Raw genomic sequence first — 72,089 nt, forward strand, 5'->3', positions numbered from 1 at the left:
ACTTTACCAATACTGGAAATTCAAAGTTTGTCCTTTATTAAATTTGAAGTTTTATATATAAAATGAAGAAAAAAAGTACATAGTGGCCAAAAATAAATAACAGACATGATTCAAATATATATACATGAGTTACTTATCTAATCCACTCAAAGATGTTCAGACAAACAAATGAAAAAAAAACAACCTTTTTGACATACTTCCAAAATTGTATGCTTATCGCCAAATTAGTTTAAAACCTATTCAGTTACCCACATTTGATTCCTAGTATGGTTAGCAAACAGAAACCACAATAGCAACATACTTTCACTTTTTGTTTATTATAGCATCCTATGATCATTTCTTTCCACTATACATATACGATTATACTTCCAAAATTTCCTTTTATGTATACTATTTTAAAAAGAAATCTACTAAATACAACTTTCTAAAGCTTAACAATTGAAAGTACAATGCTATCACCGCTACATTTAAAATGAAGAAAGTTGAAAACTTGGAAAAAATGTTCAAAACTTAAAAATATTTACCTGTTCAGCAGTCCGGCCACCAAGTGTCATACATTTGAGATCCTACGTGGAGGTAAAAAGGCACCTGACACGTGTGTTGTTTTGTAACAGAGTGTGGCAGGCCTTGTTGTGTGCTTGTGATACTCACGTACCTTCCAAAAATAAGAAGCAAACAACTCAACCTCCACCCATTTAATAAAATAATATAAATATAATAAATGCATTAATCATTTTCAACGGCCACAATTAATTAATTAATGTCTTTGGGTATATATATATATATATATATATATATATATATATATATATATATATATATATATATATATATATATATATATATATATTGGGGTTTTACCAACTTACAAACTCACCTTACAACAAAAAGTTTATATATTTCTTTCTCTTAAAGGCTTTCATTCTAATGAAATGATTTCTTGACAAATGAAACATATTTTTTAAATTCTAATGGAGTGAACCATCTGGTTATTTCCTATATTGCACAATATCAAACATTGCCTACTTCTAGCAAGTTACTATCATAGAGTGATATGGATCAATAAGTTGTTCAGGTGGTAAGTCAGCCGTAGTGGACCCAAAAGCTTGGTTTACTTGAATTTTGCCACATCCCTTTCCCCTCTTCTCCAAATCTGTTACTACACTGTAGGTAGCCTCTGGTAGTTGGTAATTGTCATATTCTCTGTAACATCAGTTATTCGCAACAGTAATTCATGAAAAAAAGATATAAAAAATTAAACATGTTGCAGAGAACCCCAAAACTTTGGGTAAAGAATAGATGAAGGATGTGACTTTAATCAAAAAATCAGAAAAATGAGTTTAAATTTAAAATTTGGGGAAATTAGGGTCAAAATAAAGTAATTTAAAGATCCAGGGTGGCTTTTAAGCTGGTCTGTGCACAAGTCCGCAGGTGTCCTTGCAACTGTCATCAAGACAAATAAAACCAATACATACATGGTTCCATCCATGAATAACAACCCGTTCAAAGGAGTGGAGATGGATTTGAGAAACTTACTCAGAGATGTCGAACATATGATGGCTGAAGGTCGTCGTGTAACACCCCGATCCTCAGGTATTGATAATGACATTTCAGTTTGGATTCTTGGAGGACCTACTCGGCGAGTTGGCTTCCCTACTCGTCGAGTAGTAGCGGGTTTGGACGTGGGGGTTTAATGATCTACTCGCCGAGTCCATTATGGTACTCGACGAGTAGATGCTGGCAGATGAAACCCTAGATTCCAGGGCCTTGCACCTTATTTAAAGGGTCATTAGCCTCCCTTGGCCTCCCCTTTACAGCTCTATACCTCCTTAAAACCTTTATTCGAGTGTGAGTGTGTTCTTGGTGATTTGAAGTTTGAAGGAGGGATTTGGTGAAGGGATCTCTTGGGGAATCAAGCTAGAAGAAGCAAGGGCTTGTGGGGATTCTAGATCTACTCCTGTGGAGCACCTTCTGAAGGTATTAAGCTGTCTCTTGGCTCATTTCCACCCAAAACCCTCTTGTGCTTGGATTCTAAGAAAGGGCTTTCGTGTTTAAGCCAAGATCTGAAGTTGTAACTTCAGATCTGAACTCCTTTAGGCCTTAAGATGCATAAAGTTAACAGTTGAGCTTAGCATGTACCTTCCCTCAAGTGTATGACCCCATTCCAAGCTTAGATTTGCTAGTTTAGGGCCTTAAAGCCTTGCATGCATGTAAAGTTTGCAACTTTACGTGGAAAGCATGCCTCAGGAGCCTAGATCTGTATTTTGGAAGCTTTGCATGGCTCAAAAAGGGTCTGTCTGACTTGGGATCTGAAAGGACTTGGCGAGTCACAGGGGGTGACTCGGCGAGTCATTTGAAGGCAGACATGGACTCGGCGAGTTGGATGAACAACTCGTCGAGCCCGATGAATTTTGCCTAGAACTCGGCGAGTTGGACGAGCAACTCGGCAAGTCGGATGAAGGTTACCTAGAACTTGGCAAGTTGAAGGAACAACTCGGCGAGTCAAGTAAGATTTCCCCAATGGTTGGATGTTCGTAGACGTGTCGAGTGTCAAGCAAGGGAACTCGACGAACGACCTTAGATTATCATTCAAAACTATATGAACTCGACGAGTCGCCTCGGTGACTCGGCGAGTAGATGTTATTCTGGGGAAACTCGGCGAGTTACTAGTCGTACTCGGCGAGTTAGGGTCAACATGGACCGTTGACTTGACCTTAACTGAAGTTGACCAGGATGGACTTTGGAAATGACTGGAAACTGTATGACACTTTGTAGGCAGTTGCGTGGAGCAGCCTGTGGGGTACATTTGGTCGCAAAGTGTCAGTTCAGCATTCGTGACAGGTGAGTCTTCTCACCATACCTATGGGTATAAGGCACCAAGGCCGGCCCATTATGTGATTATGACATGTGTGTTAGATATTCTGTGTTTTGTTATGCGATTGCATGTTTTGTATGAAGACCCTGGGGGAAGCTCGTGGCATTGGATGTAAGACCATGAGGGGTAGCCCATGGCAGTCCTAGGTGAAGACCATGTAGGGTAGCCCATGGCATTAGATGTAAGGCCATGTGGGGGAACCCATGGCAGTCCTAGGTAAAGACCATGTGGTGTAGCCCATGGCATTCTCTCAGGTTTCGTGTATGCATGGCTTACGTGATATGTGTGTGGCTTTTATAGCTAACAAGATATATGATATGTGGTTTGTGTGTGTGTGGTATGCTCTGGGAAACTCACTAAGCATTTCGCTTACAGGTTGTTGATTGTTTCAGATACTTCAGAGCCGAAGGGCAAAGGCAAGGCGTGATGACGTGGCGTGCACTCTACCTCTCTTTTTGTGTGATGGGACTATCTGATGTTTTCAAAGTACATTGAAATTGTAATAATTGTGATTTGGGAAAAGCAAATGGTTTGGAAAATTATGAATTATGGGAATTGTTTGAGTAATTAAAAATGAAAAAAATTTCTTGATAAAAAATAGGTCGTTACACGTCGAGTAGGGCGCTTTCACCAGAACCTTAACTCCCCGACGACAGTATCCGGGTGCACTTTGCGTTTGTTTGTGGTATAGCCAAAAAGAGGAAGCAACAGTTGGTGGCGGCTGGTTGTTTGTTGTCGGTGTCGGAGTTTGCTGATGGCAGTGGTGGACAGTCAAATCAAGCCAAACTTGAATATTAGGAAAGATAAAACTTACCGAGACATAAACACAAACACCTAACGTGCATAACTGTAACGACCCAAAAATTTCAACCAATTTAAAATATTTTATTTCATTCAAAACCATTACGTTCATACATATTGTTTTCAAAATAGTTTAAACATCAGAGTATCCCCCAAAACCATATCACATAAATCATAAAACATGAAGAGTGGTACGATCACGCCTTCGCCTTGTCACGATCTCCTGAAGCACCTGAAACAATAAACCACAACTGTAAGCCCGAAAGCTTAGTGAGTTCCCCCAAAGTACCCATACACACATAAACATACGCATACATCAATGAACAACATACTACGGGTCCAATCAACCTTCCGGTTGGAATACCCCCAACCCTCAACCATCGGGTTGGAATGCCTACATATCACGGGCCCAATCATCCTACCGGGATGGAATACTCTCGGCCTGCAACCATCGGGTTGGAATGCCCAAACACCTATACGTACAACAATAGCTACTATGGGTCCAATCATCCCTTAGGATGGAATACCCCAAACCCCTCAACCATCGGGTTGGAATGCCAACATACTATGAGTCCAATCATCCTACCGGGATGGAATACTCCTGGCCCACAACCATCGGGTTGGAATGCCCCACTTCCTATACATACAGTAACTACTACTACTATGGGTCCAATCATCCTACATGGATGGAATACCCCAGGCCCCTCAACCATCGGGTTGGAATGCCAAACTACTATGAGTCCAATCATCCTACCTGGATGGAATACCCCTGACCCACAACCATCGGTTTGGAATGCCAATCTACACTAGCCAACATGTACACATAACAGGCAACCACATAACACTCTACAGAACCTACATACTAGGGCCCTATCATCCTATCGGGATGGAATACCCTCTGCTACTGCTCAACATACATAACCCGCAGGTAACCTCCAACCAGCATACATAAAGCAAGACCAACTACAGGTCCATAAATAACCACCACCCAACTACCAGGGCGTTGATCCAACAGAACTAGCCATCACACAACTATCCATCTCTCTAGGATACTACGCTAACAAGGCATATCCTCATATCACTATCCTATCTACCAGGATACTAGAAAGCATATCATCACATAACGTAACAAGCTCTAAACAACAATTCAAAGGGCCGGCCTTGGTGCCTTAGACCCTTGAGTACAGTGAGGAAATTCACCTTGCAACTACCGAAATCCTGCAAATCTCTGACTACTGGCTCACTAGAAATCCCAACTATCACATGCAAAATCATCACATTAGAATCCATCATGACTTTCTAGGCCAAGGGCCCACAACACTCATTAAGTCTATCATCCTCTTATTGGGCCAAGACCCAAAACCAATTCCTCATGCAAAGCCCAATATTGGCCCAATTTACTAAATTGGGCCTACCTTTCCAACGGCCTAGATCCAAGGTCCATAATAATTATTGGGTCCAATTTACTCCATCCATAATGTTCAGTCACAGCCCAAGCCCCACTAGCCCATAAACAGCCTAATCACTTAAGGCACACAGTTGAAAACCCAACAGAGGGAGTACGCTGGGCGTACTTCGATTCTCGCGGACTGGAAATGGGACATTGACCCACTACGTTGGGCGTACATCAATTTACGCGGGGCGTAATCTCGCTGAACTAAAATTCCTCATAAGTTCTTAATGGCTTAAGCACTTAAGCCCAAACTTTAGATCCATCGACCAAACATGCCTAAGATTCATAAAGTGTCAAAATTTATTACTTGGGACGTCCATAAATCTCTTAACTCAAGGTCTTAATCCATTAAGACCTACCTACATCATACATGAGACAACCAAAGCCATTGGGACCTCATTTTTCTCACTCAAGACCTTTCCTAAGGTCTGAAAGGACAACTAATCTTGCATCACTTTGGGGTTTTGGGACAAGAAATGGTGTCAAAACTTCATAACACTTAGATCTACACAAAATAATTGCCAAGCAGGTGTAACGCCTGTGTTTCCGGGCTTGCCATTTTTAGCAATGTAATAGTCTAGGTTAACCTTTGTGACCCGTTTTGAAATAATAAGAATGTATTATTTGAGTATTATGTGTTTTGTGATTAATTGCTTAATTATGTGGTCTGATTAGTTAAGAATAAAATAAGCGTCAAAATTTAAGTGTAAAATAAACTTAATATCTTTGGATAATGTTGTAGTAGTTGAAACGAGGTTTCCGATTATATATAGAACGCCCAAATCTGACTTCGTATGAGGAAGTTATGATTTATCGAAGTTTCGACTTAGCGGTATGCAGCCTGAAATACTCGATTTGAGATCGAGCGGTTTTTAGCCAAAACATTCTAAACGAGGATCGAAGGTCTCGTTGTTGGTATCGAAGCGGTAAAAAGTTAGGCGAGAACGGACGTCAAACGAAGAAGTTATGAATTTATAACGAAAGTTTCTGTCGCGGCCTATTAAAAATAAATAATAAAAAATAAAGTCGAAATTAGCCGACGGAGTCTAAACAAAAGTTGTAGAGCGTAGTCTCACCTTTCCGTGGATATAAAGAACGTCGAAAACGGAGTTCGTATGAAGAAGATATGAATTTCCGAAGTTTGATAAATAAATTGTATTTTTATTTTTAATTGAAAAATCTGGCATTATCCGAAGGGAGAGTCACAAGTCCGATCCGACGTACGCCCCGCGTACTCCGAAGAGTGTCGACACTTCGGATGACGCATGCAGTGACGATTTCGGAGGCCAGTACGCCCCGCGTACTCCGAGGCTCCAGCCTCCTATAAATAGGATGCGAAGGCAGCCGAGTCTTTTGCCAATTTCTTCTCTTCTCTCTCCCGTTTTGCATCGTTTTGCGTGCCAAAAATACCCCGAAACCCCGGTATTATTCTCGAGCCCCGAGGCAAGTCCCGAGATCTTGAGAAGTGCGGTTCCCGAGCCGAAGCTCTGCCCGCGAGAAGTTCGATTTTTGTGGAGATCTTCCAGATCTGCTGTGGATTACTACTTCTGCAAGTCGTAGTGCTGTCCGATCGTCTTCTGATCAAGTGAGTGTATACTACCTTTCATAAACACGATAATAATACAAGTATGGTTTGAGTGTATTAAGTATATTGTTGTTTATGTGTATAATTTTGTTGTTATAAGTATGAATGTATATTCATTCTCTTCTATCTCATAGATCTGAATTGCTTTCTATGAAATACGTGTTACGTGGGTATGCCTCATCTGTTATGTAGAATATATATTGAATGAAAATGATATACAGGTTTCAAACTATGTATGAAAGTATATATTTTATCTACTAATATGTTGGGTAGAACATGGGTAGATAGTTGGTGTGTAATAAACATATGAGAGGCCTCGATGTTGTTGTTGTTGTTGTTGATCTAGTTATTCAGCGGAGTATAGATAACGACCACGGACTCTTTCTAGACAGTCCAGTGGAACGCTAGCAGGTTCATAACCTGTAGGTGTTGTGAACGATGTGTTCACCGGTGTACTCTATCCCCCTCATGGTTGCCTTTAGGATATCTATTGTTGAGGAAACCCCTTAACAGTGATGTCCGTCCCGATGAAAATCCTAGATTAGGTCCCTTGAGATAGATGTTATTTTAGGGACGTAAATTGAGGATAACGGGAATGGGTAATCGGGATAGTGATTGGTTGGTGAAATTAAATATAACTTATTTATTGTGGGTTGAAAACCCTATATGCTCACCAGGCTCCCAAGCCTGACCCACTCAGTTTTATTTGTATTACAGGTAGTGGCGCGAGGGCATAAGATGGTTGAATCATCAAGTTGTTTTGTTTACAAGTCTGTATATGTATATATTTGTTGAATGACTTGTAATGTTATCGTTTATGCTTTATGGTCTGTATCGGAACATGACATCCCGAGTTTTGATTATATAATGAAAATGCATCTCTTGATGAAATGCTTTGATAAATATTATTTTATCATGTTTTGTTTTGGGAACAAATTCCGCAACAATTTTAAATCAAAAGGATTTACTCTGAAATTATTTTAAAAAGCATAAATGAAATCGGTCTTTTCTGGCCGTGATTTTGGGGATGTCACAGCAGGAGACTTTTATACCTCAAAAGGGCTCCAGAAGATGATGCCTTCCCAGATCTACGAGCTCCAGCCACCCAACTCCTTCTTTGACAACTTCTTCTTTCTTCTTCTAGGCTCTCCTTTGCCAAACCGAGCTCCCCAAGGTCAAATATCCACAACAATGGAAGAAGAACGACCACTTAGGATTTCTGAGGGTGGGAGGGCAGATATGGAGGCTGGGGTTGGAACTATAATGTTCCTTATAGTGGTTGACCCTAAAATTAGAGTTTCTAGACACTGGACATACGTTGGGCGTAAACCCCCAACACCCGCGTTCATTTAACCTAGCTTACGCTGGGCATATCCAGTCAATCACACGCATGCACTCCATGCATGCCCAGGACCCCTTTGCCAAATATTTCCTTTAGGGACCATTATTGACACTATCTTCAAAGTGTCATAAATCCTTTATTCTAAGTTTGTTTCCGACGGACTTTATATCCACGAAAAGGTGGCGAGAAGCCCTACGCTTCTAGCAACACACCCCGACCCGAAACCTTATCGAATGAACCCAATGCCCATAAAGACCGAAACGCCCTTATCCTTGACCTCGGTAATCCATAAATAATTACTTTTAGAACGGGGCGTTACAATAACAAACCTGAGGAGCTTAACATAAGTCCAAGCATGAGACAGAAGACCCGATCGATTAAGGTTGATTGAGTGAAGCAAGTCGGTCGACCAGGAACCCAGAAAAAATTGTATCACTGGGAAGCTGGAGGTCGAAATGGAGAAAACAAAGACGAAGAAATAAAATCTCGGGATGTCATGTTCCGATACAGAACAAAAGCATAAACAATATAAAATAGACCTTACAACAGTTATGTATAACTACTGATCTATAATCCAAAATCTCTCGTCAAGTCCACCAACTTATACTCTTGTGCCATTACCTGTAATGCAAAGAAAACTGAGTGGGCCAGGCTTGGGAGCCTGGTGAGCATATAGGGTTTTCAACCCACAATAATATAATTATTATATTCAACCATCAAACAATCAACCCAATTACCTATCCCCATTATCTTCTTTATTTCTTAGGATTTTACCATAAGAATTCAACTACCCGTCATTCATTCATTCCTAAGGATTGACCTAAGGAATTGGCATGAAATCTATTGCTACATAAGGCGCATCTACCAACATCATCCTTTAAGCGCCTCTGCCAGGATTACATCATACACTATGAGGCGCGACTGCCAGGTTTATGACATTCTCTTTTAGGCGTATCTGTCGACATTATCCTATAAGCGCATCTGCCAGGATTATCCTATAAGCGCATCTGCCATGATTACGACATTCACTACTTGATGCATCTACCGATATTATTCTTAAGTGCATCTGCTAGTTTTATGACATTCTCTAATTGGTGCACCTAACAATATCATTCTTAATCATCTTTCATACCTCCTCATTTTATCACATACCAACTATCTCATTTACCCATGTTCTACCTAACATATTTGTAGATATAAAATACATATACAGTTTAACTCATTAAAACCTATATAGTTCATCCATTCCACCAACATTTCAAATAAACAACAATATATAAACACATAACACGTATTTCTTAGCAAATATTTCATATTTATGTGTTAGAAGAAAATAACTATACACTCACACATATAAACAACAATATACTTAATACATTCAAACAATACTTGTATTATTATCGTGTTTATGAAAGGGACTATACACTCACACATATAAACAATTTTATATTATACACATAGCAAATACTTAATATTTATGTGTTAGAAGAAAGTGACCACACACTCACTTGATCAGAAGATGATCGGACAGCACTACGGCTCATAAAATTAGTATTCTTCGGTAGATCTGGAAGATCTTCACAAAAACCGGCTTCTCGCAGGCAGAGCTTCGGCTCGGGAATTTCACTTCTCGGGATCTTCGGGCTTCGGGACTTGCTTCGGGGCTCGGGAATGATACCGGGGCTTTGGGGGGTTAAAATAGGGCTTAGAGAGAGTATTGGGAGTGGGAGAGTAAGAGATGAGCAACCAAACTCGGCTGCCCCTTGAATTCTATTTATAGGGTGAATTTTCTTGGTTCAACTCGTGAATTTCTAATATTCACCTCGTGAGTTTCTAGTATTCACCTCGTGAGCTCGATACGTCATTGTGTTCGTCATGACCACTTGCCCTGGAAGACGTCCATCATTTGTTCACCTCGTGAATTTCTAATATTCACCTCGTGAGTTCTGACAGTTTTGGGGTTTCACGCCCCAAACTTCATAAATTCATAACTTTCGCATACGAACTCCGTTTTCGACGTTTTTTTATATCCACTCGTAGGTAAAAACAAAGATCTACAACTTTCATTTAGACTTCGTCGGCTAATTTTGACTTTAATTTTAATATATTATTAATATAATATTTTTAGTAGGTCGGGACATGAAAACTCTGTTCGAAATTTATAACTCCTTCATCTGAACTCCGTTTTAGCATGTCTTTTTATCATTGGACTACTATTGATGAGATCTTCAATTCTCATTTAGAAAGTTTTGGCTAAATATCACTCGACCTCAATCTCGAGTTTCAGGCTGCATGCTGCTAATGCTGAAACTTCAAAAAATCATAACTTCCTCATACGAAGTCGGATTTAGACGTTTTTTTATGCACGCTCTCGGTTTAACGTATTTTACGACTTTCATTTAGATCGCTAAGGCCAAATATCGCTCTAACGTAAATTCACTATTTACGTTGCGCTGTGTCGTGCCGGTTTTGTCGCGAAACTTCGACAAGTCATAACTTCTTCGTTATAACTTGGATTTCGGCGTTCTTTATATGTACGAAATCCTTGTAACATATACTATAACTTAGTTAATATTAATCCTTCTAAATAATCTTCCATCAAAAAGTCATTTTTGATGCTTATCGTCTCTAAATTGACTAGCTCGGATCTACGGGCGTTACAATTTCTTATAATTAACACTTCAATTAATGTTTTTTTTTTAAATTTGTTTTTAGGACATATATTAAAAAATCTTTTTTTAGTTTATTATCGTCAATTAATTATAATTTAAATGTAATATTTAATATTTATAATATTATGTTATATATTAATTTACATTAATTAATCATAAATATAGACTTTAATATTTATTTATCGAATTCATATAAAAAATAACTATATACTAAACATTTGAAATATAATAATATAATAGGTTTATAAAATTACATTAAAGTTTTTAGTTTGGTTTTAAAATGTTATTTTGTTTTGTTAAACCATTAAACTAAAAAAAATGTGTGTGTGTGTGTGAGAGAGAGAGAGACTCTATACTTTTTCATTTGATCTACATCAGTTTTTGCAGTGGGTTTCGTCAGGAAAATCGGAGAAAAATTTATACGAAGTTAAACATTTTTGGAAGGTTTTACTAATTTTTCAATTGGATTTTGTTTTCCATTTTCAAGCTCTATTTGGAAATCTTGAATTTCCTTTCAATATTGCGCAAAATTCAATCTCTACCGACTAGATTCATGATTTCTAGCAATTACCAGCAAGTCCGACTTTGATTTTCATCCTTGGTAACAGTTGCTAACTGGTATGAGCGTTTTTGGGAATTTCGTCGGCGAATTAGTTGAATTTCAACCGGTACTAGTATATGAATCTGAGTTTTACATATAGTAAGAAGTTAAATCGGGTAACATAGAGCATATTGAAGATGATGCATGTGAGGAACAGAGCACTGGGGACGACTTCCATCGACGGGGGCTCCGTTCCCGGCGCCGGAGATGAAAAGGAATGTGAGGTCCGGCCAGGAGGAATGCAAGCTCAGAAGCGAGACTCGGATGTTGAAACTAACTGTATTCCTCCACCAACCATTCAAATTCGGTTCAAATACAAGTCAATTTGCCATGAAATCGATATCAATTCTGAAGCCATGTTTGGTAAATAAGTCAAGTAATTTCTTCTAAAACTCTGACTTATTAACGAATCAACTGATTAAACTAGATAGAGTTACTATTATGGTGATGTAAAGTTACAGAAGAAGAAACATTTGATTTCAGTTTTCAATATTTTCTGATTCATCAAATGTTCAGGTGAAAAGGATTCAGAAGTGTGTTGAAACTCTAGACGCTTTAAAGCTTAAAAACTCCGGTCAAAGTAGCAACAACGATGGAAATTATGTTCAAGAACAGAGACTTTCATATGGGTATGGTGGCACGCCGCCTCAATCAAGGCGGAGAGTTAGGAAATCTTCATCTACTCCGGTGGTGGATCAACATCCACCACTATCACCGCTGATCATTAATGAAGATGACAAGATTGTTGGAAATATGATGTAAAAATCTCAGAAGAAGTTTTCCGGTGACTCTTAGAAGGCAACATGGCTATGGAAAGTTTGACTATTATAAGTCAGTATACACATATGTAATGTAACCGGGGAAACCGAAAATTTGAGATAAATGATATTTAAAACCGGTAATCTTTGAGTTTAATGGTCAGCAAAAAAATAATTAAATGGTCATTTAAAACCAAACAAAAAACTTTGATGTGTTTTTATGTCAATAACCATAATATAATTTATAAAATAAAGTATCAAATATGATCATGATTTTGATATATTTATTATAAAGATAATCCTATTTATTTAATAATTATTTATAATAAATTAATAATTAGTTTAAATTTATTATATATAAATATATTATTTATGATAATTTGTAATCTTATTGTATTTAAAAAAATATAATATATATATTTAATAAAAGCTAGTTAATAGAAGAGTGTATTTGATAATATATATAAGTTACATAAATGGAATATTCTATAAATATATTTTTTAGAATAACAAATAAGATATAAAATGAAGTAGCGTTGGAAATGCACTTTACCCCAATTTTACTCTATTTATGGGGAGAATGAAAATAGTCTAATCTAGATGACAAAATAGAATGTAAGAATCGATATTTTCCAAAAAAATATTGTAACTTTTGGTACATTTAATAATGGTTAGAGGGGAGTAGACAAGGTGACCATTTAGGCCTTTTTCTTTTTATCTTTAGTCATGGAAGGTCTTAGGTCTTACGAGGGAGGCTTGTGAAACATCTCTTTAGGGTATTACTCTTCCTTGTAATGATACTATCTTATCTCATCTTATCTATGGATGTTACTTTTATTGGAGAATGGTTCGAGATGAACCTAATTAATCTTAATTAATAGGCTCTGAAGGTGCTTTTTTTATGGCGTCAGGGCTTGAAGTTAATCTCCCAAGTATTGTGTGAGGCTTGGAAATTTCCGTTTAATTACCTTGGTCTTCCGATCGGTGCTAACATGAAATTAGCCAAGCATTAGAGATCTATTGTGCATAAATTCAACATGAAATTATCTTCTTGGAAGGCTTAAATCTTAATGATCTTTCTTTTGGGCGCCTTACATTTGTTAAATCAGTCTTAAGCAGCCTTCCATTTTTTTTAAATTTTTTTTTAAAAGTCTTCTTGGGTGTGGGCTGCATGTTATCACACCCAAAATGCTCACATCATCATCTTAGTCATACTTTTGGTGTTATTATGATTTAAGGGAAAACTACAATAAAGTCCTTACATATGGGCCTCATAATCGATTTAGTCCCTATATATTTTTTTTATTCAATTAAGTCTCAAATATCGGTAATCGTATTCAATTTAACCCTTCGACTCGGTCAACAGGTCATCCAACTTTCAAAAATTACATTTTTGGCCCAGATTTCAAAATTTATTACAGATTTGGTCCAAAATTTACACTTTTGGCCTATATTTTAAATTTTGTTACAAATTTGGTCCAAATTTTACCTTTTTTGCCCAAATTTTAGAATTTTATTATGAATTCATCCTAATTTTAGTTTTTTTTACAATTTTTTTCTCAAAAAATTGTTTCTAATATGTTTTTTCTTTATAAAATCATATTTATACAAAAAAAATGTATTTTCACATAAAAATCTTATATTTTCTATATAAAAACTTTTTTTAAAAAGTTTTTTGTATATGAAATATCTAGTTATAAAAATATGTATTTATTTAGTATATAAATATATACAAATTCATTTTTATAAAAAAATGTATACAAACACCTATCACCTTTATATATATATATATATATATATATATATATATATATATATACTAGCCGTCTACCCGCGGAAAGCGGCGGGCGGCGAATAATTTGATCTCTTTAGAGTTAAAACATTTTGCGTTCACTTCGAGAAATGAATATTAAATGACATCTATTTTTCAAAAGCATTACCATACCATATTAAGGGGGTGTTTGGCTAAGTTTTTTTTAAAACAACTTATTAGGTTCCACATCACTATAAGTTAAAAAAGTGTTTGGATTAAAATAACTTATTCCGGTGGGGAACCTCTAATACGTCATTTTTTCATAAGTTACCCTACACTTACTTATTAACTTATAAACTAATAAACTAATAAGCAATAACATTTTTTTTGCCAAACACCCCCTAAATGGTTATTACTTCCATTTATACATACCCAAACCACTTGTACTGTTTATCGTTCTCTTTTTTTTCATTTTCCTTAATTCCTTTATTAATTTAATGTTCTACTAAGTAAAATACTAAAATATATAAATAATAGTTTATAAAAATAAACCTTTAGAATATCAGGTGTTGTGATTCAAAAGTCAATAAATAGGCCTTTGAGAAGGCCAAAATACTCAGGTGTCAACTTGTTCATTATGATTTTAAATCAAGTTTGGTCACAAATTAAAACATTTTCAACGATGATATGTAATTCAAGGATTCATATTGATTTAGGTTCTCGAAACCTTAAAATATTGAACAAAATCTATATAGAACCTTATAATAAGGACAATAATCACCGTAATCAGGAAGTCCATGTGATGAAACTTGATATTATAAGAATCAATAATGAAAAAAGTTTCATTTTTAGACTAAACAAGATGAAAAATATACAAACTACCTTAATCATGTCAAATCTTGTGTTTAGTCGTTCTTTATTGCAAAAGTAAGATGCCAAAATATACAAACTAATGATAATACAATGCTCTAACTGGCCCTCTTGGTTGAGTTTTTTGAACCTGCAAAGCCAACACATTAAAGAAACATAGTAAAAACCTTTTTAGGAACAAACTTGATATAATAAAGCCTTCACCCAATATATTTATACGATAAAAATACAAAAAGTTAAAAATGATGAAATCAATTACAAGTAAGGATTAAAATAAAAACCTGTTAAGAAAGAGCCATCTGCAGGAGGGATATTTGAATGAACATGTATTTTCTAATGGTTTCAAATTTTGAATTATCCGAAATTCAGGGAAGGAGATAGAATTTGTTGAGAAATATAAGGATTCAAAACACATGTTAAAATTTAATATTATTTTATTGATGACTACTTGTACTATTAGCTTAATGATTTGAACGTCTTAAAAAAATAATATTATTACATTCAATCTATTTTTAGAAATAGTGGGATTTCTTTTACATGATAGTAAAGATATATATATATATATATACATACATACATATATATATATATATATATACATACATACATACATATATACCTATTTGAAGAAATTTTTATATATAAAATATAAGATTTTTATGAAGTATGAATTTGAAGATGGTAGTAAAGTTATAAAAGTATGAATTTGAGATCCTATTCTTGTAGCAATTTCTTGTAAGAATTACCAATATCTTGTAAGAAAGTTTAGGTGTTTGTATACATTTTTTTATAAAAAACGGATTTCTATCTATTTATATACTTAATAAATACTTATTTTTATAACTACATATTTCATATACAAAAAACTTTTTGAAGAGAGTTTTTATATATAAAATATAAGATTTTTATGTGAAAATACGTTTTTTTTGTATAAATATGATGTTATAAAGAAAAAACATATTTCAAAGAATTCTTTGAGAAAAAAAGTTGTAAAAAAACTAAAGTTATGATGAATTCATTATAAAATTCTAAAATTTGGGCAAAAAGGGTAAAGTTTGGACCAAATTTTTAATAAAATTTAAAATTTGGGCCAAAAGTGTAAATTTTGGACCAAATTTGTAATAAATTTTGAAATCTGGGCCAAAAATGTAATTTTTGAAAGTTAGATGACCTGTTGACCGGGTCAAAGGGTTAAATTGAATACGATTACCGGTATTTGGGACTTAATTGAATAAAAAAAATCTACAGGGACTAAATCGATTATGAGGCCAATATGTTGGGACTTAATTGCAGTTTTCCCATGATTTAATGTGGAAAGGGCAACACCAAACAACAAGTGATAACATCTACCATTTTTTATTTTATTTTATTTTTTATGTTTTTAATTTCTATTTTTCTAATTTATTTTATTTTTTTTAATTTATGTCATAATATTTAAAAAAATAATATAAATTAATAAAACATAATTAAATTAAATACTTAATTAAACATACCATTTTAAAAATAAAAACAACATCACAAAGGAAGAAAAAATATTGATAAAAAACATACGATAGTTTTAATAATTTTAAAAACATAAAACTGATACAATATTATTCGCCTAAATATCTCCACTCGATCTTAGTCTTCATTTTTCGGAGCACTTCCGTCTGTCTCGGTGGCATATTATCCTCGCTAGTCCGAAAAATTGTCAAATCCTTCGTCATGCGATATTCATCGGCTTCCCAACGAAGGAACTCTAGATGCTAACGTTGCAACTCATATCTTTTAAGTGCGATTTTGTTGTGGGCATCAAAATTCTGTTTCATTTCCGCTTGCTCTCGAAGTCCAATTTCGCTTTCCTCCACACATCGTTGAGTCCGCCTCGCTTTATCGCGCCTTTTCGGTCGTCGGGGTGGGGAGATCTCTTTGATGTTGATTAGGTCGTCCCATAGCTCATCCGTGTCCGCATTAAGGTCGATGTTCGTGAGTGCGTCCAAAAAACATCGACCAAACCTGAGCTGCGAGACCTCTTGGATTGTTGTTCCAAAAATGTGTCCGTTTTATTTCATTTTGGGTATTCCTTAACTAGGGGTGCAAACAAGTCGAGCCTGAACCTGGTCAGTATCGACACGAGCTCATTTAAATTATACAAGGCTCAAGCTCGAGGTCGGCTCGATTCGAGCTTTCTTGTACTGAGCTTGGCTCGAGCTCGTAAAGAATTATACAAGCTCGACTCGGGCTCAGGCTCGGGCTCAACTTGTTTTTTGTTTGACGTGCCAAAATATGCTTGGGCTCGACTCGAGCTCATTAAGGAGCTCGTTTAATAATACCTTAAATCCCTAATTCCCCAAATATGTTTTTATTTTAATATATAAAAATAATAATATATTATATTATATAAATGCTCGTTTAGGCTCGCGAGCCTAATCGAGCTTAGTGACATATGCTCGAGCTTGAGCTCGTTTAATAAACGAGCTTAATATTAAGCTTGAGCTCGGCTTGGACTCGTTTAAAATCGGTTTTGAGTCGAGCTTTTAACAAGACGATCCCGCGTATCTCACGAGTAGTTTGGCTCGTTTTCACCCCTATCCTTAACAATCTCCCAAATCATTTCGTGCTCGAAAACGTGACCCATCTCGATATGATATTGGTCCCTCGCCGCTCTATAAACATTAAAATGGGCCACACCACTTTGTTTGTGCGAGGAAAGTTTATTGTAGATGAAATTGAACTTGGTGCACTTCTTTCTTATTTGAGTCGACTTACCACTCAACATATCGTGATTGTGATAATTCTCATCCTTCTTCAAAATAGTCTGAAATTTGTCGATCACAACTTCCCAAAAAGCGGCTTTTCTCATATCGTTTCCTTAAGTTGGATTTTTTGATGTCCCGCACCACGACACCTCCAACGCATATTCTTCTTCTTTCGTCCACCATGTTGGAGTTTCTTCTTCTGATTGCTCCATCGCGACCAGTTTCCCTTTCTTTCATGCTATCCCTTTATTGGTCGTTACTTTCTGACTCCCCCGTTTACGTCTCGGGAATTGTTTCTTGCGTAGGTGGTGGGTGTGTGGTATTTTGTTGCATGGTAGCGAATGTGTTGAAAGAGTTTTGTGGAAGGGTTGTAGGGAATTGTGGTGGGGGTGAGGCGAAATTGAAAAAGTTGTCGGAAATTGGAAACTGTTGTGTGCTTTGGGATGTGAGAATGTTCGCATACACCTCATCTTGTGCAAAACCAAGAGGAGGGGATATGTTTGTGTTTGGAGGAGGAGTGTTGGGGTTTTGATCCATATTGTGTTGTGTGTAAAAAAAAAGAAATGATAAGTGTGATGGGTTTTGAGCATTACATCAATCTTATGGTCCACATGCAAACCCTAAAGCTTTGGATCTAGGTTTCTCTAATTGTACATGCAAATCATCCAAAGCTATAAACCCTAGATCTAGCATACAAAATCCGAAAAATAATAACTAAAACAAGTTTAGATGATTACCTTGATTGTTGATTGAAAATCTTGAGCTTTTGAGAATCTTAGCACCTCAAATGTTGTGCCTCTAATAGATCACAAACACCAAAGCAAGTTGGAGAACAATAGAGATAGAGAAGGATAAAAATCGGCTCCTATAACTCTTAGGGTTTTCTGTAGTCGATTTTAGGTGGCCATGAGGGTCCTTATATAGGTGAGGAGTTAGGGTTTCAGTCAAACACTTATCCGGTTGCTTAGGCTCTAAGAAGCCCATAAGATCCTTCTGAAATCCTCCTTTGGACGAATTCTTAAGGCCTTATCCATAAGAATTCGTCCACCCTATCATTAGGGTTTCCTTAGACTACTTTGCAACTATCCAATAATTACAATACCAATCCCCTAGCTTTAATTAATATCTTTTGATCACAAAATTAATTCTTGACCAATATTAATTAAACAAATATGATTTCTATTTTAATATATTATTCATATAATATATTAATAAACCATAATAACCTCTTTCTCTATAATTCATCCAGTCAAGTTGCTTTGGAGAAGGCAACCTAGAAGGATCACGCTACAACCGAGTCAAGTACATACCAAATATAGTTATGAGCTTAGACACCTGATCCAACAAAGTGAAGGTATGTAAAAATTTAAGTGAAAATGTTTTTTTAACATTTAGACTATTTTTCAACGGATCTTTTCTTACCATTACCAAAAAAATGGAGTGTTTCTTCCCGTTGCCACACCAACGAGCATTAACGTAACGCCAAAAAAGGGAACCAAGGGTGGTGTTCCGCCCATTATATCAGCTTTATTATGTCGCCACATCGCTAAAACGGCAACCCTCGTTGTTGTTGGAATAGTGTCTAAGGCTGCAACTATATTAGGCAAGTATTTGACCCGATTGTGCATGGTCCTTTTGGGTTGCCTTCACCATAGCAACTTGACAGGATGATTTATAATGAGAGAAGAAATATTATTAATATATTATGAGAATAATATAAGAAATAATAATATTATTATTTGATTAATATAAGTCATAAATTAATTAGGAATTAATTTGGTGACTTAAAGAGATTAATTGAATAAAGGGGCATAAACTGTCAATTGTATGATAGTTGTACTTTGGGCTATAATCCCTTATGGATAAGGGGGGACGGATTTGAGGCTTTGGATAGACCTTGAAATCGTCCAAGGCTTATCATTAGGGTATTGGATTGCTTAGGGCCTAAGTTATCCAATTAGGGTTTAAGGGTGAAACCCTAGGAGCCTTACAAGTATAAATAGACCCAAGGGGTCAAGGAAATCGGCACTCTTGCCTTTGGAAGAACCCTGGCCGATTTCTAGCTCCCTCCCCTCTCTCTATAATCATCTTCTTGCTAGGTTGTGTTTGTAAGCCATTAGAGGAGTGACAATTATGACTCTAAAGCTCCAAGGAAAAGAAGATTCAAGCAAGTGATTCAAGGTAATCTTCCAAATCTGATTTCTTATGCTATTATACTAGAATTGTCATTAGAAGTCTTGGATTCAATTCATGTTCAATTAGAGAAACCTAGATCCAAGAATTAGGGTTTGTATGTGCACATAGGAATGTTCATATGGCTAAAACCCATCAGTGGTATCAGAGCCTTGATTGGTTTCTATTGAATTGATGCATTGGTTGCTTGTTTGTTGCTTGCAAAATTTGAATTTTGTAATTCTGCCTGATGAACTCGGCGAGTCCCATAGTGGACTCGGCGAGTAGGCTCAACTCGGCGAGTCCATTGTGGTACTCGGCGAGTTCGAGCGTCAGAAAGAGCTAATTTCGGGATTTCTTGTTGTTTATCTTTTGGATACTTACCATAATCTTAATAGGTCAATATAAATCCGATTTTAAGATATATTTGAGTATATTCTTGACCTAATGAAGATATTTATCAATTAATTGAATATTAATTTCCTTATATGATAATTGATTAATTATTTTAATTAAATTGGTAAATTGTTTTGCAAGAAATAATTAAATAAATCAAATATGGATAATTATGTGATTAAATGTTAATTTGGATTATTTGTTATTTGATCCCCTATGTTTTAAAAGGTTTAAAACTTGCCCTCAAGTTTTGAAATTCATGTTTTGTGATTAAAATTTTAATTTAGACAATTTAAATTTCAAACCCTAGAATTTTACAATTTTAAAAATTCAACCCGGTTGACATTTTGGTCTTTGGATGGATAGGAGGGAAGCATGTGTGCGTGGATCTTACTGGTGTATCTCCTCTCGTTGGTTTGGGGAGCGGAGGTTTCGCAGCTGGGCATGCCGCTTTGAAAGCCGTTGTGTGCAAAGTGGTAAAGCATGACAATGCATGTAGAGAAAATCAACATGTGTTTGTTCCTTTTGCATTCGATACATTTGGTTTTCTCGCACCAGAGGCGGTGGAGCTCCTTAACAGATTCCAACGGGTCATGCATTCTAATGTCATATCTCCTAGATCCATAAATGTTGTTTTCAAAAGAATAGGTTTTGCCATCCAAAAAGGGCTAGCTGCGCAGTTTGTTGCCCGTTTGCCTTCAATCGATATGTATTGAATTCGAGTATAAAGTTCATTTAAAAAAAATACTAATATAATATTACAAGATTAATATATATATATATATATATATATATATATATATATATATATATATATAATCAAAAATGATAGTCTTACCGTTAGTAGGCCTCATTCACGAAGCCGGTCTATAAGGTGGGTATAAGGTTGCTGCCTATAAAATGGCGCTTAATGGGTGTACACTCACACCCACCGCTTGCTTGATCGGTGGAGGGTCGTTAGCCGAACGGGTAGGATAGGGCAACCTCATCTCCTCATTAAAAGTATAATATGAAATACAAAGTAACTACATTTTTTTTTCAAAATTCTCAATCCTAGTTACTTTAGGAAAAGTGAATTGATGCAATCCCATGAAATTACACTTTGCACCCTTGCTAAGAAGTTAATGGAGCGTGTGTGGTTTACCGGCACACTAATTGGTTCTAAGCAAAGGTGGCAAAGGGTGATTCATTGTTTATCATAGTTCGATGGAACGTGTGTGGTATACCGGCACATCGAATAGGTGATTGTTACAATGAAGGCACCGTGTGAATTTGCATGGTAATTCACACCCACTTTGTGATCCTCGGTATCCCAGTCACAAACGAGAGGGGCATATCGAGATTTAAACATGCCATTGAAAAGTTCAATGAATCTCATCAAGATCTAGGAATTCTCAATACATTTAGAACTTGAAGTTAGGTTTTCATGGTGGAGAATTAGTGAATCGTCATTCACTTACCTTTAAATTGTTTGCATGTTAGATTACGGCATTCCTTTTCTAATATGTAAATATTGTTGTTGGATCCTAGCCCTAATTTTTCTTATTGGGTGATAATTAGGGATTCAAATTCTAATCTATCTTTGTCCTTTCTATTTATAGATGTCGAACGCGAACAACGTTGCTGCTAGCTCGTTCACATTGATGAGCCTTTGCCAAAAGGTGACTTTCGATGGGACGAACTTTAGCAAATGGATAAGATACATTCGCACGATTGCTCGCTACGAGGACAAGGAGTATGTCCTCGATGAGAAGCTCGAGAAGATCAACCCATAAATCGCTACTCCGGCTGAAATGACTGCTTTTGAGACTCATGAATGTGATGCGACGAAGGTTCATTGCATCATGATAGCCATAATGAACGCTGAATTCCAAAAGTCCTACGAGGACATGTATCCGTACGAAATGCACCAAGACTTGTTGGAGAGATACCATCAAAACGCGAGGCAGGAACGTTACGAGATTTTCACTAACATGATCTCCGCCAAAATGGGTCATGGAGAATCTCTAACCATGCACCTGCAAAAGATGCAAAGGTATGTCGATCGTCTTCGCAAGTTGAATGTTGACTTTGGGGAAAACTTGGCAATCGACACAGTGCTTCACTCCTTGCCTCTGTGTTGCAATCAATTTAGGATGACCTACCACATGAACAAGGAAGAGGTCACCCTAAGTAAGCTCCAAGGTCTCGTTAGGGTTGCTGAGAGCAACCTCAAGGACAAGTCTGTTGCACCCACTCCCAATCCACCCGTTGCTCCTATTTTGGCCATTGGGCAAGGAAGAGGCAAGAAGAGGAAGGCTCCATCTAAGAGCCACCGCAAGGGAAAGTCCCGAGATGGTTCCTCTTCTAGTGGGACCAAATTTGATCCCGCTAAGCCTAACCCTAACCCAAAGGAGGCAGAGTGCCACCACTGCCATAAAATAGGGCATTGGAAGAGAAGCTGCCCAGACTACCTGCAAGCCATCAGGGAAGGAAAGATCAAGCTGTCTTTCGCAGGTATATATACAATTAAATCTATTGATTCATCTCATGATGTTTCTTGGGTCCTTGATACCGGGTGTGGTTACCATATTTGTTCTGAATTGCAGGGACTAAAAAGAAATAGGGATGTGGAGCATGGAAGAATAAATCTAATCATGGGGAACAGAAGATCGTCGTCTGTGACCAAGATTGGAGTGTATTCTCTAGTGCTTAGGAATGGTTTATGTTTAGATTTGAACAATTGTTGCTATTCGCCAGAAATGGTAAGAAACATCATTTCATTTCATGGTTTGTTTAGACAAGGATTTAGATTTTCTTTTAATAATGAGAATGGTTCTATTTGTGCTTATCTAAATGGTGTCTTATATTTTGAAGCTATACCATGTAATGGAATTTATGAAACTGTTATGATTGTAGATAACCTAGGAAATGATGTTTTATGCATGGATTCTTCCAATAGTATGGATAAAGCATCCTTGTGGCATTGTCGTCTTGGACATGTCAACAAGAAACGCATAGCCCAACTCTAAAAGGATGGAGTGTTGGAGTCATTCGAACTTAGGGAAGATGACACATGCGAGTCTTGTTTGGAAAAATGACCAATTCACCCTTCACTAGTACATGTGAAAGGGGTGAGGGTCTATTGGACCTCATACATACCGATGTATGTGGACCGTTTAGATCAACCACAAAGGATGGGAACCACTTCTATGTGACTTTTACCGATGACTATAGTAGATATGGGTATATCTACTTAATCAAACAAAAGTCAGAAACGTTCGAAAAGTTCAAAGAGTTCAAGAATGAAGTGGAGAATCAATTGGGCAGGAAAATCAAGATGCTTCGATCTGATCGAGGAGGAGAGTACCTAAGTCTTGAATTCCACGATTATCTCAAGGAGTGTGGAATAGTTTCACAATTAACGCCACATAGGACACCGCAGTTGAATGGTGTGGCAGAAAGGCGTAATCGAACCTTGTTAGACATGGTTCGCTCTATGATGATTCGTGCTTCACTACCTATCTCTTTTTGGGGGTATGCCTTAGAGACTGCCGCCCATATCCTTAACCGAGTCCCTACTAAGAAGGTTGTCAAAACACCTCACGAGATGTGGACAGGGAAAGCTCCCTCGTTGTCACATATCAAGGTTTGGGGTTGCGAGGCTTTCGTAAGACGAGATACTCACGACAAGCTTGAACCTCGTAGTGAGCGATGTATTTTCATCGGCTACCCGCAGAAATCCTTTGGATATCTCTTCTATAGACCAAAGGACAATGTTGTCTTCGTTGCGAGGAGAGGAGTTTTCCGAGAACGAGAACTCATAAGCCAAGGAGACAGTGGGAGGAAAATCGAGCTTGAAGAGATTCAAGAGTCGATAGATGAAGGAACCTATACCTCTGGCACTCAACCCGAGGAGGAAACTCCGGTTGAACCGATTGACGAATCCTTACCTCTTAGACGTTCCAAAAGAGTTAGAGTTTAACCCTAGTTTTATGGTTTTCATATTACTACCGAAGGGGACACATATATTAGTGATGGTACACTAATAAACTTTGATGAACCTAATAGCTATAAGGAAGCCATGGCAGGCCCGGAGTCTGCGAAATGGAAAGAGGCAATGGATAGCGAGATCCAATCCATGTATGACAACCAAGTTTGGAATTTGGTTGATAATGTGCCCAGACGTAAGACCGTTGGGTGCAAATGGATCTTCAAGAAGAAGAACGACCTGGATGGAAATGTACACACATATAAGGTGTGATTGGTTGCGAAGGGCTTTAGTCAAACTCCCAGAGTTGACTATGATGAGACCTTCTCACCAGTTGCAAAGATAAAATCTATTAGAGCGATGCTAGCAATTGCCGCATTTCATGATTATGAGATTTGGCAAATGGATGTCAAGACCGCTTTCCTTAATGGGTAGTTGGCTGAGGATGTTTACATGGCTCAGCCAGAGGATTTTGTTGATCCGAAGCATCCAAATAGAGTGTGTAAGCTTGAGAAGTCCATTTATGGACTTAAGCAAGCATCTCGCAGATGGAATCTTTGCTTCGATGAGAAAGTCAAGGAGTTTGGATTTGTACGAAGCGAAGATGAATCATGTGTATATGTCAAAGCCAGTGGGAGTATAGTAAGCTTCCTCGTTTTGTATGCCGACGACATACCACTCATAGGAAACGACGTCCCGACTCTGCAGGAGGTTAAGTCCTGGCTCGGGAAGTGTTTCTCTATGAAGGATCTCGGAGAGGCTTCCTATATTCTGGGAATAAAGATAGTGAGAGAACGAAGTAAGAGACTAATAGGACTTAGTCAGAACACTTACTTAGATAAAGTACTAAAACGTTTTAGTATGGAAAACTCGAAGAAGGGAGAATTACCGATACAATGTAATGCCAAGTTGAGTAAGACTCAAAGTCCGAGTACCGAAGCCGAAATAGCAGAAATGAGCCGAGTACCATACGCTTCCGCAGTTGGCTCAATCATGTATGTTATGAATTGTACTCGCCCTGATGTAGCCCTTGCTTTGAGCATGGTTAGCAGATATCAAGGGAACCCTGGCAGAGCCCATTGGATTGCGGTCAAGAATATCCTTAAGTACCTTCGGAGGACGAAGGAATGGTTTTTAGTCCTCGGAGGGAGTGATGACTTGAAGATGCGAGGGTATAGTGACGTCAGCTTTCAGACCGACAGGGACAACTACCGTTTGCAGTCGGGCTGGGTCTTTACCTTGAATGGAGGAGCAGTAACTTGGAAAAGTTCCAAGCAGGAGACTGTAGCTGATTCAACGTGCGAATCAGAGTACATTGCAGCGAGCGAAGCGTCGAAAGAGGCAATATGGTTGAAGAACTTCATCGGTGATCTTGGAGTTGTACCTGTCATAAAGGAGCCCATAGAGATTTTCTGTGATAATGAAGGAGCGGTTGCCTTGACCAAGGAACCAAGGGATCATGGTAGATCTAGACATATCGACAGAAAATATCACTTTATTAGACATCGAGTAGAAGAAGGACAACTCGTGGTGAAGAAGATATCATCAGAAGATAACCCAGTAGGTCCGCTTACGAAGGGACTGAGTAGAGTTAAGCACTTGCAGCATGCTAGGAGTATTGGGCTGAAGGATGATATTAGTATAGATTAGATAGTATTGGAAACGTGTAATAGATAAATGTAATTAACATTTGATGATTAAATAAAAGAGTATTATTTATGAGTAATGTTACTGTCTTATGTTAATTGTTTAACTATTGTTTCACTTTGCATGTTTTGACTTCCAGAATAATTGAGTTTATTAAGAATAATCGAATTATTCAAATTGTCCACAACCGTTCATATGTTGGAAGTAGGTATGAATGAAGATTGTCATGAATTGGTGTGTAGATTGTCTAAATGTTATTAGACATAGCAAAAGTTTGTTGCAACGTTCATGAGTGCTTATGAACTAGTTTTGAGCATTGGAACAAACCCGCACTTGTTGGAATCACCTTATGAAATATGATATAAAAGGGTGATCGCAAGACGATAATATCATATATTCTTAAAACCTAGATATATGGTTTGTTATTTGTTAATTGGTTGTACATTGATAATGCGAAAACGCATCAGTAACTCGGTGTTATAAAACGCATTGTTGTGTATAGTTGATTAATGAATAAGTAAATGCATATAAGTCGAAGTTTATCTGTTACTTTTATCCCAAGAGGGTAAAAGCGATATCTCGGCCGCTCAATGATTTGTTTTGACTTGTGTGCCGGGCCCGGTCAGAACTGAATTGATGTGTTCGATTAAGTTCTATGTCAAATGAATCGGAGATCGAGAAAACCAATGCTAGACAAATTATTCCATAGAATTGTCAGCATGATATCTAACAGAGGACTGTACGATCCCTTATCTAAAGGACAAGATTGATTAGATCAGAGTTTGACAGCGTCTTTGAGAGCTACGATTGCAAATCGAATTGTACTTGTGCATATAGTTACTAGACTTATCCAAGTGGGAGACTGTTGGAATAGTGTCTAAGGCTACAACTATATTAGGCAAGTATTTGACCCGATTGTGCATGGTCCTTTTGGGTTGCCTTCACCATAGCAACTTGACAGGATGATTTATTATGAGAGAATAAATATTATTAATATATTATGAGAATAATATAAGGAATAATAATATTGTTATTTGATTAATATAAGTCATGAATTAATTAGAATTAATTTGGTCGACTTAAAGAGATTAATTAAATAAAAGGGTATAAACTGTCAATTGGTTGATAGTTACACTTTGGGCTGTAAATGCTTTATGGATAGGGTTGGACGATTTATAGGGCTTGGGATAAGCCACAAATCGTCCAAGGGCTTATCATGGAAAGGATTTGGATTGCTTTGAGTAAAAGTTATCCAATTAGGGTTTAAGGGTGAAACCCTATGAGCCTTACAAGTATAAATAGACCCTTGGGGCAAGGGAAATCGACACCTCTACTAAAGCAAAGAAACCCTGGCCGATTTCTATTCCCTCTCCCCTCTCTCAAATCATCCTCTTGCTAGTTGGTGTTTGTAAGTCATTAGAGGAGTGACATTTGTGACTCTAAAGCTACAAGAACAAGAAGATCAAACAAGTGTTTCAAGGTAAGCTTCTAACTCTGATTTTGTAATGTTCTTATACTCTATTAGCTATTAGAAGTCTTGGATCCAATGCATGTTTAATTAGAGAAACCTAGATCCAAGCATTAGGGTTTGTATGTGCACATAGGAATGTTCATATGGCCAAAACTAGCAATTTTATTTTGGAATGAAGTTTGTTGTTTTGGAATAAGTATGTTGCACTTATATGTAAAAATTATATTTACGTTGCTATTAATGAAGATAAGTTTGTTGGTTCTTGAATTTTGCTATGTTTTCCGAAATATAAGTGCTCAATTTATTGCCTACAACAAATTAATATAAGAAATGGTGGCAAGTACTTTATATTCCCCAAGAAAGGAAAATGACAACAACAATGAAATGAAAGAGACAAGCATGTGTCTCCGTGGGAACTTCTTGACGCCAATTTCTTATTCAATAAAATTAACAATTGAAAAATGGAATCAATTGAATTTCTAGAGTTGGTTGGGCTATTCAAACAAGGAATTAATTTCTAGAGTTGGTTGGGCTATTCAAACAAGGAATTAATTTCTAGAGTTGGTTGGGCTATTCAAAGAAGGAATCAATTGCATGTTGAATTTAAGTTCACAATGCTTTGGGTTTTTCTTGGATTTTGGAGTTTGTTGTGCTATCCAAGCTTGTGAAAACTATATTGCAATTACTAGTAAGAAAAATATAAGTTTGTTTTTGTTACTGGTAAAATAAATTGAAGTATGTTGCTATTATAAATAAATGTCAATAGTACCAATCTTCAATAAATGGAATAAAAATTATAAACCGAAATTCATTTGATGTATCGAAACTCTTACAATAAAGGATGTTACATTTTTGGAGTAGCTAAAATATCTAACTACTTGATCAATAGAAAAGTTTTCATAAGGAATTTTCCTTTGACATAGTAGGAATCTATAATCCAATGACTTCTCTCGGCATCTCTTTCTTAATATACATCTTATCCTTCTACTCGCAACAAAATATTTGTTGAATTTGTTTGCTAGTCGGTCATACTGACCGCTTTCCATTGCTAGAAACCTTGACTGCAGAACCCATGTGTTAGGGCTTGTCTTTCTTTACTTGTAGGTTGTTAACACATAGTATAATGTTATTTTCTTGTATCATGTATGTAGAATAGCTAAAATATACTTTTTTTTTTGTTTGTCGATAAAACAAAAAACTAGGAAAAAATTCTCTTGTGTTTTGAAAAAGAGTAAAATAATAAGCAAAAAGTAAACAAAAAAAGCCTATAATTTTGAGTTTCTAATGCCACATGTGATGGAAAAAGCAAGGGAAAAAACAATCAAACAACATTTTTTTTTGGCGTGGAGATTTGCATATTCAAGTTTACTTAAACACTTCTTAGTTGGTACTTCAAAAATCTGTCCAATACATTTTTAAAAGGCTAAATTTGTCATATCCAACATATTTTTTTTTTATATATAAGATTAATATAACTAACATACATTTTTTATAAGGCCAAATTTGTCCTCTCCAACATATTTTTTTATATATAAGATTAATACAACTAACATCAGCCAACATATATTTTTATATTGACATAAAAGATTACATAAACATTATGTGGAATGGCAACACACTAAACTATACCTCTTTAATATATATATATATATATATATATATATATATATATATATATATATATATATATATATATATATATATATATATATATATATATATATATAAACGTTTGATAAATGTCTGTTTAAAAGAAAAATTAAGCATCTATCAAAATAGAATAGTTGTCAAAAGAACATGAAGGCATGAACAAAAGTGGTGCCATCATCAAGCAACAAAACCATGGATAAAATGACATGAAGAATCAAATTTGGTTAGAACCTAATATAAAAATGTAAGAAAAAGATATATCTTGAAGCAAGTCGATATAGATTATACCCTTCTTCACATAATTTTGTTGACGAATCTCGAATGGACATTTCAACAAACACCTTATATGCATATCAATGAAAACACTAACTATAAAATAAAAAATCATTATAATATTTCCAATATATAGACAAAATAAACAACGAGACTTGAGAACCGGATGTTTATAAATACCGGAATGAAATCATAATACCGGAAGAGCGGAAGAGGTTATTAAATCGGTAGGGGTGGGCGTATTTCTTCTTATCTATTCTTTTATTTTTCTTATGTAGCAATTTTTTTTATTAATTTACTATTTTTTCAATGTTTGAATCTTGTTGACTAATCTCGTTAACATTAAACTTGATAAAATGAAATGATTGAATAGTTGAAAAATGAGATTATTCATGAATACACATTGAATGCTGAGATTACGCATTGAATTTCTGTTAGTAGATCCAAAATCAAAGAAGTGTTTGTGAGTATTACAGAAGAAATGAAACAAAATATACGGTAGGGCCAGGACATTTATTGTATGAGGTCTACCCATGATAAATTGATCTTTTAATAAAACGACGTCACTCAGCTGTTCCATACCTAAGCTATGTATATTACAGCCCAATATTCACTTTTCCTCTCTCTCTCTCTCTCTCTCTCTCTCTATATATATATATATATATATATATATATATATATATATATATATATATATAATGTAATAAAACGGTATGTGACCATTATTTCTTTCTTATGTTTTTTTTATATAAAAAAACTAAAAAGTTATTTTATGAAAATATGTTATGATTTTATAAAATAAAAAAATATATTTGAAACTAAAATTTGAAAAAAATATATGTAAAAATAAAACTAAATTTAAGATGAATACTTAGCAAAATTTTGAAATATGTAAAATTTGGATCAAATTTATAATAACATTTAAGATCCGGATAAACACAAAAATTTTGAAAATGAATGTAAAATTGATGAAAATGAATATAATTACTATTTGATTTCCAGAAGTGTAACAAGTTCATAAACTCCAAAATGAGTACGGATTAACGCCCCGTTTGATATACGTTTGACCGAGTCGAGTTAGACGTTTTTAGCTGACTCAGTTAGCTGAACTTGTTTGATAAACATATATAGGATGTCTGACTCTGTAAGATAGAGCTGAGTGGGAAAGACTTTGTATATCTACTGACTAAGGGGCTGTTTGGCAGGATCTGAATTTTTAAGATGTCCGAATTTCTAAGAGGGTCTGAATTTTTAAGATCTAAATTTTAACATGTTGCTTGGTTGGAACATCTGAACTGTAAAAATGACCATTTTACCCTTATGTATAATTTTTTGTTGAATTCAAAAGTAAACACATATCCAAATCTAGCATAAATATGTATGTATTTTACATCAACTAAAGTGTACAATTTAAGCTTGTTTTGACCATAGAAAAAGGACAACAAATGGTATGCATAAATTACCAATACCAAAAGTAAACACAAATCCAAATCAAACCATGCCTATCAGCTTCATCTTGTTATTTATTTCTATCAAGTAACTTCCAAAAGCTTAAAAAATTCATGATATGACAGTAATATAAGTAACAAAAAGAAGAAAAAAAGATCAAACTCAGCTCTAAAGTATGATCTTGGAATCCAATGTTGACCCCTTAAGAGTTCGACCATGGGTTTACCAATTTGATTGTCAATATCCATTTGCTCCAAGATTGTTGATATCAACATGCTATTAACATAACCTCTCTAAACTACCACAAATACCTATTAAAACACTTTGATGTTATAACACAACTTCTATTCCCCAACCCTTTTTCATCCACTTGCCATTAAATTGAAGTAAAGAAAGTGTGGATTTTGGTTGATTGTCTCTACTAAACCCACAATATACAAAAATTGCCATCATTAATTATATTCATCATCTCCATCACAGAAATCCCTGTTGATCCATCTCTTTGATTAAAAACGCAGCACAGGGGCAAGAATGAGAAGAAGAGTATCCATGTTCTTGTTCTATTTTTGACCCGCAATTCCAATTAGAGTAGATGGGAGCTAAAGGGCGGCTATTTCAAGAAGAAAATAAAAAAAACACCAATTTCTGAAAATGATTACCAAGAAGAAAAGGCGGAGACGATGGTGTGCTCTGCGAGTGCTGCTCCGACAGTATGCGACGTCGGCGTGCTGGCGCTCACGGTGTGCGAATCCGATAGGGCTGGTGATAAGAGGCAAGAAGAGGGAGGAGTAATGTTCAGTAGGTTTGGGGCAAAAGGGGAAGGCGCATCTATTTTTTCTTTGGGGTTTTTCCATAAAAACCTTATATTTTGATTTTTTTTTCTTTTTAGACCTAAAACTTTTAGTTTTTCCTAAAAAGACCCAAAGTTTACTGGAAACTTGTTATTTTGAACCCTAGCAGGTCACAGACAGGTAAACTAACTGATTTTTTTTTTCATAAAAGACCCTACATTTTGTATTTTTTTTTCCGTTTTAGACCTAAAATGTGTTTTTTTCATATTAATCTCAAATACTATTATTTTTGTTTTATCAAGTTGTCTGCATGAAATGTTATGTGCTCATTAAAAGCCGTATTTCATTGGATTTGGATGATCATTTCGATTCTCTGTTGGAGTTATGTCATTTGTCTAAATTTTTTACGGTTCGAAGAATCAAGAATTCGAACCCTCCTCGCTATGGTCCTAAGTAACATCTATGAACTAGATTTGTACATTTCTCATTAACTAGACATATTGGGGATTAAGACTCAATAGTAAAATATTTAAAAATGCATCATTTATAACAACTTTCTAGAAAACATTTACTGATGAAGTAGTGACGTTGTTAATGTAATATAATTTAATTAAAACTTCATTTTAAAATAAATTAGATGAGGCAAGAATAGAAATTAAAGAACAGAGAGAGTACCATTTCAGAAACATCATGATATGATCAAGACAGGTAAATCACCTACACTCTTCGAGTGAGTGCCGACAGAAGAAAAAGAGAAGATGATGACTTAATTTCCAAAACCTTTTATTAACAAAACTAGTCTACATCTCTAATAAAAGAATCCTTTATAGCCACGTGTCACTTTTCTAAACCCATTAAATGCCACATGTCATTCTCATGACATATGATCCCTTAATTTTTATTTTCGGCTTATATTCATCATCTCAATCTCAATTTGGATACAAGTCATATCCCGAAACAACTAACAAATTTGAATTTCATTTATATTAGTCATTAAAAAAACGTAGAATTCTAATTTCAAATTTAAACAAAGTTAGAGTAATTTGGAACTAAAAACCTTACCCTAACTTTGTTTAAATTTGAAATTAGGATTCTATATTTTTTGAATGACTAATATAAATGAAATTCAAATTTGTTAGCTGATTTTTCGGGATATGAATTGTATCCAAATTGACATTGAGATGATGAATATGATCTGAAAATAAAAATTGAGGGATCATATGAGAATGACATGTGTCATTTTATGGGTTTAGAAAAGTGACATGTGGCTATAAAAGATTCTTTTATCAGAGAGGTAGACTAGTTTTGTAAATAAAGGTTTTGGAAAATTAAGTCGTCATCTTCTCTCTTTTTTCTGTCGGCACTCACTCGAAGAGTGTAGGTGATTTACCTGTTTTGATCATATCATGATGTTTCTGAAATGATACTTTCTCTATTCTTTAATTTCTATTCTCACCTCATCTAATTTATTTTAAAATGAAGTTTTAATTAAATTATATTACATTAACAACGTCACTACTTCATCGATAAATGTTTTCTAGAAAATTGTTATAAATGATGCATTTTTGAATCTTTTATTATTGAGTCTTAATCCCCAATATGTCTAGTTAATAAGAAATATACAAATCTAGTTCATAGATGTTACATAGGACCATATCGAGGATGGTTCGAATTCTTGATTCTTCGAACCATAAAAAATTTAGACAAATGACATAACTCCAACAGATAATCGAAATGATCATCCAAATCCAATCAAATACGGCTTTTAATGAACACATAACATTTCATGGAGACAACTTGATAAAGCAAAAACAATAGTATTTGAGATTAATTTGAAAAAAAAAAACACATTTTAGGTCTAAACTGGAAAAAAATACAAAATGTAGTGTCTTTTATGAAAAAATCAGTTAGTTTACCTGTTCGTGACCTGTTAGGTCCGAAATAACAAGTTTTCAGTAAACTTTAGGTATTTTTTCGAAAAAACTAAAAGCTTTAGGTTTAAAAATAAAAAAAATCAAAATATAAGTTTTTTTTATGGAAAAAACCCTTTTTCTTTTCAGGCTTGTTCAAGAGATAAGAGACTATCTAACCTAATAAATGAAAATCAATTTTGCCAAATGTCATGTTCTCATTAAATTCGACGCATGTCATTTTCTAAGAACTTTTGAATTATTTATTTTTCATTTGTCATTTTCTTAAATTTTTTATTTTTCTTAAATTTAAATTCCATATTTTAATGAGATTTATATATGTGAAATAGATTATTCTATTAAATTTCATAATAAATACTCTACAACCTTTATTACTTGTTTTATTTATTATATTCTTTGTATTTATATAAAATTATTATTTTAAAAAATATATAATGCTTATAATTTTATATTAAATTTTTTTTATATAGTTTTCATAATATAAAAATAAGAGGCAAACAGTCCCTAAAAAAGGAGATAATTTCCAAAAGAGCCTTGCCCCAATACGTTCCATATTTCAGCGCCTCCAGCCCCTCATCCCGTTTTTCTCTCTTTCAAGCGATCGACGAAGCTGTGCCCCCATCGATCGACGATTTGCGCCTCTACAGCTCTACAGATTTTCGATTTTGCTGCTTCTTCTCATCAGGTATGGTTCTCTCTCTTCTCAATTGCGTTTTTTCTGCTTGAAGTGCCTATTTTTGCTGTTCAATTTGTTCTCTCTTCTCAATTGCGTTTTTTCTGCTTGAAGTTCCAAATTTTGCTGTTCAATTCGACTATTTTTGTGTTCTAAGTTCCGATTTTATTCCCTTTCAAGTTCCAATCTTGTTGCTGTTCAAGTTCCGATTTTTTGACGTTGAAGCTCCGATTTTTTTGTTCTATCTGCTTGTCCTTTGCTGTTTCTGAAGTTGAAAGAGAAATCTGCTGGGCAAAAATAATTTTGAAAGAAGAATGCTGTGCAGAATTTTCTTTTATAGAGAAATGTTGTGCAAAATCTTTTTTGATTGATGAATCTGATATATATATATATATATATATATATATATATATATATATATATATATATATATATATATATATATATATTGGTGAATCTGATATATATGTTTGATGAGTCTAATGTATATTTTTTTGTTTTCAACAGGAAACAAAATTTGGAGTGATAGAGTTTGAGTTGATTTTGTCGTTAACACATAAAGTGTCTTCTTTAATCTTAGTATGATGATGAACTTGAGTTGATTCTGTGCAGGAACTTGAGTTGGAGAAATTCATAACACATGAATTGCCATTTTGTGAGATCATTAAGGCTTTTGATTTGATGCTTAAAGGTGAAGGTCTCCAATGCATAATTCGGATGGGTGAATAATTTTAATGTTATCGTATGCCTACAATGTTATACCACACTTTGGTATAACATTTATATTTCTATCAAGTTTCATAAATTTTTGTATAAAATTTATATTTCTATCAAATTTCATAAATTTTTGATTAATAGTATATTTTTAAATTAATAATACATGCATTAAATAATTTTAATTTTTTATTCATAGTATATTTAATAAAAAGATTCTTGAGCATCAGGGTAAAATGGTCATTTTGCATCATTCAGCAAATTCAGTCAAATTCAGTCAGATGTATAATCAAACAACATAGTTTCGTAGTCGGTTAGAATTTATTACTTAGACAGATCTTTCTCAGTCAGGAACTATCAAACGGGACCTAAATATCTCACAAGCACCCGGACTACAAACAAACCTGATCCCCATCACCCATGGTCTCCCTCCCTGGGCCGGCGGTGAACCCTTTCCGGCCGGATTTTAATGGATTTTCGGAGAATAAAAAGCCCACCGGAGCCACCAATGTGAATCCGGTAAGGGAAGAATCATTTCCAACTGACGATGAAAAGGTGAGGAGAGAAAGGAAAGAGCAAGTGAATAAGAAAATTGCGTCGCAAAAGGCCATATCGGTAATATTAAGAAGAGAGGCTACGAAGGCTGTTATTGAGAAGAAAAAAGGATCCACGAGGCTGTTTCCGGGAACTGTACTCGAAGCACTTCACGAACGTATCGCTGCTTTGCGTTGGGAGTCTGCTCTTAAGGTAATTCTTTACTTGTTTCTCAATTTAACTTTGATTTTCACATGTATTTCGATGTTTGTGTTGTAATTGAATCCGTGAAATTCAAATTGAGCTTACTGGGCCATCCAATTCTCAAGTTTTATGGTATGCTGCAAACTTAGTGCACACATTAAGATACTAGGTTAGATACCGTGTATCAGACAGATTGATTGTCTGTATCATTAACATCTGAAAGTGAACATAAGAATGTTTCAAATTGCAATATAAGAGGCTTACCAAATTTTGTGATTTCCAACTCTTAAAGAGAAATTAAAACAGGCATTTCATCAAACACCTATTAGGCATCATCACACATAATTTATCAACATCTCTCATCATTTAATGATTTCTTCAACAACATTCACAGTAGTAAGAAACAAGAGAATTCAATATAACTTTGTTGTTGTTAATATTTAATATCATGACACTGTATGTTTTTCAGGTTTTTGAACTCCTTCGTGAGCAGCTTTGGTACAGACCTAACTCTGCTATATACGTGAAGCTAATTGTGATGCTTGGAAAATGTAAGCAACCCGAGAGAGCAAATTCCTTGTTTCAAGCCATGATTGATGAAGGCTGTGATGTAAACCAAGAGTCATACACTGCTCTTCTCTCTGCCTACAGTCGAAGTGGACTATTTAGAAAAGCATTTTCTATTCTAGAAGAGATGAAGAACACACCCAACTGCCACCCTGATGTCTACACATATTCCATCCTCATAAAATCATGCCTTCATTTTCATGAGTTTGATAAAGTGCAATCTCTGCTATCTGAAATGGTCTCACAAGGAGTCAACCCCAATACAGTTACTTACAATACCCTTATTGATGCATACGGGAAAGCAAAAAGGTAATCCTTCAACAAATAGATTGCTTTTTTAGGCTAACACGGGACTAACATATGAATGTTTTTGTTTTCCAATTTGCAAAAGATTTGCTGACATGGAATCAACATTAGTGGAAATGCTTCGCCAAAGGGAATGTAAGCCTGATGTGTGGACAATGAATTCAACCCTAAGAGCATTCGGTGGAAGTGGTCAAATTGAAACAATGGAAAAATGTTATGACAAGTTTCTAAGTGCTGGAATTCAACCTAACATCAAAACCTTCAATATACTTCTAGATTCATATGGAAAAACCGGAAACTATAAAAAGATGAGTGCAGTGATGGAATACATGCAAAAATACCATTTCTCATGGACTCTAGTGACTTACAATATAGTGATAGATGCATTTGGGAGAGCTGGGGATGTAAATCAAATGGAATTTTTATTTCGGTTGATGCAATCGGAGAGTATAAAACCAAACTGTGTCACTCTCTGTTCGCTTGTACGAGGTTATGCGCAAAATGGCAAAGCGGAAAAGATCGGGGGGCTATTGCGGTATATTGAAAGTTCGGATGTGATGGTTGACACTGTGTTTTTTAATTGTTTGGTGGATGCTTATGGTATGATGGGATGCTTAGCGGAAATGAAGGGGGTGTTGGTGATGATGGAAAGTAAAGGGTGTGAACCTGATAAGATTACGTATAGAACTATGATTAAAGCTTACAATATGAATGGAATGAGTAACCATGTGAAGGAGTTGAGGCTTATGCTTTCTTCTGTTGGAAAATCAGATTCTAGACGATAAAAGCTTTTCAGGGATTTAATGTGTTGTTATATATGATTACAAAAACTATGCTATTTCATACAAGAACAATAATCTAATGTTTTTTTTTTTTAATATGCATCTGTTCATTTAAATTATGTGCGTGTTAAAATCACTACAAACAATTATCGATCATGATTTATGGATGCTATGTGTGTTAATGAAGTTTATCATGCTTTTGTAGACAACAGTCTTGCATTAAATTCTTTGAAGTGGAAAGAGCCACGTGGAGGTCAACCAAATAAAGGGTGTTGATATTTATAGTTTTAGCTGTTGGGCACTTCATTGCATCAGAGATTTTGTAATTTTCAGCGCAAAGTTCAACCAGTGATGTATTAAAAGCTCTGTATACGATCTGATTAAATATTCATTAATCACTATATACCGAGTACATTTTTTTTCTTTGGTTTTAACTATATATATATATATATATATATATATATATATATATATATATATATATATATATATATATATATATATATATATATATATATATATATATATATATATATATATATATATCCTTTTTTACATACCTGGTCATTGTAATTGAAACGAGTAGTGAGTTTGAAATTTGACTCGAGCCTTGATTTTCAAGCTCAAGCTTGAACTCGATAAAGTAATCGACACTTTCGATTTCAATTCGACTCAACTGATCGGCTATTAAAAAAAAGAGAAAATTGTTCCATTGAAGGATCAAAGGACGAAAATAGTATTACCAAGGTGTCATTGTTTATCCAAGGCATATCCTTCTCACGAAACTCAGTTAATCCATCAATAGTGAGAACAACATCAGTTAGACCTTGGGAAGTAAACATGAAATCAATAATAATAATAATAATAATAATAATAATAATAATAATAATATATGAATCTTAAAAATTTGAAAAATTAACATGTCACTTAGGGTTTTTTTAATATATATATATATATATATATATATATATATATATATATATATATATATATATATATATATATATATATATGTAAACAAATGAATCTACGTTTATTCAAATTCAAATGACTGAAAGCCTTTGACATTTGCAATTTGATCCAAACTATTGATCTTAAAGTGAAATCATAATAGGTTACAAATGTATTAAATTCAACTAAAAACCATGATCATAAATGAATCTCGATTAAATAAATGATCTCAAACTAAAGTCATGGAATTGAAAATTACTTGAGACTAATTAAATAAATAACTCATGAAAAATCTAATTCATTATATATCTTGATCGTTTGAAGAAACTCAAGAGTTAATTATGAAATGATCTCAGATCTCTTCGATTAATTAAATGATCTCAAACTAAAATCATAGAAAAGCTTTACATGAGATTAATCAAATGAATATCTCATTGATGAGGTGTTTGGGATTGTTGATGCTTATGTATAACGTGATCTGGACTGGTTGGTTGCGTAGGTCTTGTGGTTTGACTTAGGTCTTGTATTATGAACGTCGTAACTTCTTTATAGGATATCAGATTTTGACGATCTTTATATCCATGTGTTAAATTTTTCATTAAGATTACACTCGTTAAAATGTAATATATTTTTACTTACGATTTTATATATAAAAAAAACATCCATACATGCATTCATAAGAACATATGAACAGGGGAGGACACATTAATACGTAGTAGGTGTTGCCAAAATGAGATATGTGTTGTTGATACATGAAAAATAGGTATAAACGAAAAGAAATCAAAAAAATTTCCACTGCAGATAGAAAAAATAGGTGTTGCCGGTGCAACACTGAGACCAGGCTAAATCTGCCCCTGCGTATGGATATAAAAATCGTAAGTAAAAATATATTATTTTTTTAATGAGAGGAATCTAAATGAAAATTGTAGTAGACTAAAATGTGAACGCGTGGATATAAAGTTCGTTTGCATGGATATAAAGATCGTTAAAATTCGAGATCGTATGAAGAAGTTATGACGTTCATAACACATGACCTAAGTAACCAAGTAGTGGAGATCGCGATGGACATAAGCATCAAAAGGCTCAAACTCATTAATGAATGTCCCACGTAAGATTTCGTGAGAAAAATCTTAAAAAATTATTTCATAAGTACTGAATGAGTACAAAAACAAAAATGACTTATTTTGTATATATATATATATATATATATATATATATATATATATATATATATATATATATATATATATTAAGGACTAAATATGTACAAAAATATTAAGAACTAAATGTGTACAAAATGAAAAATATATTACCCTATTAAGTCCTTTTTACCGGCTAACCTGGAGTAGCCGGTCATAAGGACTGAATATATACAGTTTAACAAGTTCAAGAGATAAATATGGACGGAAAAAAAAATCAGTGATCAAATGTGTACAAATCAAAAAAATACATTACCCTTTTAAGTCATTATCCTCATAACTAAACATGAAGTCTCATTATATTATATCATTATACTTTTGATTTTTTATTATAAGATTGTACTTTTAATTTTTATATTCAATCAATGTATTTTAAAATAGCTATACATGTCAATTGTTTTTTCGAAAAACTTTATTTTTAAATGTACTATTTAAATTTAAATGATGTTATAGTTGAATAGATTTTATAAGAATAAAATAAAAGATACTAATTGTTTCCTTGGAAGTTTGAGACCAAATCCCTTTTCAACAACAAAAGGTAAGCAAAAAGCCCAAATACGACCAAAAAAGCCCTCTCCATCTGCGTCTGCATGTCCAGCCCACTACTCACAGAGACGACGAAATAGTTTTTTGCAAATCTGCTTAAGAGAGAGGAATTCGAGCTTGAAGACGAACCAGAACGAACAACATTACATACACACCAATCTTTCACACAAAGGACATTCATATATATTATGTATATGTATAATTTGTGAGTGATTAGGGTAAACAATTTCAAAAAGGACGCACTCAGTCGATTCTTTTGATGTCCTATATTTTCTAGGGCAAAAATTCGTTTTTGATTTGGAAATTGATCTATTTTACATCATAGAAGCACCTCAGGGGAGAGGGGAAAGGTTTCCTAGCTGGAGATTGTTGCAGTGCTCTTCGCAATTCAGGTATTTCTCACAGAAACCCTAGAATTGGACGAAATGTTATATATTGTGTAAACCCTAGAACTGGAACTATTGGAATTTTTTCACTCTAGTAGATTATAGGTCAATGAATGTGTAATTATGTAATTGCAGTGTTGTATTGGGGCATTTTGATTGAATGCATGCCTTAAACCTAACCAAGTGTCAAAGTGACAAAAACTAGGGTCGTTTTTCATTTATCAAACATGGGGCGTTGGTAACTCTATATTACTGGGGCATTTTTCTTGAGATTATGAACATTTATAATGGTGGTTGCACGTGGGCATGGAGTGTACTAAGCAATGGGGTATAATATACAGTGCAATTATTTGAATTTTACTGATGAGAATTGAATTGGCTTGCTCATTTGTGCACTATGACTGACTAACTTATCTTGGACACCTATATTGGTAGATAGCTTTCTTTGGATTCATGAATTGAATCATAACTATGCTTACTGTTATAGCAAGAAATGGTTATCTGGGTGTAGATAATTTCCAAGTTAGTTCATTTTCTATGATCTTTGTTTTTCCATACAACATATTCAGGTTTGGTGGCATACCTTATATAACATATGACCTCTTTCTCTCTTTGTGTGCATAACCATTAGGAATGAGAATATTTTGTAATCTCTCTCTCTCTCTCTCTCTCTCTCTCTCTGTATGTATATATATATATATATATATATATATATATATATCTGTAATTTGATTTAGTTTTTAAATTAGGGTCATGAACAGACCTCTAGGTGCTTGAAGAGGGCATGCATGGATGTACTTCAGGGTTTATGCTTATAGTCAATGCTGAGTTTGATTCAATGGGAGGAGTTATTGACACCGGAGTTGGAATTTCTTCAAAACCATCTCTGCAGCAATCGTCAGATCTTGAAAAAACTCAAGCGGAACTTAGGTAACAGTGGTGCTCTTCTTTATGTTGCAAAATTTTGCTTTGACCCCTGTTTTTTTCTGAAATCAAGCCAGTATAATAATGTATCATTTTATTGCAGGCAAACATTCACTGCTGCTGAGAAATTTAGAAGAGAATTGGAATTTCTACAGAAAGTAATGGGACTAATATTATCTTTATGTATGAAAATCTTTAAGCATAGATTGGTGATGAAATGTTTGGTATTTGCAGGGTGGAGACCCTTTAGATTTGAAACCTGGGAATGCAGCATCGATTAGCTTCCAGTCCACATCGCTGACAGCAGATCGACATCTGACAAGGTCTGTGTATCTAGTGTGTAATGAATGTGCCAAGTGTTTCCAGCATGATTATTGATAATCTTTTATTATGGTTTTCTTAGTGAAGCGAAGGGTAGTTTTGCAATTACTGCTTCACCTCATGGAGATTCAGTTGAAAGTAGTGGTAGACTAGGTGCTCCTTCAGTCTGTGAACCCAACAGTGCTGATAATCTCATGCTATTTGATGGTGCAAATAACATTAACTTGTCCAAATTGGATGTTGGACACATCAGCAAGGAATCAGGTGTAGACTCTGCTGTGTTGGAACTTCCTAAAAAATCATATAAACGTAGGATTAGGTCTCGACCAAATCGGGATGGGGCCCGTTCAAGTTCTACTGATGCAGTTCCTTCTCGTGGTGCTCATTTTCTTCCTTTTCGACATGCTTCCAACTCCAATCCTAAAAGTCCTAATGAGTTAGATGGTGTGCCAGCTGGACAATCAACCCTTGGACCTCCACATGGTCCATATTCTGCTGTTTTAGATGCTAATGTTATACAAAACACTCAAGAGAATCATCAAGAACAGGTAGAAGACATGACAGATTCCAAATGTCCTCCTCATGCAGACACACTGAAAACTGAAATTTTTGTGGGTCCCACTCCCACTCCCACCAATGGGGTTGGAAACATGGAAGAGGTGAAAATCAGACATGATGATGGAAGAAATAACGGTGCAGTGATTCCCACAAAGGTGTTGGGGGATTCTGAGTCATCATGTGGTCAACGTTTTGATGGGTATGATGGGAATAGTTTGGCATCAAAGGAGGTAGTAGATGTGGTAGGTAATAATTTAGTTGCAGAAAAAGATGATAAGATATTGAATGTTGATAAAGATAAGGATAAGAATGATGATGGCTCTTCTATTAAGGAAGAGGAAGGTATGAAAGGATCTGAATCTTGCTCGCAAAATGAGTTGAAGCATTCTGATTCTACCAGAAAAGATGTTGCAGATGGCTGCAACACCTCAGAAACAGAAAGAAAGCATCAGGCTTCAAATGACACTGCTAGGCATTGTGCTGATGTGGCAGAGCAAAATGCATGCTCTCAGGAAAACCTCAAACAGGCAACCAAAGAACATGAAGACTCGATTTTAGAAGAGGCTCGAATTATAGAGGTTGTTTTTCATTTTCATTTTTTAAAATTCAAGGCATTTGATTCCCCCCCTAAAAGTGTCCTAAAGAGCTGATCTGAGGTTGTATTGTAAACAGGCAAAACGTAAGAGGATTGCTGAGCTGTCTGTTAGAACTTTGCCATTGGAGAGACGTCTAAAATCACAATGGGATTTTGTCCTCGAGGAAATGTCATGGTTGGCTAATGATTTTGCCCAGGTTTGTTTTTACTGATAAAAATCTAAGGGGCTGTTTCTTTTCTAATTATCTCCCATTAAGTCATGTATGGGTAAAGTGGCTGAATTGGTAATGAATTAATGATGTCTGTCTGGATAAAGTGTATGTGTCTGGTTCATTTGTTATCTAGACAGAATAAATAACCTGAACGAGACTAAATGACCCTTTTACCCTTGCATTCCAAAAAAAAAAACTGACAGTATTTATCAGTTTTAACAATATTCATCAATTTTAACGTTAGAGGAGCAGGAAGTATAAAAGAAGAAGGGCAAACAGTTATAGGGTTAAGGGTTCTTTCTCTTTTCCCGGATAAATTGTATGGGTAAAGTGGCTGAATGAATAATGATGTGGATAAATTGTTGGCTTGTTGCATACATATGGTCTGTTTATTTTTTGAGGCCGAATACCCTGTTTGAATGAGATTAAATGACCATTTTACCCTTACATTCTGAATTCTTTTTTGCAATATTCATCAATTTAACATGAGAGGAGTTGGGAGGAAAAACGAAGAAATGAAAATAGGTAAATGGTTAGTGTCTTAATACATTAAGCAATCAAGTTGATTAAGTCATTCTTTCCAGATTAAGTAAAAAAGAAACAACCATGTGTAGCTATCCAGATTAAGTGCTTAACCCATCAAGTTGATTAAGTCAAAAGGAAACAACCTCTTAGTGGCTTAACCCATTAGATTAAGTAGAAAAGGACCTGTATAGCTGTCCAAATTCAGTGCTTAAACCTTTAAGCCCATTAGGCATTGACTCAATTAGTGAGTATTTGCTCCTATGTTTATAAACAGGAGCGCCTTTGGAAGGTAACCGCAGCTGCTCAACTCTCAAAGAGAGTTGCTTTTTCTTCACGTGTAAGATTCACAAAACAAAGCTCGCTGCAAAAGCAAAAGGAAGTGTCTCACACTTTAGCAGAAGCAGTCATGGAGTTCTGGCACATGATACAGGTCTTTTTTTATAAAATTTTGCAAACTTTTATTGACTTATTGTGAGTATAAGAAAGACCACAACTTATATCGTGACATTTAACAGGTGAAACACGAGGAATCAGAGTCACAATTTACAAAAGATCATGGAGTTGGGATTCAGGGATATGCAATGAGGTTCTTGGAGTATAATAGCTCTAAAGCTCAGTACAACCCAACTGAAGCACCTGTGACAACTGATACACTATCTGATCTAGGCATCATGGACGTTTCCTGGGAGGACAATTTGACAGAAGTATGGACTAACACTTGGTATCTTCACATGTCACGTTGCAATCACTATTACATCACATTTCACTATCTTTTTCAGTTTTTTTTTTTTTTTTTTTTTACACAAACACAAAATGCCATAAACTGAGACAAAAAACTAAGCCCAACACATTAATACTTCAATGTTTAACTGGTTTCATAACAACTTTGTTTTCCTGTAATGCAGGAGAACCTCTTTTATACAGTTCCACCTGGCGCAATTGAGGCCTACAGGAAAGCAATTGAATCTCATTTGCTTCAGTTTGAGGTAAATATGCGTGAAAAGTAAAGTACATTGTCCATATTGGTAAAAAGAGTAAAGTATGTTGCAATTTGCTCAATGATATTTTTTTCGAATGTTGTTTAGAGAACCGGAAGTAGCATGCAAGAGGAAGTGGATACATCTGGCTATGATGCTGTTGCAGGTATTATAAGATTTGGTATTAATTGTTTGAGATCTTGTTAATATATCCGTTAAAATTCTAACTGTTAAGACTTTGAATTTCAAGAAAATGCATTTGAAGAGGACGAAGGAGAAACAAACACATATTATCTGCCTGGAGGGTTTGAAGGTCACAAATCCTCAAAAGCTGCTCAAAAAAGAAGGAAAAACTTTAAAATTTATGGGGGGAGATCATACGAGATGGGAGGTGATGTGTCATTCATGCAAACTGGTGGGACCCAACCCTCTATTCTAAGTGGGAAACGACCTGCCACCAGTTTAAATGTCTCGATTCCTACAAAAAGAGTGCGTACTGCTTCCAGACAGAGGATTATAAGCCCATTCCATGCTGGAACTTCTGGAAGCGTACAAGCGCCACATAGGACAGATGCTTCAAGTGGTGATACAAATTCCTTTCAAGATGAACAAAGTAGTTTACATGGTGGGTCCCAGATACCGAATAATATGGAAGCTGAGTCAGTGGGAGACTATGAAAAGCAGTTACAGTTTGACTCCATGGAAGTTTCAAATAGACCTAAAAAGAAAAAGAAGGTAAAACATCCGGTATGTTGACATTTACCCGAGTCTTTTTTACTTGTTTTTTTGACTTTTCCTTTGACTTTTAATCTTATATTATGGTGTTTCAGGGATCCACGTTTGATCACCGTTGGCAACTTGATTCTAATTTTCAAAGTGACCAGGTAAAATTCCAACATTTAAAAAAAAGAAAAATAGTGTGGTTTGTTGTAGAGTCATATCTTAAGATTAAACATGTTGATATACAAATGCAGAAGGATCACTCAAGAAGGAGACTGGATGCACATCAATTTGATTCAAATGGAAGCAGTGGTATCTCATATGTTTAAATTTGGCAAACTATTTAATTCTTGATACATTTATGATTAGATAATAATTCATTTAACAATCTTACTCACTTGCAGTGGCTTCTCAAATGAGTAATATGTCCAACCCGAATAAGATCATGAAATTACTAGTGCGTGATCGCGGAAGGAAAGCCAAAGCACTTAAGGTATTATTAATTAATTCATTGCTTTTAATTACACTCTAAATTCCTTTTCTATTTCGTTACACGAATTAATTGAAAAGTCAACTCTGCAGACCCCTGTTGGACAGCCAGGGTCAGGAAGTCCATGGTCGTTATTTGAAGACCAGGTCAAACTTTTTTTCACTAAAATTTTCTATATATATTATTTTTGTTGAAATATAAGTGTTGTTTATAAGATGTCTGTTGTCTCCTCAGGCACTTGTTGTGTTGGTTCATGATATGGGTCCAAACTGGGAGCTGATAAGTGATGCCATCAACAGCACTTTGCAATTCAAGGTAACTAACTATCATATCCTAATTCCATAAAAAAAATGTATTTTATTTTATTTTATATTAAAAAGGTTAATTTGTTACACGCTTGTGCAGTGCATTTTTCGCAAGTCAAAAGAATGCAAAGAGCGGCATAAAATATTAATGGATCGAAATACGGGTGATGGGGCTGATAGTGCTGAGGATTCAGGGAACTCTCAGCCTTATCCCTCTACTTTACCCGGCATTCCAGAGGCAATATTCAAAATTTATTATATATATGTTGATATAGTTTGTGTTTGAAGCTGTATGTATGAGTATGATTGTTGGTTTTTATATGTATGTATGTTGATACAGGGCAGTGCAAGACAGTTATTTCAACGGTTGCAGGGACCAATGGAAGAGGATACACTGAAATCTCATTTTGAGAAAATTATTATGATTGGACATAAACAACATTACAGAAGGTCACAGGTAGTCTCTCAACAACTTTTTAACTTATTTTATGCAATTATTATGTACTCATATAATCTTTTTTCTGCAAAGAATGATAATCAGGATCCAAAACAGTTGCAGCAGCCTCATACTTCTCATGCATTTGCTCTTTCTCAAGTCATTCCAAATAACCTTAACGGCGGGCCTGTCCTCACGTGAGTTCTCTATTTTACCTTTTACCACCCCTTTTCTTTTTTTACTTTGGTTTTATAATACCATATTCTGTGTAATTGCCAAAATAGGCCTCTAGAACTATCCGAACCAATCTCATCGAGCCCAGATGTTGTCCCGGTTGGTTTTCAAGGTCCGGGTGGGTTACCGGCTCTGAATCACGGTACTGTACCACCTATGCTTCCTGGATCCGGACCCGCTCCTTCAGCTCCTGGTTCTTCCAATTCCGTTCATGGAACTAATCTTCCCTCTGCTTCTTCCCCTCTTAATCCATCGGTCAGGTAATTCAGTAAATAACTTTCTTTGAATGACTTGTTTTTCTTCCAAATTCTTACTTTTTTTTATTTTTTTTTATTGTATGTATAGGGAGGGAAGATACGGGATCCCTAGAGCGGGGTCGTTATCGGTAGATGACCAGCAAAAATTGCAACAGTACAATCAGATGTTGTCTGCAAGAAACGCAAATCAGTCGAGTTTGCCTCCTGGGTCCCACTCAGTAACCGATCGAGGTGTCCGCATGTTTCCAGCTGGAAGTGGTATGGGTGTTATGTGTGGGATGACTAGAGGCATCAAGATGGCAAGACCCCCCTCTATGATGAATTCCTCCACTAGTTTGTTGACCTCCGGTACGCCAACACCAACCTCTGCTCAAGGAAACTCCCTGTTGAGATCACGTGAGGCTATGCATATGATTCGGGTGAGTTCCAACGGAATCAGAATTCGCGATTCCATTCCGTTGTGTGTTTGGTTTGCCAAATTGAGGGAACGTATTTCATTCTTTTTGTATATATAATAATAAAAGACTAAAATACCCTTATCATGTTTTGATTTCTTTATAATACAGCCCAACCAGAACACGGACCACCAAAAGATGGTGGCGGCGGAACAAGCATCACAAAGTGGCAGCACTCAAGGAGTTCCACCGTTGCCGCCTGTCCAGTCATACCCACTCCACCACCAGCAGCCACCACGTCCGATTTCACCCCAACAGTCGCCACGTGTGCTCAACCCTAATTCTCATCATCCGCACCATTTCCAGGGGCCCACCAACCCACAACATCCGGCTTTTGCTATGCGATTCGCTAAAGAGAGACAGCTTCAACAACAGCGATTACGCCAACAACAACAACAGCAACAGTTTCCTACATCTAATCCCATAATGCCACCTCAAGATTCTCAACTTCCTGCTTCATCTCCACCATTGGTGCCTTCACAGAAACATCCTGTACCTGCACCTGCACCTGCACCACATGGGATTATGCGCAACCCTCAAACCATTACCAACAACAACAACAACAACAACCAAATTGCAAAACAACAACAGCAGCGGCCACGTCAGCAGTTCCAACAACCTAAGCTTATGAAAGGTGGAAGGGGGGGAGGTGGTAATAGTATGATGACTTCTGATATGAATGGATTTTCAGGAGGTGGAGGCCAACCTAGTGCTGCAGATAAAGGTGAGCAGAAAGTCATGCATCATATGATGTATTCTGGTAAGCAACCACCAATATCACATTCTTCTTTAAGTCAACCTCAACCATTGCCACATCTGCAAACATCAAAGCAGCAAAAAGCTTCTACTGATAACAATAATAATCAAAATCATGCTCCTCCTCCTCCATCCAACAACCACCACAAGTCGTTGCAAACAATAAATCCTCAAAAGTTGTTGCTTACTCGGAAAGTGAATCCAAATCCATCTGAGTCGCCTGTGACCACCTCTCAAACGACTACACCTGTCAATGATGCAAATAGTAGTGAAACACCTGTTGTGATGGCGGATAATGCTAACAACTCTAACTCTGTGCGGTTGTCACCACCACAAACTGGTGGTGCAGGGGCGGAGACTGGAAGCTCTGACCATGCTGCGGTTGAGTGGCAGCAGCAAAAGCCGCCTTCATAACCTCTCACTTTTGCCTGCTAATTTTGGATCGGAATTGAGCATTCCGGACCAACCCGGTTGGGCTCTCATTCCCAAGTAACACCTATCAATCTACAGGTTAGATTCATTTCCCCTTCTATTAAATGAAAAACAAAAAAGGATTTTGAAGAGTGCTAATTGTTGGATTTTGATTTTGCAGATGGGGTGAAAGAGTGCCAATTTGTTATGAAGATGTTAGGAGGATTAGATTAACTGAACTGAGGGCTAATTCTTGGGTGTTTTTTGTATAAAATGATGAAGTCATGAACTAGGGTTGAGGACTTGAGGGTTGATGGAGGAGGATAATGAGGTACGTGTACAGCTGTGACTTCCATCTCTCTGTCTCTTTTTAAAACATTTTCTTTACTATTTTTCTGATCCTTGGATTAGCCCATATTAGTACCCTTTTTTTTTTTTTTTTAATGTAATAGGCGGTGGGGTAGTTATTGTTAATGGCCAAAGCCTGGGGGGAATTTTGTGAATACTAATACTTCATTTAGTGTATACTTAGAGAGCTCAATGTTGTTATTATAATCACCTTCATTGCTGCATCACTTTTTATAAATCTTCCCGTTATTCTTAAGTGTGTCATCAATTTTCTGTAAAAGTTATTAAATATAATTTATGAAGACGGTTTTATCTAGATGGCATTTGATGAGGAAAAACAAGAGGCCTTAGCATGCTATATTACTCGGATAAACAATGATGAGTATACTAAAGATTCGAGGAAGATAGGCGTTGAGTAATATAATGAGTATAAAGATCATTCCATTGATTGATTTTGGTGTGGGTTCTGTTCAAGAACTTCAATGTTGTAACCCAAAGTTTCATTTAGATTCTTTGTAAGACCCCTTTTACAAAAAGAAATGGAGGTTTCTCAAAGTTATATGATCTAAAGTAATAATCACAATCTTTTTAGATGAAAAGATTGAGATCTTCTCTAGAATCGTTTTCTATTTTGTAAGTTCAGATCGTGATCTTCTCTATAGTCGTTTCAAAGGTAACAATTACGATCTTTTAAGATTAAAAGATCGAGATCCTTTTTATAATCATTTTCTATTTGGTAGGATCTGGAGATCCTGCCAAATTGAAATAGACACAAGATAAAGACATGCTTCATTTATCTATTCACAAGTTATAAAAAAAAAAAAAAAAAAAAAAAAAAAAAAAAAAAAAAAAAAAAGTTTAACCATTAGTAAATATTAAATCAAATACAGAAGTCGTTCAAAAAAAAGCCAATAAATAAAATTCAAACTAACCATAGAAGCATCATGCCGCCGTTAAAGACATATATTCCACCGCAAACTGAACCAAGTATAAGTTTAAAACATGAAAAGGATTTTTTTTATCTATCCGTGTTTTGAGTTAATAGTAAATATTTAAAACGTTAGTAAAGATTAAAAGCTACACAAACTTATGCATCGACAGTCATGACCTTGTATGTAGTATATAGTCAAAGACATATTAACTACATAATTAACTGGGAAGAACATCTCAAGTAGAATCTTCCTATCTCATATCTGTGATCCTATACTATTAGGTTCGATCTTGCTCCAAAAACCAATCTTATTGAGAATGTTTTTTGTTTTGTTTATAGGATATTAGATTTTATGATAGAGGTCTTGATTTTAGCAACTATGATTCAAATCATAAACCTTTTTAATCAAATAATATAAAAACGTTTGTTAGTCCAAGTCAAATAACGTTGTATTGCCGGTTTTTTACTATGTATTGATTTATAGATTTACCTATAAACCAACACTAAGAGTATCAACTATACTTCATAAAGACATGTGTCCAAAATAAAATAAGTCCAAGCTTTCAAGTCTTACAGTGGGGTATAAGCAGCGGCGAATCTATAACTAAAAACCGCGTGAAAATAAAACTGACATAGATAAGTTTTTTAGTAGAAATAAAATAGCTCCTATACTTTTTCTATATATATTTGTTGTATTAAAAAAAAGATAGATCCTAAGACCTACCTTATACAAGCATAGCTACGCCCCTGGTTACAAGGTTAATCCACATGTACATGTGCATAAATCCAGTTTTCAAATTTAATATGACTATTTTGAAAACCGGTTCGATTTTTTCTCGAATATGGTGTTTTGAACCGGTTTGAGGTTTAAAATGTCCGAACATATATGACTGGTTTAAAATCGGTTCAAAAGCAGTTTAGAAAACTAAAATTGCGTTTAGTTGCGGAAAAATTGTTGTTTTCTGGAAAAAAATTCCAAAAAAAATAAGAATTTTAAAAACGCGTTTAGTTCATTTATTTTCCAAAACTTTCATGCAAAATGAAAATTTTTCATTTTCTAAAATCACAAAGAAGATTGAATTTTTTGGAAAACTGATAATCATTGTTTTCCATATTTTTCTAATTCCAACAAAAGGCCAAAATGGTTTTGAGAAACGTGATGGAACAAGGGGCCAAAATGGTTTTGAGTAACCTCCAAAATCTTGTATCAACAAAAAGTTGAATAAATGATCAATGGAAACAATATTTTTTTATAAGAATCGACGTTTTCAGTTTTTTGAAGGTTTCAATATGGTTTTTCAAACCATTTTTAAAGGTTCAAATGTCAAGTCAACCCCAAACCAAATCGGTTTCCATATAAACCAGTTTCTAATTGCATCCGATTCAAATTTTGAATTTTAGTTTACATGGACCATTTATAGGTAGTTAATTTAAAATTTCCTTCATTTTAAATACACAAAATTGCAAAAATGGTCCCTGTGGTAAGTATTTTTTGGGGGTTTTAATCCAAACCATGATTTTTTTGGATTGGTGGTTCTTTTGAGCTAGTTTCGTTGCATTTTTTGTCCCTCCAAATAGTAAAATGACTTTAATACCCTTAGGGTTTTTATTTTCCATTTTTCTTTCATTTTTTTAAATCTAATACTAATTTATTTATTTTAATAATTAAAAAAAAGGTTCTCTCTCTCTCTCTCTCTCTCTCTCTCTCTCTCTCTCCTCTCTCTCTCTCTCTCTCCTCTCTCTCTCTCTCTCTCTCTCTCTCTCTCTCTCTCTCTCTCTCTCTCTCTCTCTCTCTCTCTCTCTCTCTCTCTCTCTCTCTCTCTCTCTCTCTCTCTCTCTCTCTCTCTCTCCTGGTACACTTTGCCATTTCTACACATGCCAAGCAATCGAATGCCTTTTAGGCTCGAACCCACTAAACCAAGGATACAGATCCATCATTCTTGTTACCAGGGATACATAAATCATGTATTGCAGCCTTAAAATCTTTAATTCATCCACAAAGTGTACTTATTGGAACAAAAACATATACACACAAATACCCATACACCTGTAGATAAATGATGAGCACATAAACACACACACACACACTATAATTGATTTGCAAGTGAATGTGTGTCTGTGTGTTCTTTTCATTTATCCATGAAGAAGCTCTTGAAATCAACAAGTGGCAGCCTTCACAAAACCCATAACTGTGAACAGGGGTGACAGTGTAAGGAGATGGTGTTGAGATGGTTAAATGGTGGTCGACAGAGCTATAGGGTGGCAATGGTGTTGCACGTTTGGGGCATATGAGAAATACGTAGGAGAATGGTGCTCGGTGGTAGGTTTGATGATGATGCTACTGCTCATGGAGGTTTAATAACCATCAGTGGTGGGAAAGAACCACCAACCATCAGCCACCAATGTCTGCTATCGTCCCCACCTTATCTCAGGTTCAACTCCATTGTTGTTCCTGTTGCAGAGCCAATAAGTTCCCCACCCACATCGGTTTCAAACTCCGCATATGAGGATTTGGGTTTGGAAAAATTACATGTGGTTAGGGATGAGATGGAGAATACGGGAGAGGCTAAATAGGGAGGAAATGGATGGGAGGTGATAATCGGTGGTGATTGTGGTGTTGCCTGAAAAAATGGAGGTGTAGGGGTTTTTTTCCTCAAATTTGATTTAGGGTTGCTGACAGGAAGGGATAGTAGTGGATCTGTTAGCATTGAGCGGGTTAGGGTCAGCAAATCATTTACCTTGGCCGGTAGCAGCCGATGGTGGGAGCAAATTACAACTTTCGGTTGTAATGGAGAGGTGGATTCAATGTTTCAAGAGGTGAGGGGAGAAAAACAAAGTTGGGTGTATGTGCATGTTTATGGGAGAGAGAGAGAGAGAGAGAGAGAAGAGAGGAGAGAGAAAGAGAGAGAGAGAGGCGGGTCCCATATTTTTTATTAATAAAACTGTAAATTAAATAGGAAAAAAATATTTAAAAAAATATATCAGAAGGGTATTTTAGTCTTTTTGGTTTAGCAAAGGACCAAAGTTACAAGTAAACTAGCTCAAAAGAACCAGCAATCCAAAAAAAATCATGGTTTGGACTAAAACCCTAAAAAAATACATACCACAGGGACCATTTTTGCTATTTTGTCTTTTAAATATTGATTTCATATTACATCTCTTTTAAAAAAAATACAAAATAAACATGGAATGTTACTTTTAACAATAATTAAAATATTAAAAGGAGGTAAATCATACTTATTTATAACTATTATTAATGCATATAAAATATAAGTTAATTACCATATTTGATAATAGGTTCATTTAAGGTTTTAAAGGATATTTTCACAATTATATTTCCTGTATAAAATACCTTTTGCATTTTTCTTACAACTAAATAACAATATACATGAAATAATTAAGTGTCACGATTTAGCAATAAACTATTTTGTTATGTACTTATTTAGTAATATTTATTTTCATTTTAGTGTAAGAGAATAACTAATTTTGATGTTTGTTCATGGAGTTCGGTCTTGAGAGATAGGTGGGGTTGGCTCTTGGATTCCATATACGCAAACTTTTTTTCAGTTGCTTCTATTAGGAGACTTTTAGATAACAATATGTTGCTAGGAGATTCGATGGCTACAAGATGAAATAATAATATTCTTCCCATATTTTGATGTGGATAATTAGTTTGTACTTTGTAGTGCATTCCAACTACAGAAAGACTTGTTTGTAAAGATTTGGATTCTATTTTTTCTCTGATTTGTATAGAGGAAATAAAGTATTTTTAACGTGTTTTTTATGGTTACTTTTCTTTTTCAGGGTTTTTGGTCCCATATCGTGAGATGGTGGGCGTGACATTGTTAATGTCTTCACCCATTAAAAAAATAGAAAGAAACAAAATATAAAATAAATATTGAATCAAGGCGCATTCGCCGAGTCCTTGATTGTTTGGGCGGGATACTTTGAGTTTATTTGTGTTGCAAAGAAATTTTTTTGATGTTGTGGTGATGTGATTACTTGTTGAGAGTTGTGGAGATTCATAACTTCTTTCATTTTTGGAAAGGTGAAGCGGAGAAAATATAGGTTTTTTGATGAGATCGTTGAATATTCATTTTTATGAAGCGAACAGGTATAAAAAAAGGTTTTTTGAATTGGGAGAAAAATCCAACCATGACTTGTATTACATTGTAATTTCTCTTTTGTTAGCTTCTTGATAGTCTTTGACAAATATTAAAATATATTTGTAGTTCCAAAAATCTTTCTATTCTAATAAAAGAATAGTTTTATTTTCCTTTTGACACGTGTCACCTTATTAAACCTTTTAATTAATGCATATTATATTCTTCTTTTGCCATGTGTCAACCTATTATGTATCATAAATAATACTTGTCACTTGTCAACATATTGATTATTCATTTTAAATTTTACATTTTAAATTTCCTACTCTATCTATATTAAATTAATAGTATTAAAATAAAATTAATACAAATTATAAAGTAATATAATTTCACATATATATTTAAATCAATGATTATAATTTTATATATAACTAAAAAATCTTTTAATTAATAATTTATTTAAATTAATTGATTAATTACTTTGAATTTTTAGTATAAAAGTTTAATTAATTTTGTAACCGTGGTTTCTACGGGTTATAAACTAGTAAATAAATAAATAAATAAATCTAATGTTTGTTCAAACCGGTCCATTATGATATAATATAACATAGTTTACGGATTACTACTTATGGTCTATCTCATGATTTAGCCATCAACTATTCTGCGTCACCTCAATTAGTCACTTTTTCATTTTAATGTCCGAAAGTGTAATCCACTCTATTGATGAGGCGATATCAACATAGCATCCATATTGTTATATCATGATTTATGTTACTTTTAATATGTATTTTATTGTGTAATTGATATAAATCAGAAAGGAGAACAATAAATCTTAAGAGGAAGAAAGCCATAATCAAAAGTTGAGACCTATGCACTTGAGTGGCGTCGAACACAAATTGTTCTCGATATAACAACTTAATATCATACTAGTGATAGATGACACCTCAAAGGCACATAAAGAATAAGTGGTAAAACATGCTATAACACATCATAACAATACATTTTGAATAAACATTGGAATTTGTTATCATCACATACAATAATATGAGAAAAACGACTAGATAGGCAAAACATAATGTGTGCCAATCATAATGGTATATTTTGAACAAATATTAGACTCGGTTAGCTTCACAAACATTAAAATATAACTCAAGTAACACAAACCCTAAAGAGTAAAAGAGGTAAAATATGAAATTATACCAACATGCAAGTTCTGGACTGTATATTCAAAGTTGGAATGTTATATCCATTTATACCATTTCCTCTACCACAATATCACTTCTTCGAATCTTTCTCACCTTAATAAATAAATACAAATAAGACCCGAAAGTTGTTTCTAAACCTACAAATCTGCAACAATCTAAGTTGTTATTCAAAGATAAAAACATAAATAAAATTTATCGACTACACAAGGAAAGCTTGAACCTTGATTCTTGAGATCTTCAACTGTTGTTAATTTGCAGAAAGCTTGTGTGGTTTATGAGATCCACCAAAAGCCTTGTTTACAGTCTCTACAAGCATCTGTTGTGATTCAAGTATCATTTCCATTCTCTTATTCTCCATCTCCAATCTGTATCTCTCAACATCTTTTATCATCTCAATCTTCTTATTCTCTATTTTTACAAACTTTTCAGCAAACCCCTTTATTTCAGCCGCCAATTGTGCTGCTACCCCTTCTTCATTGTCTTCATCTTCTTCATTACTATCATCTTCTTCTTCCTCCTGATAAAAACCTTTATGTTTGTGAACAACTGGAGTCCTCAACCCTCTCATAACCCTATCATGTCCACCATCTGAAAACCGAGCATCGCTGCCATTGGAGATATGATGATTAGAAGAAATCTTAGACCTGCTTCTTTTGTTAACCAGAAACTCACTGTCACCATCATCGTTGTTCTTCCTCTTTTTGCCATTAGAGTTGCTTGGTTTCTGGTACTCGACTAATTCCATAGAGGGCAGTGATGATGAAATTGGTAAAGGTCCTTTTTCCAGGTTGTCCATGAGTTTGAAGAAATTCCAAGCGGTGGCTTTGGACCTAGGTTTGCCCCTCTCTGCACGGTAACGCTTACGAAGCTTCTCTATTTTGTGGCGGCACTGTTTGGCGGTTTTGGTGGGCTCGTCGTAGCCACAGCGTGCAGCCACCGTGATGGCTACTTCTTCCCATTGGCTGGCCTTAAGGGGTCCCTTTTTTAAAGAGTACCATTTTTCTTGGTAAGCTTGGATCAGGTTTGCAGTTTCCTGGTGGGTCCAGGGTAAGATTTGTTGTTTAGTCGGTGAAGAGCTGGCCACCGCTTGGAGGAGTGGTGGTGATGATGGTGATGCGGCGGTCGGTGGTGGCGACGGAGAGGGGTCTTTAGGCGATTTGTGTGGTTTAGGGCTAGGATTTCCTTGGAGTGTTGCTGGTGAAGACGGAGACGGAGATTCATGATCCGAGTTAGGGTTAGGGTTTGGGTAAGGGGTTTCACGATAATTAGGGCTTTGCAAGGGGTGTTCGTCTCGCTTTGGTGATGATGGTGATTTCTTTGAAATAGGAGATTCATGGCCAGGGCTAAGGTTTTCCGGTGGATATTCAGGTTCTGTGGGTAGCGGTGGAGGTGGAGGTGGCGGTGGTGGTGACGGTTGTAAGAAGGAGGAAGGCGACGGTGGTGGCGAAGGCTGCTGAAGGCCGAGCATTTTGTCTTGCGGCGGAGGTGAAGTCGGAACCGGTTCCTGTTCATCTGCGACGTCTTCAGGTGGTGGATGTTCGCGGTCGATAGGCTTTTCCGATTTTGTGACGGACGTCCGCGGCGAATAAGGTGAATTTGAGTTTTCAAATTGCTGGTGCTGATCAACGTCTTCAATTGGTGACGGCGGTGACAGAACCAACTCCTGCTGAGTAGGCGGTTGCTGGTTGATGTTATCTTCTTCTTCTTCATGTGAGGCAGTAGGAGGTGGAGAGGGAGTATCGGTAGCCATAAGGTGGAGCTGATCAAAATCAGGGCTTTCAGAAGGCGAATTTCTGTGAACTGCGGTGGGGTATGGTAGGCAGCGGTGGTTGCGACGGTGGTGGGGGATGGCTGTAGGTGGGGGGTGGTAGTGACAGCTAATAAAAAACGAGATAATATAGTGATTGGTGACTCAGTAGTTCTAAAGTGCGCCTCTTTATACTAGTAGACTAGCAGTAGAGTAGGTGCCATTCGTGAATCCTTTTTCTTTTTGGGTCAATAGATCCGACCCGTATTTATATAATAATTTCTTTACCATTTGAGAGTATATTTGGGATGGATGAAAATTCTGACAACTATTGTCTGAATGTCTTTTAGAACAAACAAGCAGAAGGAATTAAGACCAAAGAGCATGTAGTTAAGCATTATTAGGTATTGATGAAAGATGTCTTTTAATCATAATTGGTAAGTTCAAGTTCTGTTGTAAACAAAAATATTGTTTAAAATGGATTAAATAGTGTGTGTTTGTAGTTCAATTTTATAATTAAAAAAAAGAGTTAACATCCGCATGAATACGAGACAATTAGAATTTGTTATATTAGTTGTCTATTGGAAAATTTGAAAAATAAAGTAGGTCATACACTTTAATTGTAAAAATTATTGTTTCGGTATCTGCATCGAATATTTTTTTGCTTGAAAGCGTTACATAATAATATCATATCGTTACTTAATCTCTATTTAAGAGATAAATATTCCATAATAGTATTTTGGGACACACAGTTTTAGATAGAAAATATGTTTCTAAAAACATAAAATATAGTCAAACATTATCATATTATTTTTCTTAACCACTAACTCATGCTAGCTATATTACTCATATTATACATCTTTCGTCTCAAGTTCTCTTAAATCCTCAGTATATTGTTGATGATCACCTTTCCTTAACGCCTTGTATCGTCAAATCACAAGTTCTTTGGTATACACTTAAGTTGTTATTTCTTTCATTTAGTCTATAAAAATATGTGATAAATATACTTTTCTGCATGCAATCTTATTTATGTTTTACATTGTGTACAAGACATATATAAAAACCCTAAACATTTTGTCTCGTTAGGGCAAAAGATGTAGAGTATGAGTAGTTTAGAATGCGTGAATTATCTTTCTAAAAAAAGGTATGACCACATAAGTGTCTTCATTCATTTGGTATTACTTGTGTATGTCAATAACATATGCTTTTCTCATCTTGTGAATTTGAAGTTTTAATAATGCAAAGAGGAAATACTAATTGAACGAAAACCCTAAACATGCGTTTTTCGCATCTTGTCAATAACATGTGTTTTATATAATATAGTTACTTACATAATAATATAATAATAATATTAAAGACCAATTTGACGTCATCCTATCGGTTATTCCCCCGAGCGAAGGAAAATGATAAAATATATATATATATATATATATATATATATATATATATATATATATATATATATATATATATATATATATATATATATATATATATATATATATATATATATATATATATATATATATATATATATATATAATTGAACGGAACCCTATCACATTATCATGTCCCTTTGGTTTACTTTTACATGTAGTGTTATATCCTTGATTTATGCATTAACTATTTAATCGGATAACTAATCTAACTTCAGACAACTTGCCTGCAAGCTAACATGAATCTCAATCAGACTTCATACATCGGTGTTCTCATTACAAGTCTCGATTAAATAATTTATGCAACAACCCATATTGTTTTATCGATAGATGGATTGTTATAAACAAAAATATATTAAATAAGATTATGTAGGAAATACAAACCATTCTTATCCATAAATATTGACGATGATAGGCTTGAAAATTGCAGATGAGAAGTGTAAAATAAGAAATAATGGTATATATATATATATATATATATATATATATATATATATATATATATATATATATATATATATATATATATATATATATATATATATATATATATATATATATATATATATATATATATATATATATATATATATATATATATAGGTGATCACATGTATATATTGTTATTAAACAAATTAATAGTAAATCATCATTTATTAATTTTTTTTATTAGGTTTAATTAGATTAGTTGGTTTAATTAGCTTTGATATGTCAATCTTTTTAATTGGTTTCCCTTTGTAGGGTTTAACCAATCAATTGACTGATTTTACCTATTAACTGGTTTTGTTTAATTGGATTTGTACATTGTGTTTTGTATTTCGTATCTCTCAATTTTTCAAGAATTGACCAATATTTGAGTTGAATGCAATTTTATGTTATTTGTCTATTTAAGTTTAAAGTGTTTTAAATGAATTAGAATGTAAATTATGTAATTTGTCACTCACTAAAACTTTGAATTTTAACAACTAATATGATAGCCAAAACGAGACTCGCATATTTCTTTATTCAAACATTACAATTTGATAATTCGGACTTCATATCAAAGCCCTACGGTTTAGGATACCAATAAAGAAATACTCAAATATTAAGGGAATTCATATTTGTATACTCCATTGAAACACATCTTATAAAAACTATTTGAAATACTCATTTAAAATGAAAGTGTAAGTGTTTTATAAGATAAAAAATCATTTTAAGAAAACAATTTGCAAATAAGGTCCCAAACATTCAAAATTACAATAGTTTTAAAAACTAAGAGTGTGCAGCAATAACATCGAGAGACAATGCGACACATATTAAATATGGTATTCTGTGAAAGCAACACATATTACATATAATATTTCACATGTGTTATTCATGCTATAAGATAAATCAAATACATATTATTTATGGGACATGTGTTTTTAGGTAATGAACTCACATTGAGTGTATATGTTATATTTTAACAAGTTACATAAGTGTTGAAGGATTATATAACATATGAACATGTATAATCAAACAAATGACCATCATTAATTAGCTTAAATTACACTGACAAGCTAGATATCTAAAGCTAGGTCTCCAAGGCCTTACAAACATCTACAAGGTCTTGCAACGAGATTTACAATGCCTTGTAAACTAATATGTAAGTCCTTATAGGCCTACACCTAAAGGCACTCCTTACTACCTCTTTTTGACACTTCTACAATGTCTTACAAAGCCTTATACAAGGCCCTACATAGCTAAATGCAAATAAGTCCTATTTTGTGGTTTTTGCCAAATTTATTATTTTCATTAATCTAAATCAACTGAGAGTTAGACGTCAATGATCTATAATAGATTAACATAATTCAAAATTTTGTACAAACATTAAATGATACAATAATCAACATCATTAACATTAGTAATTAGTAGACGATGATAATCATACTTTCCAAAAATAGGACTTCAAAACTGTAGACATGACTACTAGATTTGTTTTTCACTCATGCGTTGCAATTAAGATGGACACCTAACTCCAAAGTATATTTTAAGATTATTTACAGCCTTTAATCATTATATAATTCATTAATTGAATATTTGGTTAATTTTCACTTGACAAAATTCATCAAAATTTGTTAAATTGTTATTTCATATATTTGAAGGTGTTAAAAGCATGATTTAGACTTTATAAGATTCAATATGAATCGAAATCGATAAATATAATTAAATCCCACTAGATAAATTCAATAGCATGTCAACTATTGATCCAGAAAAAACTCCATTTTAGCTTCAAGAGATCGATCTCAACCTTATAGACGAACTTGTACTTATACATTAATGATGGAAACATGGAATTATACATTAGTTTTCGCATTTAACACCAAATTTATAATAAAATTCAAATTTAAGAGAGGTTTCTAGACATCGAAGCTTAAATGACAAATGAGAGTTTAATAAGCTATCTCACAAACTTCTTTTCGAAGGTTTTAACCTAGATTCACTAAATACACTTCAATGTATATGCTAAATCTATAACAATCTCTTAAAAGTTAGGTCTTCCTACTATCTATATATACATGTTTAAAAATAAAGTGAACGGAGGGATTTGGTTCCGTATTTGAAAAATGAAGTAAATGGATGGATTTAGATGCTTTAGTTCTAACATTTCACCTATAGACATGGCTAACCCATTAACTTACTAATTTTAGCCTTTGTTCTGACTTTACACACAACTAGCATTTTTAACATATTAACTTTTTCACTTTAACCCAAGAAAGTCTTTATTTAAACAATTGAGGTTCAAACTCTAATTGTTACTACATCAATATTTATACTAATTCAAAGATCATACCTTAACTTCCATAATTTGAAATTCATCTCCTAAATCTTCAAATCTTAAGTTCCATAAATTGAAATTCATCCCCCAATCTCAAAAGCTCTTGACTTCAACTTTCACTTGTAACGTCCCTAAAATACTAATAAAAAGTTTCATTTTCAAACCAAAAAAACCAAACAATCACTTGTTCAAAACCAACCATAGTAAAATGCATATTTCAAACATCAAAATGAAATGGTAATAATCAATGCGAAAAAGCCATCATGGGATGTTGTGCAGTCAAGTTGGGTCGTTCCCTTTAGAACTGGAAGTATTTGAAATATTTAAACCACAAAATTGTAAGTATAAAGCTTAGTGAGTTACCTAAAATACCACATACTATACATATCAATGGGCCCAACCCTAAGCGTGTATTTCAACCCTATGTGAACGTTATGATTCAACCATACTCTTACAATCACTCCCATATTACAACCCAATCATAACCTTTCTTCCATGATCCAACCATGGTTGTCCATGCAAGTCGTAAAGAAAAACAAGTGATGTGATCCAACCACAGTCTTTCACGAAGGTGTTGTGGTCCAACCACAATCTTTAATACAGGTGTTCTGGTCCAACCACAATCTTTCATACATGTGTTGTGATTTAACCACAATCTTTCATGCAAGAGTAACAAAGACAATCTAGCAACCTACATAGTATAGTGAGAAGACTCACCATGCAGACGTAGTTAACAACTGACAGCTATCACAGTCAATGAATCGGGTGTTATACACCTCCTAATAAACCATAAAAGGAAAACCTTTATTCCTCCTTCTAAAACTATTTGATTGGCCAAAAGTCAACCAAGTCATAAAGTCAATGGTCAAACTGAACAACCAAATTCAACTCCATATGATCGCCACGTCATGGCCAATCCTTAGCTATGTCATGGAGACTAGCCGAAAAAACTGTTGCGAATTCCTCAATCCCCAAGCTGTGGCAACATACTCGCCACGTCGTGGTTTATGGGTTTGGACATCCTAATGGATTCATACATTAATCCATTAAGCCCTTAACTTATACTCTACAAGGTGGAAATGTGGACAAAACTCATAAAAATCTAAACTTTTTGGACATGCATGCCCCCATGTATGTCCTTTACCCAAGCTAGGTCAAAAGGGTGGAAATGTGGCCAAAACTCATGCAAAGTTCACAAACCACATCCAACTCTTAGATCCATAGAATATAATGTTTGTGGGACTCAGAAAGGTCATCGAGTTGTAAACTTTATTCAACCTATTCACTTCAATCAAAAACTATGGACCATAATGGGTTAAAACAACCTATATATAAGAGATTAAACCATAAAGATAAAAGTTTGAATCCTTACAAATGGTACAGAAAACGATCTTAATGATGGGGTGGTGTTGCTTGCTTAATACTTGCACCAACTTTTCTTCTTTTTCCTTAAAAGTGCACCAAAACACTAAATATAAGCTCAAATGTGAGAGTGAGAGAGAAAGATATATATATATATATATATATATATATATATATATATAGAGAGAGAGAGAGAGAGAGAGAGAGAGAAAAGAGGGTTAGGGTTTCTTCAAGGCTCTTGGAGGTGATGGAGGTTGAGGGTGGAGGAAACACTAGCCATCACTTCCTTTAAATAGGGCCTTAAACCCAAAATTAGGGTTTGCCCATAACAGACGCCACGTCGTAGCAACCAACTCGATACACACGTTAAAACGACCATGCCACGTCATGGGGATACATCCGCTACGTCGTGTCCAATACCAAAACTAAAAATTACTTTAATTTTTCATACCTCGAGGATCATGATGCTATAACTCTCCTCCACTTGAATCAGAATTCGTTCTCGAAGTCCACTGCTGCAAATAACTTGGGTAGTGCTTTCTCATTTCTTCATCGGGGTTCCAAGTCTAATCGGAACCCTTCCGGTGTTGCCGTTGCACAGTCACTAAGCCCACTACTTTGTTGCGCAATGTCTTCGTCTTCCTATCGAGGATCGTAATTGGTCTCTCTACATAATTCAGACGCTTATCCACCCGAATTTCATCCAAGGGTACTATCGTGAAATCATCGGCTAAACACTTATGTAGTTGAGAGACATGAAAAGTGTTGTGAATCTGGCTAAACTCGACAGGTAAATCCAATCGGTACATAACCTTGGCTACCCGGGCGACAACCCTAAAAGGACCAATGAATCTGGTGCCCAACTTGCCCCGCTTCCTGAAATGAGTGACACCCTTACAAGGTGACACCTTCAGAAGCACATAATCTCCGACCTGAAACTCGGGATCCGAACGTTGCCAATCGGCATAACTCTTCTGGCCACTCTACACGGTCTGCAGTTGGTCACACACCTGTTGTATCAACTTAGTGGTCTTGAGTACCATCTCAATATTCCCCATAACTCGATGCCCAACCTTTCCCCCACAAACCGGGGTCCGGACATCTCCTCCCTTACATCATCTTGAAGGGAGGTCTATCAATACTGACATGATAACTGTTGTTTTAGGAGAACTCGGCCAATAGAAGACAAGTATACTAACTCCCACCCAAATCTAGCACACATGCCTTGAGCATATCCTCGAGTTTTCTGAAACTGAAACCTCGTAATGAGCGACTACCTCTCTGATGTAGATGTCGGCCAACTTCTCGGCATAAATGCTTTCTGAAATGGGGATGAAATGATCACTCTTAGTCAACCTTCCGATAATGACCCAAATAGAATCAACCCCACGCGCCATCCTTGGCAACTTCGTAATAAATTATATAGTGATCTCTTCCCATTTCCATATGGGAATGGGTAATGGTTGCATCTTGTCATGAGGTCTTTGATGTTCGGCCTTAACTTTCCGGCATGTCAGGACTGCTCAACATATAATGCTATCTTCCTCTTCATGATGGTCCACCAATACCACAATCTCAAATATCTATACGTCTTTATGGCCTATGGATGGATCGAAAAGTTTGACTTTTGTGCTTCCTCCAATAATTTATGCCTAATCCCGCCAGCAACTGGAACCCATATTTTGCTGCACTGAGTCAATAATCCACGACCATCTCTGACAAATAACGAAAACTTGGCCCCTAATTCTCTCTTCCTTACAATTCTCCTTCTTTAATACCTCTAACGTGATTTCTTGATCAAATCTAAAAGTGGTGAAATGATAACCATCATCAAACATAGATCTCTTATGGGCGTAATTGTTGCCTTGCGACTCAAGGCATCACCACAACATTGGCCTTCCCATGACTATACAAGATCTCACAATCATAATCTTTCATGTAACACCATGTTTCGGGTATGTTTCTTTTAAGTAATTTAATATGTTAGATGTTGGATTTCTGGTGGCCACAACATAGTGATGGAGTCCCATGACGTGGCCAAGGCCAAAGTTCCGTGGGCTCTAAGTTAGCGTCACAATGTGGTATCTATTCGCCACGGCGTGACCGCTATTTAGTTGAAAACTCTAATCTAGGGTTGATCCATTATTTAAGAGAATGTGATGGCTAGGTTTAACCACCCTCAACCTCAATCACTCTCCCACAACCTCCAAGATAAAACCCTAGCTTCCATATCTTTTATGAGTTTGGTGGTGTTTTGAATAAGAATAAGGCATCCTTGGGCTTTATTTCAGCAATCAACTCTCCATGTCTCTCTTGTGCACTCTTCTAAGTCCTCAATATCCAATCTTTATATTACTTAGCTCTAGATCTAGCCCTTTTGTACCTCAAACTTCATGATGTGAGGAATTGGAAGGTTGGATCTCTTAAAGTTGGCAACTTTATGGATCCATATGGTCATTTTAGTGTCATATGTTCTAGATCTAAGAATCTATGGGGTTTTTGGTCCCATGCTCAAGCTTGAGTTCCTTATTGCCTTGTTTTTTTTACCTAAAATGGAAGGGACATGCATGTCCATAAAGTTACGACCTTTCTGGATTATTAGGTATAAGAAACCATTTTAGAAACCTTGGATGAAAAGCTCTATCTATTTTGTGTTGACTAGGTTTTGTACCTTGATCATTGACTTTTACCAGGGTTGATCAAGTTTGACTTAAGAATATTTTGGGTATTTTGAGCTATTGTTAATCCTTGGTCTCTATCTGTTGAATAGGTGACCTGTAGAGCCGGTATTCAGAGTAGTGTATTGTTCAAATATTCGTCAGGCTGTGCGTTGAGTTTCTTATCACTGTATCGTGGATCGAAGGCACCACTACCGGCCCACTAGATTATTTATACTAGTTAGGATAGTATTATGCTAGTTTATGGTTGATTAGTAGATCTACATGATTATTTGTATTTGCTAGTTCTGCATTTATGTTTATCTGTTAATATGTCGACATATTGTGTTGGGTTGAGGTTGTATTGCTTTGTGTGAGAGCCAACAAACCCGACAACATTCTAGATATGAGTTGAGGGCCCGCTTGGCATGCTAGACTCATGCTGAGGGCTCGGGAGCAATCCATATATGAGTTAAGGGCCTGATTGGCATGCTAGATTCATATTGTGGGCTCGGGGGTAATCAATCTTTCTAGTTGTGGACCTGGTATATGTTGTTATATATGTGTGTGTGTGTGTGTTGGTAATTTGGGGGAACTCATTAAGCTTTGGTATACAATTTTTATTTTATCATTTTAGGTACTTTAGAGGATTGTGGGAAGGCAAAGACGTGATCGTACACAACTTCCTGTTTTATGTCACTGGGTCTCGGGAAAACTCTGATTTGAAATAATGCTTTTGAAACAGTGACTACTTTTGTAAACAATGTTGATTAATGGTTGATTTTGAAAAATAGGGCACCAACCATGAAATAGGATTTGACCAAATGGCTTCCACACCGTGGCAAACATACTGTCACACCGTGGCATTGCTCGGATACACGTTTCCTTAAAAATGGATGCCACGCCTTGGCCACGACAAAATCCATAAAAGACAACAATTAATTCATGAAATGAATACTTGAGAAATGGATGTTACTATATATATATATATATATATATATATATATATATATATATATATATATATATATATATATATATATATAGGTTCAAATGTTTTTAACAAATATTGTGTGCCTAAATGCACCAATCAGAAATTAGCAATTAATTAATTAATTAATTAAATAAGGGTAAATTAGTAATGTTACATATATGTATTAATGAATATCCAAAATTAACAACTGACATCCCTTTATTTAAGGGATCAATTTTTATTTACCTATTAAAATCCTACACCATTGTTTTTTCCAGAGACGTACATCACCAACACCTCCTAGTCCGCCGACCACCATTGTTCCAACTTCTTTATGCTTGGTGGTCTTCATTGTCGACCAAATCCGCAGCAAGTGGCTATTCCACCACCATCAAATTGTTGATCGACCTTCATCATCATTGGGATCTATCCGAGATTTTGTATAAAGCCTTTATCGTTTGAACTTTGAAGTCTTGTTTATAATCGTTAGGTATGTATTTTTTGATGTTCTTTATTGTTTCTTTCAATTAATTGATAAAAAAGGTTAATTCGTTATGAATCGAAGTTGCTGTTTCATTCGAATGGGACATTCAATTTCATAAAGTTTGCAGTTTTTGATCTTCTTTATTGTTTCCATGGCCAACAGGTAATCTTCTTCTTCATCTTATTTTGATTTGAATCCATGTAGATTTGGATGTTTGGGTTTTCCTGAAAAAATTTATGATAATGGATGGGATATAACTCATGGTTGTTTGGGGTTGTTTCTTGAATTCAAGAAACTGAATTGGTAAGACTATCACTAATTTTTTTTGAAGAAACTGAAGAAGCACACCACGTGTTCAATAAAATGCCTCAATGAAAAAATAGTTAAAAATCATTAATGTTTTTACTTCACTTTGTTCCTTATTCTTTTCAGAACTATATAACTCAATTTAGATTGGGTTGGATGCCATTTTCATAACAATAGGTTGATGCTAGTTCCTTATTCTGTCAGAATTTGTAGTTTAATACATTGAACATATCGAGAAGAAACACATGGAACCCGAAGAATGTTAGTTCCTTATTCTGTCATAATAGGTTGATGCTAGTTCTTATTTTGTTTGTTGGATATATTCTTGATAATACAAATTCTTAAATAATATTCTTGCATAATAGTTTATTTTGTAAGAATATTATTTGTTGTATTCTGATAGAATTGTAGTTAATTATTTGTATGTTTAATGTGCAGGTTTTACAAGTGTATCACTACAAATTACTTGGCAATGAATTTCTGGTAGAAAAGGCTTCAAGAATGGCTTGAAGACCTGATGGGAAAGGGTTGAAGAATGAATTAAAGAATGATCACACTCATTTTTTAAGAATGTTGTTATTTTTTAAGAATTATACTTGTTTATTCTTTCAGAATGTTTGTTATTATTCAATGAATCACAATCATACAATGTAATTTTTGATATATTATTAGTTCAAGAATCGATTTTGTGTATTCTTTTAGAATGTATTTACTAGTTTATGTTTGGCATTCTGCCATTCTGACAGAATAAAATCGAAAAATACATTCACTAGTTTATGGTTGACATTCTATCATTCTGACAGAATAAAATCGGATTTTTAAATTTGAATTAATTTAAAATATTCAGATTTTTAAAAAATAAAGGAATTAATCATCCCTAAAAATCCGAAAATTTCCTTTTTTAATATAGGTTAATTGACTAAAATGCCCTTATGCTGAAATTTGTGTGATTATATGGTACATGCTATCATATTCTACTACCATAGACCCTCAAATCATGACATTTGATTATATTCCATCCGATGGTCAAGATCTGTGCATTCTGGCACACAATAGTTAGAAAAAACAAAATAACCTAACCCTATATATATATATATATATATATATATATATATATATATATATATATATATATATATATATATATATATATTCTACTGTGAACGTTGATGATTTGTATAGATGTTAGAGAGAGACAAAGAGTTTTTAGTGATTTTCTATGGAGAATTCATTAAATGTGTTTTTTTTTCGTGAATCATTATGCTTAATATTCCAAATTTCTTATTGATCCATATATGAGTGTTCAAATTTCGGTACCAACAACTGATACCAATACATGAACCTTTTATCATGTCAAACAACAATTCAATTTTACTAGGAAGTAAAATCAAAACATCGAGTAGTAGAAAATAGATTTCAAGGCGAATGAAAATGGGGTTGGTTTGGGGTTGCTAAACAATTTATTACTGGGTAATTTTGTCAGAGATTCACATATTTTTAGAGTTTTTCGTATGCAAGCATACTCTTTCATTGGAGTTGCCACCGCTTGATTTTTCGTTAAATGATTAACTATCAATTGCTTTTGTTTTGGGGTTGTTGAATGATTTCCCGCCTGTTACTCACACTTGATTTCTTGGTGAACACTTTATTTGGTGGACTTTTCAGGTGGTGTTTTGGCTATGATTTGTGAGATAAGGAGCTGAATGAAGAAGAGGAAGCGATATAGAGCGAAGAAAGAGATAGAGGAAGCACATAACGTGAAAGATGATTAACAGGAGTGGAGCGTGTGGAGGCATTCTCAATTAATAATGTTAACATAGTTAAAAACAAATGACAAAAAAGAAAAAAAAAAAAGAAATACATAAGGGTATTATAATTTTTTTTATGTGTGTGAACATCTAATACTACAAATCCACAACAAAACCAAACCATATGGAAGATTTAAGTTAAAATAAAAACTTAGGGACCAAAAACACACACAACATCAAACGATAAGGACTATTTGTGTAATTCCCTTATTTCCTTTTCGAAGCAAAAAAAAACTAAAAAGATCGATCAAACCAGATTTGCAACCAAATTTCTTTAGTGATGAAAAAACTAAAAAGATCAATCAAACCAGATTTGCAACCAAATTTCTTTAGTGACGAATTGACCAAATTGCAATGTTTTAAAAACCAGTTTGAAGTGGGAATTGGAGAAGAGAGTGATTCAGCTAACACCAGTTTTATGTCTAATTTTGAACCGAAATGAACCGGCCGTTTTTTTTTACAAAAACGCGATTAAATTAAATGGATTGAATCGCTTAAATTAAATAAAAACATATGAAAATGAATCATTTTGCATGACAAACTTTTTGTGTTTTTTTTTCATATATATTTAGATTTTTTTGAATAAAAACATATAATAAATGTTAGGAAGTTTTTTAATATCTCCGTATTCATGTAAAACTACATTCGTTTTTGTATTATACATTTTTTTTTTCTACACATGAATTAATGTAAACTTATAGTTATGTGTTTTTTTAATTCACTTGGATTGATTTGGAACTTGTATTTATATGTATTTTTATTGTTTAAACTTGTGATGTCTATATGTGTGTAGGAAAATAGGAAAAAGATGAAAATTCTAGAAACCGTTTGAAACCTTGGTCGAACTGGTTTAAACTGGAACCAATCACCATACTTGTTCAACTTAAAAACCGGTTTTTAAAACATTGCAAATTTGTATATTCGGATTTGGGAGATGCCATGGAAGGCTTGCACTGTGCATTTTGCAAACAACAACCTAAAGGTGCACAAACTATTTTTTTCGAACCGGTTCGGTTCAGTGGAACTAAACCGGTTCGGTTGTAGTCAATATCGGTTCACCCTTAAACCGATTCGGTTTCAATCCGATGCACCATCAAAATAATTTGATCCTGTACAAACAAGTTCACCATAAACCAGTTTCTCAAACCTGTTAAAAAAACAATAGGATTGCTACTTTTTTTTCCAATGTTTGTTTTGTTTCTTTGAGATATTACGGGTAATATATGCATGGTTAATTGGTATGAATGGTTAGACTCTTTAAAAATTGACATATTAAAAAAGAAACCCACTAAAACAGTAGGTATATATGTGTATCATATGTGGTTTGTGCATAATCGACAACACCAGTTAAGAGTAAACCGGTCCTAACGATTAGAAATGCGAATATATGAAAATCGGCGGTTCAATTTGAGATCAGTTCAGTTCACCAATAGACCGTTTAAGAAGTGAACCAATTCGTGAACCGGTTTTTTTGTGCGTAACCAACAAAATGAAGCCCAAGTATCATGGACACTAAACGGCCCATAAACACCCACGGAGGAGGCCTCGACCACACGTTTCAAAAGACTTCCCAAAGTCCCGTCGAAAATCGTCATCTCAATTCTCAACTACGCAGAAAATATTTCACGGTGGCCACCAACCTGAGCTCCGCCGTACGCATTCGTCAATGGCGGTGGTTCTTTCCGTTGGAAACTCCTCTTTGCACCACCGCAACCGCCCACCTCAGTCGTCTGAGTTGTCGTTCAATAAGCGTTCAAGCAGTAATATCAGTTTGTCTGGTGGTAGGTTGTTCACGCATGACGGAAAACTCGTTCTTAACAGTACGCAAAATTTGTTCAACCGTTCACCTTTCTGGTAATCATTTCTTTGTGACATTATGTATGCACATGTATACTTATCCATGATGGTATACTTTTTCCTTTTGCATTCTTATAGCTTTTGGTCTTATGTCACGTCGTTCGCTGTTCATTATGGTTGCTTTGGCTTAAATTCAAGAATTTTTAGTTTCAATTTGCATGGATTTAGCATCTGTATGAACTTGACAAAGGAATGTAAACAAAATTTTAGATTAGTATAGTCGTTGCTAGTCTGATTCATCTCAATTTTGCTCAAAAACCTATTTCTCTGTTAACATTCTCAGCAAGGGTTTTAACTGATAGTTAATGATTACATTCATGTATGTATGTTAACATATCGTTCATTATCTTTAGTACCAGAAGCTTTCGGGGAGAAGATGCAGAATATACCGACACAACAAGATACATAAACAACTCTGAGGGACAAGATGAAACTGCTGATGTGATACTTGGGAATCAACAACAAAATAAAACCACTGTTACAAGGAGTTCATTGCTTGCACAACTAGCAATACTCCTGGGTGTTGCTGCAACAATCACACTATTGTCCATATGTCTTAAACAGCCCAATCAGGGATCATCTTCTGGTATTCAAATATTGGCTGGCAGTTCATCTACCTCTGCTGTATCCACTGTTGGTTTTTCATTCAATGCTTTTGGATACAAAATCATACTTCCAGAATACACTCCAGGGTATATGTCTAATCTTATTGTGTTCTTAAGTAATTTAAATCCACTTTTGTCATACTCATGTATAAATCTTTACTTATATTGTTCATGTCAGATGGATCTATTTTTGGCTGCTGATGGCTGCAGGATGTGGACTTTTTATAAGTGAAGAGGCGTTAAATATATGGGTGTGTGACATTCTTCTATACATTTAAACAAAGTTATGTGAAAGTCATCATGTTTGTTGATATATAAAATATGTGATCTTGAATGTTGTAGGTGGGCATCTCACTAGCACGGATGTTGTCACTAGATGGGACAAGACAGTCTTTGGCTGAATCATTTTCTAGAAACGCCCCACACATTTTGTCCACTTTATTGTGGGTATACTGGTTAGTGCATGTATCTTTATATAAATAGTTAAAACTTTTCACATGCTCTTTTGCAAAACTTGCATTGTAATCTTGAAATAAATCTCAGGGGAGTTTGCATTAGTGATATGATACCATTTTACCTTGGGAGGCTATTTAAGAAATCTGGTGCATCTGATGATGTTTATTCGAAGGTTTCTTTTTCTTCCTAGATACCTTTTGTACTTTTATATGCATCTTTCTTGATATATAACAATGAAAGAAAGTGATTAAATTTATATAATGAATGTAGTTAGGGGTTAGCAAAGACAAAGCACTTGGCCTTACCAACATTGTTCAAAGATATGGGAATCTCATTGGTTTTGGTATGTTTTAGTTATGCTCTATTAATTCCTTGTAACATGATCACAATTATGTAAAATTGCTTTTCTGAAGAGTCATCTGTTACTTATTTTATTATGCCATTTCATAAATCTGTATTTCTAAACAATCGTTAAAATTGCTGATTGTGACTCTTTATCTCTACATTTTAATTTGCAGTTGAACGATTTTCTCTAGGAGTGAGAAATCCAACTGCCTTTTTTGCTGGGGCACTGGTTAGTGAACATAGGTTTTTATATAACCCTAACCTGTTCAATATCATAAAAAAAAAAACAATTTTCTCATTTATCACAGGATATATCCCCTGAGTGTTTCTTTGCTGGTGTTTGTTGTGGTGGCTTGATTACTCTTCCAATTCAGGTTACATAATTTCTATTTCATCACATGGTTTCCATATTTTTACAATTAAAAATATAGAT

At 34.8% G+C, this 72,089-nt stretch overlaps 4 protein-coding genes across 9 annotated transcripts in view; 3 read left to right on the forward strand and 1 right to left on the reverse strand.

Moving 5' to 3' along the window:
• Positions 1–33,725: 33,725 nt before the first annotated feature.
• Positions 33,726–37,074, forward strand: LOC111907659 (pentatricopeptide repeat-containing protein At5g48730, chloroplastic). 5 transcript variants are annotated; one of them, XM_023903460.3, is made up of 6 exons: positions 33,726–33,883; positions 34,379–34,401; positions 34,484–34,562; positions 34,933–35,332; positions 35,793–36,199; positions 36,282–37,074. In XM_023903460.3, the coding sequence occupies exons 4-6, from the start codon at positions 35,006–35,008 to the stop codon at positions 36,979–36,981; spliced, it is 1,434 nt and encodes a 477-aa protein (XP_023759228.1). In that variant the 5' UTR covers positions 33,726–33,883; positions 34,379–34,401; positions 34,484–34,562; positions 34,933–35,005; the 3' UTR covers positions 36,982–37,074. The 5 variants fall into 5 exon arrangements, with proteins under 5 accessions (XP_023759228.1, XP_042752835.1, XP_042752832.1 ...); XM_042896901.2 differs by having other exon boundaries at positions 34,937–35,332; XM_042896898.2 differs by having other exon boundaries at positions 34,379–34,562; positions 34,937–35,332.
• Positions 37,075–39,726: 2,652 nt separating this feature from the next.
• Positions 39,727–48,840, forward strand: LOC111907661 (chromatin modification-related protein EAF1 A). Its single transcript, XM_023903462.3, has 23 exons — positions 39,727–40,066; positions 40,810–40,990; positions 41,088–41,142; positions 41,219–41,307; positions 41,388–42,441; positions 42,536–42,655; positions 43,470–43,625; positions 43,711–43,899; positions 44,101–44,181; positions 44,281–44,338; positions 44,423–44,919; positions 45,003–45,056; positions 45,147–45,204; positions 45,297–45,385; positions 45,475–45,528; positions 45,617–45,697; positions 45,788–45,925; positions 46,028–46,144; positions 46,217–46,320; positions 46,408–46,617; positions 46,703–47,033; positions 47,181–48,335; positions 48,418–48,840. The coding sequence occupies exons 2-22, from the start codon at positions 40,845–40,847 to the stop codon at positions 48,237–48,239; spliced, it is 4,740 nt and encodes a 1,579-aa protein (XP_023759230.1). The 5' UTR covers positions 39,727–40,066; positions 40,810–40,844; the 3' UTR covers positions 48,240–48,335; positions 48,418–48,840.
• A 5,967-nt stretch (positions 48,841–54,807) lies between these two features.
• LOC111907662 (uncharacterized) lies at positions 54,808–56,737 on the reverse strand. The gene has a single exon (XM_023903463.3). The coding sequence runs from the start codon at positions 56,571–56,573 to the stop codon at positions 55,071–55,073; it is 1,503 nt and encodes a 500-aa protein (XP_023759231.1). The 5' UTR covers positions 56,574–56,737; the 3' UTR covers positions 54,808–55,070.
• A 13,229-nt stretch (positions 56,738–69,966) lies between these two features.
• Positions 69,967–72,089, forward strand: part of LOC111907664 (uncharacterized) — a 6,976-nt gene continuing 4,853 nt past the window's right edge. For both annotated transcript variants that reach the window (XM_023903466.3, XM_023903465.3), the window contains exons 1-8: positions 69,967–70,247; positions 70,604–70,942; positions 71,034–71,106; positions 71,198–71,310; positions 71,399–71,483; positions 71,582–71,654; positions 71,830–71,885; positions 71,965–72,030. In XM_023903466.3, coding sequence (XP_023759234.1) covers positions 70,060–70,247; positions 70,604–70,942; positions 71,034–71,106; positions 71,198–71,310; positions 71,399–71,483; positions 71,582–71,654; positions 71,830–71,885; positions 71,965–72,030 — 993 coding nt within the window. In that variant the 5' untranslated portion in view covers positions 69,967–70,059. The remainder of the gene's footprint in view (positions 70,248–70,603; positions 70,943–71,033; positions 71,107–71,197; positions 71,311–71,398; positions 71,484–71,581; positions 71,655–71,829; positions 71,886–71,964; positions 72,031–72,089) is intronic.

This window comes from Lactuca sativa, chromosome 8 (assembly GCF_002870075.4).
Source record: "Lactuca sativa cultivar Salinas chromosome 8, Lsat_Salinas_v11, whole genome shotgun sequence".
NCBI lineage: Eukaryota > Viridiplantae > Streptophyta > Magnoliopsida > Asterales > Asteraceae > Lactuca > Lactuca sativa.

Excerpts from the sequence above, each read along its gene's own strand:
- LOC111907661 (XM_023903462.3), top strand. The coding sequence starts at position 40,845 with ATGCATGGATGTACTTCAGGGTTTATGCTTATAGTCAATGCTGAGTTT. Across the intron at positions 41,308-41,387 it reads GCAGATCGACATCTGACAAG|TGAAGCGAAGGGTAGTTTTG; the intron begins GTCTGTGTATCT and ends TGGTTTTCTTAG. Across the intron at positions 46,321-46,407 it reads AACGGCGGGCCTGTCCTCAC|GCCTCTAGAACTATCCGAAC; the intron begins GTGAGTTCTCTA and ends TTGCCAAAATAG.
- LOC111907662 (XM_023903463.3), bottom strand. The coding sequence starts at position 56,573 with ATGGCTACCGATACTCCCTCTCCACCTCCTACTGCCTCACATGAAGAA.
- LOC111907659 (XM_042896898.2), top strand. The coding sequence starts at position 35,006 with ATGGTCTCCCTCCCTGGGCCGGCGGTGAACCCTTTCCGGCCGGATTTT. Across the intron at positions 35,333-35,792 it reads GTTGGGAGTCTGCTCTTAAG|GTTTTTGAACTCCTTCGTGA; the intron begins GTAATTCTTTAC and ends TATGTTTTTCAG. Across the intron at positions 36,200-36,281 it reads GCATACGGGAAAGCAAAAAG|ATTTGCTGACATGGAATCAA; the intron begins GTAATCCTTCAA and ends AATTTGCAAAAG.